The sequence below is a fragment of the Haliotis rufescens genome, unplaced genomic scaffold (assembly GCF_023055435.1).
Source record: "Haliotis rufescens isolate VD_foot unplaced genomic scaffold, xgHalRufe1.0.p SCAF_1, whole genome shotgun sequence".
NCBI classification, from domain to species: Eukaryota; Metazoa; Mollusca; class Gastropoda; order Lepetellida; family Haliotidae; genus Haliotis; species Haliotis rufescens.
In genome coordinates, this window is record NW_025963779.1 from 35493546 (window position 1) to 35565031 (window position 71486).

General features: G+C 41.3%; 2 protein-coding genes across 3 annotated transcripts in view; both read left to right on the forward strand.

Annotated features, from left to right (window-relative positions):
• The window catches only part of LOC124139498, a 25156-nt gene extending 5762 nt beyond the window's left edge, over nucleotides 1-19394 (forward strand). For both annotated transcript variants that reach the window (XM_048395742.1, XM_048395748.1), the window contains exons 4-10: nucleotides 2785-2847; nucleotides 4467-4649; nucleotides 6383-6586; nucleotides 9399-9428; nucleotides 12210-12335; nucleotides 14439-14565; nucleotides 18134-19394. In XM_048395742.1, coding sequence (XP_048251699.1) covers nucleotides 2785-2847; nucleotides 4467-4649; nucleotides 6383-6586; nucleotides 9399-9428; nucleotides 12210-12335; nucleotides 14439-14565; nucleotides 18134-18905 — 1505 coding nt within the window. In that variant the 3' untranslated portion in view covers nucleotides 18906-19394. The remainder of the gene's footprint in view (nucleotides 1-2784; nucleotides 2848-4466; nucleotides 4650-6382; nucleotides 6587-9398; nucleotides 9429-12209; nucleotides 12336-14438; nucleotides 14566-18133) is intronic.
• Nucleotides 19395-23597: 4203 nt separating this feature from the next.
• Nucleotides 23598-54963, forward strand: LOC124139499. Its single transcript, XM_046506608.2, has 21 exons — nucleotides 23598-23742; nucleotides 27773-27868; nucleotides 28912-28996; nucleotides 33426-33572; nucleotides 35729-36003; nucleotides 36586-36696; nucleotides 36885-37026; nucleotides 37399-37541; nucleotides 38368-38537; nucleotides 38941-39072; nucleotides 39550-39708; nucleotides 41067-41172; nucleotides 42143-42319; nucleotides 44939-45078; nucleotides 45532-45750; nucleotides 46513-46765; nucleotides 47228-47391; nucleotides 47679-47874; nucleotides 51198-51359; nucleotides 51727-51837; nucleotides 52416-54963. Exons 2-21 carry the CDS (start codon nucleotides 27776-27778, stop codon nucleotides 52530-52532), a joined length of 3102 nt encoding a protein of 1033 aa, XP_046362564.2. The 5' UTR covers nucleotides 23598-23742; nucleotides 27773-27775; the 3' UTR covers nucleotides 52533-54963.
• The last annotated feature ends 16523 nt before the right edge of the window (nucleotides 54964-71486 follow it).

Here is a 71486-nt window from a genome sequence, read left to right on the forward strand (position 1 = left end):
GCTCTAGAAGCTTGTACCCATCCCATTCTCAGCTCTAGAAGCCTTCACTCATGTCCTTATCAGCTCTAGAAGCTTGTACTCATCCCCTCCTCAGCTCTAGAAGCCTACACTAATGCCCTTCTCAGCTCTAGAAGCCTTCACTCATGCCCTTCTCAGCTCTAGCAGCCTACACTAATGCCCTTCTCAGCTCTAGAAGCCTTCACTCATGCCCTTCTCAGCTCTAGCAGCCTTCACTCATGCCCTACTCAGCTCTAGAAGCTTGTACCCATCCCATTCTCAGCTCTAGCAGCCTACACCCATCCCCTTGTCGGCGCCAGAAACCTGTACTCATCCCCTTCTCATCTCTTGAAGCCTGTACTCATCCCCTTCTCAGCTCTAGAAGCCTTTACTCATCCCCTTCCCAGCTCTAGAAGCCTGTACTCACCCCATTCTCAGCTCTTGAAGCCTGTACTCATCCCCTTCTCATCTCTTGAAGCCTGTACTCATCCCCTTCTCAGCTCTAGAAGCTTGTACTCATCCCCTTCTCAGCTCTAGAAGCTTGTACTCATCCCCTTCCCAGCTCTAGAAGCCTGTACTCATCCCCTTCCCAGCTCTAGCAGCCTACACCCATCCCCTTGTCGGCGCCAGAAACCTGTACTCATCCCCTTCCCAGCTCTAGAAGCCTGTACTCATCCCCTTCTCAGCTCTAGAAGCTTGTACTCATCCCCTTCCCAGCTCTAGAAGCCTGTACTCATCCCCTTCCCAGCTCTTGAAGCCTGTACTCATCCCCTCCTCAGCTCTAGAAGCCTTTACTCATCCCCTCCTCAGCTCTAGAAGCCTGTACTCATCCCCTTCCCAGCTCTTGAAGCCTGTACTCATCCCCTTCCCAGCTCTTGAAGCCTGTACTCATCCCCTTCCCAGCTCTTGAAGCCTTCACTCATCTCCTTCTCAGCTCTAGAAGCCTTCACTCATCCCCTTCTCAGCTCTAGAAGCCTGTACTCATCCCCTTCCCAGCTCTTGAAGCCTGTACTCATCCCCTTCCCAGCTCTTGAAGCCTGTACTCATCCCCTTCCCAGCTCTTGAAGCCTGTACTCATCCCCTCCTCAGCTCTTGAAGCCTGTACTCATCCCCTTCTCAGCTCTTGAAGCCTGTACTCATCTCCTTCTCAGCTCTAGAAGCCTGTACTCATCCCCTTCTTAGCTCTTGAAGCCTGTTGTCATCCCCTTCTCAGCTCTAGAAGCCTGTACTCATCTCCTTCTCAGCTCTTGAAGCCTTCACTCATCCCCTTCTCAGCTCTTGAAGCCTGTACTCATCTCCTTCTCAGCTCTAGAAGCCTGTACTCATCCCCTTCTTAGCTCTTGAAGCCTGTACCCATCCCCTTTTCAGCTCTAGAAGCCTGTACTCATCCCCTTTTCAGCTCTAGAAGCCTTTACTTATCCCCTTTTCAGCTCCTGAAGTTTAGCATCTTCTCAAGGCAAGGGAGTTAACTGACTATAAAAGTCTTGTTTCCATCCATGCCGAACTAGGCTGCAATTATGGAGTTGTCGATAAATTTCCGGTTGATTGCAAGTTTTGCAGTGCATATGTACTATCAACTTAGCGTCAACAGATATTTTCCAAATATTTTCATTTTTTCAATCCAGGTGCTTATGTGATTTGAAGCAGTTCGCGGGGTAAATTGACAGTGCACATGCTCTGCAAATCTTGCAAATCTTGCAATCGACTGAAATTTACAAACCGGATGTAGATTTCGTTACGCGATTTTTATTGGACAATGCATGGACTCGTTAGTCCAGCCAAAACCATCGAGCCCAGAAGTTCCAGCCTCATTTGTCAAGGGTGGAAACTTGACTTACAGTCAGTTAACTCCCTTGCCTTGGGAAGATGGAAGTTAAGAGACTTGATGGTTCCTTAATACCACAGGGTTCCTTCATAAAATAATTTTATTCAACCTTATACCATGTATACTCTCCTGTTTGTCTGCCTGACCAGCTCAGTGTTGTGTTGCTGTGATGTCATGCTTAATCAGGTTACCGGTAATCTGATTGGTGAATAAGAGGTTTCAAATGACAATAACTACCTCTGATTGAAACAGTCGATTTGACAAACGCATCACTGCAGAAGTTAATGTTCATAGAAAAGAACTTCTTTCTCAGTCATGGTTGGTAGGAATTTTGCAATACTGATGTTTAATTAAAGTTTTCATAGTACATAGTTTTGTTTTTTACAATATTCAAAGTATTTGTGGCAATAGATGTTGGAAATTAACGCAATAGAAATCAACTGACTGAGTGTATTTCTAGTTTGGGGGACAACAGTGAGTGAGCTTGAAATTTTGCACCTTTCTATATCTGACTGCGACATCATTGATTTCCAAAGTATGTTTACTGGGTGTAAGTCTACACTGAAAAAAACAGTATGTTTATCTCCTATCCTTCATGATTCAGATGAGGTAGAGTGGTTTATCCATTAATATTTGATTGTAGGTCACTGAGATATGTGTGTGAGTTGAGTCTGATACCATCCTATGGGAATCCGGTAGCAGAATTATGCCCCTTGGCTGTACAAGGATCTGCTCAAATTTTGATTCTTGATTTGTCAGCACAATACTCATGCTCATGAGTAACTTTCAGGTGGATATGATAGATAAGTACTGTTGAAAGCAGCTCACTCACTCATTAAAGTGTCATTATCAACTGTAATGCATGGGTAATATTAACTGATAAGACCTAAGGATCTTGCACATATGTTCATTCTAGTATACTAGTCATCGACAGCCAAACTGATCTTACAAAAACATTTCAGGAACTCATCCTCTGTTTGAGAAGATTGGAGAGGTTATTACAACCGGACAGCTTGACGAATTCAGTAAGTACCCAGAGTGTAGAACATCCATGAGTTAATCCACAATCTGATACATATCATGATACCTTGCCCAAAGTCTGATACGTATCATGATACCTTGCTCACAATCTGATACGTATCATGATACCTTGCTCACAATCTGATACGTATCATGATACCTTGCTCACAATCTGATACGTATCATGATACCTTGCTCACAATCTGATTCGTATCATGATACCTTGCTCACAATCTGATACGTATCACGCTACCTGGCTCACAATCTGATACGTATCACGATACCTTGCTCACAATCTGATACGTATCATGATACCTTGCTCACAATCTGATACGTATCATGATACTTTGCTCACAATCTGATACGTATCACGGTACCTTGCTCACAATCTGATACGTATCATGATACCTTGCTCACAATCTGATACGTATCATGATACCTTGCTCACAATCTGATACGTATCACGATACCTTGCTCACAATCTGATACGTATCACGATACCTTGCTCACAATCTGATACGTATCATGATACCTTGCTCACAATCTGATACGTATCATGATACCTTGCCCACAGTCTGATACGTATCATGATACCTTGCTCACAATCTGATACGTATCATGATACCTTGCCCACAGTCTGATACGTATCATGATACCTTGCTCACAATCTGATACGTATCACGATACCTTGCTCACAATCTGATACGTATCATGATACCTTGCTCACAATCTGATACGTAAATCATGATACCTTGCTCACAATCTGATACGTATCACGGTACCTTGCTCACAATCTGATACGTATCATGATACCTTGCTCACAATCTGATACGTATCATGATACCTTGCTCACAATCTGATACGTAAATCATGATACCTTGCTCACAATCTGATACGTATCACGATACCTTGCTCACAATCTGATACGTATCATGATACCTTGCTCACAATCTGATACGTATCATGATACCTTGCTCACAATCTGATACATATCATGATATCTTGCTCACAATTTACATGGTTACATCAAAAAGTGGTAATAAATGTCAGATTGAGGAACCAAAGCCAGGTGATACTTGTCACAATATCCAAGCAGTAAATGAACAAGATTGTGACGAGAGTGGCACTTCGATGCTTTGGTCAAGGGGACAGACTAAAAAAAAAAGAACTTTACATAACACCCAATGCAGAAGAAATATGATGCGATACATTCTGTGGAATCGGGAATGATCTCAAAAACAGATTGCAAAGGATTTCAATATTCCTTTAAATGTGCTGTCTACATGGCATACATGTTGTGTTCATAATTTCTCATGTGTGCAATCGTATTGCTATGGATCTATGATACTGTTACATGATCTGTCAGGCTGCCCATGCCCCGCCGTCCCAAATGTCTGGATATCTCAAACTTACAACTTGGTCCTGCTAACATTGAGATAATGGGGTCCGATTGTATCATAAAACAATGTTAGTTTCATTGACATTTGAACTAAGTGGGTGAACTACCACTTGATCACTGACAACAACGTTTACGTGTGTGGTTTTAATAAGCATCCGTCTTTGTCAATTTTCTAAGCGGCCAGAAGATTTATTACAGTGAAAGTAAGCACCATGTCTTTTACAGGAACATGTCTTCAGCATGACCAGGCGGTTGCAACGGGTGGAGGGAGGTCAACAGCTGCGTGTGTCGTCCACTGTAGATACCACCCTGTGACCAACAGACAGGTCGCAAATGCCCTCATCAGATGCCTGGAGTATATTGTCAGTAGGGCAGAGACAAAAGTTGTATTTCCAGTGATGTTCTCTGGTAGGAAATTGTTCCCTTTTAGAAATTCCTTATTCTAGCCACTGGGGTAGATTCTGGAAATTATAGTTCATTATTATTGCTCTCCGAGTACATGTACTACAGTGACTTGTATTTAACTGAACACAGGATTGATAAAGAGAAAAAGGCTTCAATGCTCTTAGTATACGATTGCTTTTAATGCACTGCTTGATGATGGATGCAATTTGTCTGTTATGGAGTTACCGGTATGTTAATCTTAGCATTGATTTATGCATGTAGGCCTAGGAACTTGTACATTCTGTGTTGTACTGATTACCGGCCTGAATTTAGTAGACTTGGAGGGACGAAACATAACTTCATCTTGTCAAGTTCTTGATGATGTCAGTATCCTTATATGTTCCGACATCTAGTTTGAATTACCTTTTTTCTGAATTCGAAAAACTTTACTTGACATACATTCTGATTGTGTCAGTGTCAGTTTGATGAGGTCACACACTTCTTAAAGCCAAGGACACTGGTTCCATTCCTCACATTGTTATGGGGCCTTTACACAGGATGGCGACATTTGTGCCTCCTGTGTGTGACCATAAAATTTGCCAGGTCGTCATTGGAGGCTCAAAGGAGGCAGAATGGTTGCCCAGGTCGTTCCAAGGTTGTACACAGGAGGTTCAGACATCGCCATGGATGCCATGGTTGCCGTGAATTTTTGAACATGTTCAAAACAGTCGCACAAAGGTTGCCGAGGAGGTTGGTTGCTCAAAGGTGGCTACATGGAGGCAGAAGGGAGGCACAAACATTGCCGTTGTTGCAGAATGAAGGCACAGTGGTCACCCAATGGTCGCCAGGTAATAGATGCTTTCTGCTGCAAATTTTTCCGTCAATCTGGGCAATGCTTCTGCCTCCCTTGTACCTCCTTTGGGCGACCAACAGCGTGCATTGAATGATGACTGTGGCGACCGCCATGCCTCCATTTGGTGACCATGGCAACCCTTGAGACACCATGGCAATGCTTCTGCCTCTTTTCTGCCTCCTTTGAGCAACCTGTAGTGCCTCCTCAGCCTGCCTATAAATAGAGGGCTTGTACCTGCAGTGTTTCATTATGGTTGCAGACGTTGAACAACTCGAGCAGTTACTGCTGAACAACTGCTGGAGCAGTTACATAGAAACGTGATTTTCTGGGTTAAGGCGACCATTGAGCGTCCTGGCCAGTTGTTGATTGCTCAAAGGTGGCACAAAGGTCGCAGCCCTGTGTAAAGGGACCTTTACAGTGTGTGAAGCACATTTCTGGTGTTCATGCAGAGATATTGCTGGAATATTGCTTAGTGTAAAGCCATACTCACTCGCTCTTCAGACTGATGGTTCGGATGTTAAACTGGAATGCAAGATGGTATGCAATCCTAGGTATATCTAGAGCCTAGTATGCTGCCTCCTCTCCATGTAGGATGGAGTGTCCCAGTGTATATGCGGATACCCTGCACACACACACAAACACACACAGACACAGAAACACACCCACACACCTATTTTTAGGCAAACTAAGCATTTATACCTTTTGAGATTTATAGTTGACTGGGTATACAAAGTGTTTCTGTAATGATCAAAACCACCTGGATTTACAGCAGACATGATTACAGGAGTCAGGTTGATTTGCAGATTCTGTGACTTCATCTATCATTTGTATGTTAACTTGTAACAACAAAATGCACTCTGCTTTACCCTAAATGCTAACAATGCTGTTCTTGTTTGATTACAAGATGACCTGTGTGACAAGCCAGCTATGGTGATGCGGGCGACCATGGTTGCAATATCAAACATCCAGGTATCTACAAATTACACGCAGAACCTGGACAAGTTCTATTTATGTGTGGGCAGTGAGGGCATGAAGACACAGTGCAAACAGGAATACAAGAAGATTCTGGCTGACAAGGACCGGAGCCGTTCTCGAAGCAGTGGTCCCAGTAGGTTCTGTTGTTGACCGGTGTTGAAAGGCGCTGGTCTATAGTAGTTGTTCCGAGATTGTGCACTGGGGAATTCTTGGGAGCAATTACTTTATGTGACAAAAGTTTTCCTGCTCATATTTATTGAAGCATGAGAAAGAAATAATGAAAACGTGTGATGTAATAACAAATCTTAAACTATGCATGAATGTATTTTTGTTATCATGGCAGTAGTTGAACATTTAATAACTTGCACAAAGCTCTCTTGAGTGTTGTAACGCATGGCTGGGTTCATTATTCCCATATTTGAAGTCTTACTGAACCTAGCCACAAAAATATGAAATGTGAGTTAGGAATGCATTCTCATGGCCAAAGGTCTCTTGCTGTATACCAACCAAACAATATGGTTCAGTATGACGCCCATAGCTACGAGGGGCGTTCAGTATAAGACCAAGTCGCAGAATATCTTTTGCACTTTTATTTTTCAATATAATCTCCATTCACCTCAATACACTTATTCCATTTGTCCTTCAAGCTTTTAATACCACTTTTATAGAAATCCGCAGATTGGCCCTCTAAATATGCCTCTGTGGCAGCCTTTATGTCCCCGTCATCCACGTAGGGCAGATTTCATTTGCCAGAACAGGAAATAGTCACTGGGGGCTAAGTCTGGGCTGTAGGGTGGGTGATTTAACTGTACAGTCCAGACTTAGACCCCATTACTCTAATGGACTGACAACAAGTTCCTGTGCACTCTTGATCAGCATACATTATCTCCTGGTGCTTTCTTGAGTGCTGGTGAAAAGATGACGTACAATGATAAAAGGTGAAAATATGCATCCCTCTTCCCAGCATCCTTCTGGAAAGGGGCGGTCGGGTAGCCTAGTGGTTAAAGTGTTCGCTCGTCACGCCGAAGACCCGGGTTCGATTCCTGACATGGGTACAATGTGTGAAGCCCATTTCTGGTGTCCCCTGCCTTGATTGCTAAAAGCGGATTAAAACCATACTCCTGGAAATGTTGTATCTGCCCCTGCATCCTTCTGGAAAAGTTGTATCTGCCCCTGCATCCTTCTGGAAATGTTGTATCTGCCCCCGCAACCTTCTGGAAATGATGTATCTGCCCCTGCATCCTTCTGGAAATGTTGTATCTGCCCCCGCATCCTTCTGGAAATGTTGTATCTGCCCCTGCATCCTTCTGGAAGAGTTGTGTCTGCCTCTGCATCCTTCTCGAAATGTTGTATCTGCCCCCGCATCCTTCTGGAAAAGTTGTATCTGCCCCCGCAACCTTCTCGAAATGTTGTATCTGCCCCTGCATCCTTCTCGAAATGATGTATCTGCCCCTGCATCCTCCTGGAAATGTTGTATCTGCCCCCGCATCCTTCTCGAAAAGTTGTGTCTGCCACCGCATTCTTCTGGAAAAGTTGTGTCTGCCCCCGCATCCTTCTGGAAAAGTTGTGTCTGCCCCCGCATCCTTCTGGAAATGTTGTATCTGCCCCCCCATTCTACTGGAAAAGTTGTATCTGCCCCTGCATCCTTCTGGAAATGTTGTATCTGCCCCCGCATCCTTCTGGAAATGATGTATCTGCCCCTGCATCCTTCTGGAAATGTTGTATCTGCCCCCGCATCCTTCTGGAAATGATGTATCTGCCCCCGCATCCTTCTGGAAATGTTGTATCTGTCCCCGCATCCTTCTGGAAATGTTGTATCTGCCCCTGCATCCTTCTGGAAATGTTGTATCTGTCCCCGCATCCTTCTGGAAATGATGTATCTGCCCCCGCATCCTTCTGGAAATGTTGTATCTGCCCCTGCATCCTTCTGGAAATGTTGTATCTGCCCCCGCATCCTTCTGGAAATGTTGTATCTGTCCCCGCATCCTTCTGGAAATGTTGTATCTGCCCCCGCATCCTTCTGGAAAAGTTGTATCTGCCCCTGCATCCTTCTGGAAATGTTGTATCTGCCCCTGCATCCTTCTGGAAATGTTGTCTCTGCCCCTGCATCCTTCTGGAAATGTTGTATCTGTCCCCTCATCCTTCTGGAAATGTTGTATCTTCCCCCGCATTCTTCTGGAAATGATGTATCTGTCCCCGCATCCTTCCGGAAATGATGTATCTGCCCCCGCATCCTTCTGGAAATGATGTATCTGCCCCTGCATCCTTCTGGAAATGTTGTCTCTGCCCCTGCATCCTTCTTGAAATGTTGTATCTGCCCCTGCATCCTTCTGGAAATGTTGTATCTGCCTCCGCATCCTTCTGGAAATGTTGTATCTGCCCCTGCATCCTTCTGGAAATGTTGTATCTGCCCCTGCATCCTTCTGGAAATGTTGTATCTGCCCCTGCATCCTTCTGGAAATGTTGTATCTGCCCCTGCATCCTTCTGGAAATGATGTATCTGTCCCCGCATCCTTCTGGAAATGATGTATCTGCCCCTGCATCCTTCTGGAAATGTTGTATCTGCCCCCGCATCCTTCTGGAAATGTTGTATCTGCCCCTGCATCCTTCTGGAAATGTTGTGTCTGCCCCTGCATCCTTCTGGAAATGTTGTATCTGCCCCTGCTTCCTTCTGGAAATGGTTTATCTGTCCCCGCATCCTTCTGGAAATGTTGTATCTGCCCCTGCATCCTTCTGGAAATGTTGTATCTGCCCCTGCAGCATGAAACTGAAAGTGGGGGATGGTTCATAGTGAAGACGTGAAAAAAATTGGGTTTGAATTTGAATACCTGTACTATCATTGTATACATACCTGTAATATCATTGTATACATACCTGTAATATCATTGTATACATACATACCTGTACTGTTATATTCATATCAGTACTATTATTTTGTATTTCAGAATGTCTCACTTGCAAGACGAAGCCTGCATGTAAGGGCATACTTCATCTTAAAACCTTGTCTGAAGTTCACACAAATCTAATAGGAGAACCAGCCATGAAGATCTGGGTAGAGAATAGGTCTTCAGCAACCCATGCTTGCTGTAAAAGGCAACTATTTAAATTGTAAGAGGCGACTTACGGGATAGTGTAGTCAGGCTCGCTGACTTGGTTGATGCATGTCATCATTTCCCAATTGCACAGATCAATGCTCATGATATCAATCACTGGATTGTCTGGGCGAGACTCTATTATTTACAGACCACCGTCATATAGCTGGAATATTGCTGAGTGCAGTACCTTGCGGAACCTTACAACATTTCAGTCTTGACAAAGGAGATACAGTGTATGTTTACAGGTTATTAGTGCAGTCTATTAACAGATCATGTATATACATGTAGTTGATAATATTGCTCATGTTTTACACTTTAAGTACAATTTAACATTTAGTTTTAATAACAATTTTTGAGTCCATCCTTTGAAAGCCTCACATGAAAGGAAATAGGGAGATATATGAGGGTACATTTCCTCATTGCTCCCTGATCATGTTACTACATATATACTACTCAAAAGAAGTTGGGGGTATGGTTGACCCAGTCATCGTGGGCATCGCAATTTGCTGTGCAGAGTTGCCTCCCTTGGGCACATCAGAAAACTATGGGGGTCCAATCCCATTTTTTCCCCGACTATGTTTTTAGGTTCGTCAGCACCATACCCATGCTCGTGGGTTTCACCGGAGTGTTAAAGTTTGATACCTGCATCGCTTTCCTCTCACATTAAGCTGACAAGCTGTGAAATGGGTTGAATTAAACCCAACCATCTCATTAAATTTCCAGAAGTTAAAGAACACCCAATATTTCACATGGCTATCACTAACCTGTCATGTCATGAGAGATTAACTACAGTCATATGAAAATCAAGTGTTCTACAACTCCTTTTGACTAGTACAGTAAACTACGGTTATAACGAACTTAAAGTGACCACTAATTTTAGTTCGTTATAACCATGGTTCGTTATAAGCATATATACATATACAGCAAATGGACGGGATAAAAACACATTTCGTTATATCCGTCAGTTTGTTATAAACGTATTCGTTATAACCATAGTTTACTGTATATTAAAACAACTTGTTCTTCTCAATGTTCATATATGTTCAAAACCATGGAAGCATTGTCAGCAAACGATTAATTCCCAGTTCCCCACCCCACATATCAGTTGTTGGTTCCATAGCAGGAGCAAACAAACACAAAAATATCATTTAGGAGGTAGTTTAACTTTATCATTAATTAAAGATGTATCACTGTCTCCTTTACAGTCAAATGTCCCACATTGAAGCAAGTGTTGAATGACCACGGAATATTATTGTAGTGTATGTGTCCTGTTTTCTTCAGCGAAGTTGAAGCCTCTTTACAGTCAAATGTCCCACATTGAAGCAAGTGTTGAATGACCATGCACAGAATATTATTGTAGTGTATGTGTCCTGTTTTCTTCAGCGAAGTTGAAGCCTCTTTACAGTCAAATGTCCCACATTGAAGCAAGTGTTGAATGACCACAGAATATTATTGTAGTGTATGTGTCCTGTTTCTCTTCAGCGAAGTTGAAGCCTCTTTACAGTCAAATGTCCCACATTGAAGCAAGTGTTGAATGACCACAGAATATTATTGTAGTGTATGTGTCCTGTTTCTCTTCAGCGAAGTTGAAGCCTCTTTACAGTCAAATGTCCCACATTGAAGCAAGTGTTGAATGACCACAGAATATTATTGTAGTGTATGTGTCCTGTTTCTCTTCAGCGAAGTTGAAGCCTCTTTACAGTCAAATGTCCCACATTGAAGCAAGTGTTGAATGACCACAGAATATTATTGTAGTGTATGTGTCCTGTTTTCTTCAGCGAAGTTGAAGCCTCTTTACAGTCAAATGTCCCACATTGAAGCAAGTGTTGAATGACCACAGAATATTATTGTAGTGTATGTGTCCTGTTTTCTTCAGCCAAGTTGAAGCCTCTTTACAGTCAAATGTCCCACATTGAAGCAAGTGTTGAATGACCACAGAATATTATTGTAGTGTATGTGTCCTGTTTTCTTCAGCGAAGTTGAAGCCTCTTTACAGTCAAATGTCCCACATTGAAGCAAGTGTTGAATGACCACAGAATATTATTGTAGTGTATGTGTCCTGTTTCTCTTCAGCGAAGTTGAAGCCTCTTTACAGTCAAATGTCCCACATTGTAGCAAGTGTTGAATGACCACAGAATATTATTGTAGTGTATGTGTCCTGTTTTCTTCAGCGAAGTTGAAGCCTCTTTACAGTCAAATGTCCCACATTGAAGCAAGTGTTGAATGACCACAGAATATTATTGTAGTGTATGTGTCCTGTTTTCTTCAGCCAAGTTGAAGCCTCTTTACAGTCAAATGTCCCACATTGAAGCAAGTGTTGAATGACCACAGAATATTATTGTAGTGTATGTGTCCTGTTTTCTTCAGCGAAGTTGAAGCCTCTTTACAGTCAAATGTCCCACATTGAAGCAAGTGTTGAATGACCACAGAATATTATTGTAGTGTATGTGTCCTGTTTTCTTCAGCGAAGTTGAAGCCTCTTTACAGTCAAATGTCCCACATTGAAGCAAGTGTTGAATGACCACAGAATATTATTGTAGTGTACGTGTCCTGTTTTCTTCAGCAAAGTTGAAGCCTCTTTACAGTCAAATGTCCCACATTGAAGCAAGTGTTGAATGACCACAGAATATTATTGTATTGTATGTGTCCTGTTTTCTTCAGCGAAGTTGAAGCCACTCTCCGGTTCATGCATGGATGCATGTGCCGTGTTCTGTATCCAGTGCTTGCAGCAGGGCCGACACACACAACTGGTCTGCCCCGAACATGGACGATGCTTCTCTCCCATAGGTAATGGCTAACAGAGCATTGTCATTTGCGAAGGAACAAAGTTTAGTCTGCTCTTGGAAGCTCAGGCAACGAGAATGGCAGAAGTCATTTGTCAAGACAACTAGAAAGACTCAAATAAATACCACAATTGGAAATTGCTACGATACTTAATAATCATGCTCTTCTTGTTATGGAGGATGTCTAATGATATGTTAAATGTTCACTCCTCGGCTAGAGCTGTCATGTATTGCAAGTCCTTTAATAACATCTATCAAGTCATTCCATCGCCAGTATGAATCAGCTGAGAAACATAGGCGTAAAGACTAATTTCCAAAATGAAATGGTACCACCACAACCTTCTTTAAGCTTTAACGTCACTGCTCTTTGAATGACATCATGGCATTCATTGAGATGCTGCTGCAGGTCAGTAATTAAGATGAATACATAGTTGTGCACGATTGGTATCCAGTTACTTTATAACTTAAAAATCATGGTCTTTGTACTGATTAATGTTTTATCCTTTTGTGATAAAATATTTTTACAAGTCAAATACTATTATATGTTAATTATGCAAAATTATTAACAAGGTGAGAGATTTCCTTACATGTCTGTATGTAAACTAGGCATGGTAGTAAATAAGTACACGAGGCACAAAAACATGCACAATAACCCTTTTATTTTTTTAGGGAAACTTAGATTAAAACCATTCTGATTTGAGAAATTTCAAGAAAATGTTACTGTCAATACAGACTTGTCCCCCCCTTTACTGCTGTATCTTAAAATGTAACTGTGTTGTACGAATGTTCTTAGGCAGTTGCTTCAGGATCCCCAGGGCAGAATATATCCCAGTGACCCTGCTTGTCATGAAATCCCCATGATGAAGGAATAGATGAATACAAAATGTGCCAAGGTTCCTGTTCCACAAAGCATCTTAGTGCTATTATCGTCATTACTACCATTTTTAACATAGACTACAGATATGGTTGGCCTCTACTGAATGGTTGCTCTCATCGCCTGATGGCACTGGTTGTTGTTCATGGCCAGTACGTCACCTGTTCTGAAGAATTGGTTGCAAGTAATAGCCGATAACCCCCTAGCTAACTTTATTCCGTGAGAGAAGTTTCTGTTCCGTGACAACACCATGGGTGTAGGCTTATCCATCTTCCCGAGGCAAGGGCGTTAACTGACTATAAAAGTCCAGTTTCCACCCTTGCCGAACTAGGCTGGAATTCCTGGGCTCGACCGTAGCGCCACCAGTGGTTATTATGAGTTATGTCCCTTCTAAGCCTCTCCTATGGACCAATCAGATTCCACCTCTCGTATAACTTGCATTTGTTTCAAACAAAATTGTGCCGCCAAGTCAAAACGATCTGATTGATAATCAAGATCTATATTGTGATAAAACGGGTCTTACATAGCAAAGTGCATCAAATCACGTGAGCTCCTGAGCTGTGGAAACTGGACGTTTATAGTCAGTTAACTCACTTGCCTCGGGAAGATGAGGCTTATCATGTGACAAGACTTGTTTATAAACAAACACACTTATTCTGAAATAAGACCAGAGGGGCCTAATATGCTACTACAATTGCAACAGTGAGGTGCATGACAATATAGCTTTACACATCAAAGTGATGGTATCACTTGTTCTCCGTAGGGCTTCGATGACAGCACACCGAGGATGAATGTGTAGAAGGAAATAGTTTCTCATGTTTTAAGATACTTTCTGAAGCTGGCAATCAATATTTTGAAACTCATCTGTAAGAATGCACACAAGCTTTCCCTAAAAAAACATTAGTTATTCTATTAAAAAGACAGTAGATCTGCACAGCGCTTGGGTTGTCAGAGATCTATTGTTTCGATTTGAGGATTGAATCGTGCATGAACTAAAGGTGTGACGTCACACTCCTAAATTATTTCATGCATGATTTACAAATCCCCAGAACCATTGTCCTACTGGCCCCTTATGTTCACCGGCCGAAGGTTTACAGGCCACTGTGATATATCTTAAAACATCTACTTCAAACAGAGATAGTTCTATATCGAAGACAAGGCAGTTGTAACTATGATCTCGAAATATTGTTGTCTTGTTCACAAGATAATTTATAATTTTTTTATTTTGAACAGGTCACAAGAATACGTATGCGTTACTTGTAGCTGGGTATGACGGGAAAGAAGACGTGGCCAAGCTGTTTGTTGCTGATGTACGGACCATGGAGCGGACTTTAGGGGATGAAGCAGTGATTGGCATCAGGTGAGAGGGTCTCGCGCAACGTCTACCACGGTCAGATTGATACAGATGCGGAACATTATCACATCGTCAAAATATTCACTTGGTTCATTGTCTATGATGAGTTTGCCTTTTACAAGGTAGAGATCATTAGCCGAGTGTGTTTCTGTATCATTATATCATACATTAGGCATACACTTTGTATCATGATATTTGCGATATAGAAACACGCAAGGATAATAGACTCTTTAACATATAATGTCAATCTTAAAATAATGGATATTTAAAGGGGTACTGATCTAAAGCAATTCCCCAGGACTGGTTGTTGCCTTTGTTATTGTTTATCTCCGTGAGAACCTGGATGATACATGCAGAATTTTAGACAAGTTAGTGACCTGTGCTGCGCCATTTGTAAGCGCATTTACCACTTTTATTGATAGTATAAGTGCGTTTGGTAACATTGATCGACAAAATGAAATACAGTTTTGTAAATAATAAGGAGATGTAGGTATTTTTGTGGGTAGCATCGGTAATGGTGATGAAGTTTGGCTTCTAATCCTTGCATAATTAATCTTTTGTGATGTTTTTAAGCCCCTTTAACCGTCTTAATCATTTTTAGTCAATCTGTTAAATGAATGGACAGATTTTTCAGTCATTTTGTAAAACGACTGAAATATTAAGACATTTTATAAATTGCCTGAGTAAATCACATTTTACAAATTGACTAATATATACACGCTTACAAAGGAAAAGACTTGTTAAAACAAAGTCTATCGCACCTCGAAGAACTTCCCAACCAAGACATAGGGGAACAAGAATGATTCCGTTCAATGCTACAACAAATGAAGGAAAACAAAATGAAAACATCATAATTACAACCTACCAAATTTTTATGTATAATTTTAGGCAGCTTCCTTGTTCGAGGAATGTATCCGTGAATATCCACATAAAGGAACAATATCCCACACGTCTGCAGCTGTACAAAAAAACTTATTGGATGCCATGTGTCTCTTAAACAATCAAATATTTTTAAATATATATTGTCCCGGTATATGATAACCTGTGTTTGTTTCTCAACTGATCACTTAGTTTGTTTCAGTTGTTTCACATAGGTGTCAAGTCTCAAAGGTCAGCTGAGAAAGCCCACGTGACAACTATTTTCATAATGTCCACAGTTCTTAAAAACAATCCACTTAGTTAGATAACAATGAGCAATCAATCAACGTATTATCGGTAAACCCTTTGAACAAAGTATGTTGTTTTTACATCGGCACTACACGCCATGATATCAGTGTATTCCCTTTGCTTCAGTAAACCTACATATGTAAACACTTACTTTTGTCATATCCACGAAATCCCAAATGGGAACCTTTATCAGGTAATCTGAGCGGTGCTACCACTAATTATACCTGTAATAAATTCATTAACTGAGCATCAAGTGAATTATGACAAATACACCGTAGATGACATCAAGGGAGTAGTAATCGTATTATCCACGCAGTCTGAAGTACAAAATTGCTTTCACTACAGGGATACTTTTTTATTATTAAACTATAACCATCAGGGGTATTTCCAAACAACGACATCCGATAAGCTTCCGTCGTTCTGTTTGTCTGTTTGTTTCGGGTGAAGATATTAATTAACATGCGCCCTTTGTCGAAATCTTTATACATCACAGGTAACCAATCAGCGTTCAAAAATGCGTAAAACAAATATTGCCTCCATGTTTATTTATGCTGTCTTTACAGACGGTAGCCCGTTAGCGAGCAAATCGACTCACGGCAGCTAGTGAGCGCTGGCGGCCAGTGTCAGACAGCCGAGGGGATGCCAGAGATTAGTGCCCCTTTAAGATGTAATTTCACTTAATGAAGTAGCTGTAGAAACAGCGTATGAATACAATCTTGAGTTAACTGCCTAATGTATCATGTAGTGCCCAATGACTTGCAGCAATGTTTGTTGTCTTGTTTCGGCGACATATTTGTCTGAATATATTGTGAACATCAGTCAATCTTTAATTGATCATTCATGCATGCATCACACTGAATCATGATACCAAATTTATGAATTGTTTTTTCACATCAATAACGATCCTTCATATGATAAATTGGTTTATGACTGTAAACATGGTAAATAATGAAATTGTGTTTCCCCACACACCAACCGGGATTTATCACATTAAAATCTGAAAGCCAAGAAATAAAAATTCAGACCTAAGTCATGAAAAAAATGTCTTCTTGTTGAAATCAAGTTAGGGGCTGTGATATTTGGCTTACCCGAACTGAAATGATAATTTAGATGTCAGGGTGCATAGAGCATACAGAATTTTCTGATTTCAAACATTGTTTTCAATATAGACATATTTAACTTTTTTAGATTTGGACCTTGGACCTTCAAGCTCAGTTTTGGCTGCCATTGGCATCATGTTAAAGAGTACATTTGGCACTCCACACTGACAATATCAGTTGTCACCGAGCCATCGGGCAAGGGGTACATAGACTCATACACACAGGGTACATGACACCATATGCCCTGAAGGATCGGTTGACAACAAATAATCTATATAGACAGTCATTCATACAGGTCCGCAAAGTATATCCACAGTTTCACTCTCAGCAGATAATGGAAAAGAACCAAGTTACTTCCCTTTACCCAGTGCATTCGGATAAACATTTGTTTATTTCAGAATCTCAGCGCACGATAAGCAAGTTACCTAAGATGTGTTCTGATTGATTTCTCAGTGGGCCATATAAAATATATATATCCCGCCTATGATCGGTTACATGGAAAATAAATGCCCGCTCCTCAACCAATCAGAAGCTATATTTTAATGTAAGATAAATAGTCTTGTCTTTACCTTCCATGTAAAATGTGTGTGTCCGGTCAGCTCCAGGACAGAAGGCGCAACAACCGTATTCCCCTTGTGATAAACCTGCGACTTATTACATTTCAATGTTTGATATGAATGTATGTGCAGTTGGAATGTGTGTAGAATATTTTGTTAATTATATTCCATATTCTTGTCTACCCTTGCACTAGGTCTAATATTCCTGAAAAGTTCAGGGAAGGAACTAGGGCTGGGACGAGTCCAAATTGACTACCCAGGTAACAGACCCCCTATTTCCCGACCCCACCCAGGTACCCATTGTAGGTCTCAAGAGATAGGTACAAAATGTCCAAATGGAAATTGTTTTACTGCAGCCAGGGCAAAGTCTATTTACGTACACGTATAAAACCATCTGATCATGCATACACTGAAGTTGATAGACGCTTTATCCCTGCTCAAAACATACAAAAAGTCAGAACGAATGCTTGCATAGTTATATTGTTATTGTCATTAAACAGTATGCCACGTGATTAACCACTGGTCGGGGTAGTCCTATGGGTATCCGGGTCCTACTCAGGACCCACCAGACCTGAGTACCCGAGATACCCGTCCCAGCCCTATAAGGAACCAGCCCCTCATAGACATATATGTCCTAATTCCTTGCACTGTAAATCAAGTCTGGATGACACATTTACAAAGTTTAATTGGTCTTAAAGAGCTGCATGGGGATATCTGTGCGATAATGTTTACTTTTGTGTCTATCCATAGGAAAGAGAACATTCAAGTCATACAAACAGAAACTCCAGGGAAAAAGGATGACGTGAAAAAAAAACTGATCATCGCTTTTAAAGAAATCCGGAAAGGGTTACCCAAAGACAAGGATCATGCAAGGTTCTTTTTCTACTATTCTGGACATAACACAACGGCTGGCCTGAAGTTAGGGGGAGGAGAAAATGTGATTACTCCGAAGGAATTGAAAGGAGAGCTGAAGAAGTTACCTGTTGAAAGCATCATCATCATCCTAGACTGTTGCTACAGTGCAGGAGCGGATATTATTCCAGATGACAATGGGGAAGATTTCACGTCGTCGCTTAGCAGCTGCTCCAAGGATGATTCCGAACCTGTCTCATATATCCCCAAATTATGGAATCTGGAGAACAGCGATGATTGCGGAGACAAAGGGGATGGAAGAAAGGTGTATCAATGGTCGTCATCGAGACATGAAGAAAAGTCATCGTTCAGCAAGAAGAGGGGAGGGAGTTTCTTTACGTTATCGATTGAGAAAGCAATGAATGGTGAGTGTCCTCTTAAGAGTCATCGTTGTCAAAATTGTAAAAAATTTCAATCGGAAGTCAGGAATCAAGATGGAGTTTTTCTGGAAGCAATTCATAAAACTGTTTGTTACCATGTTAAGATGTTAGCCAAAGAGAACGACAAGAATCAGAACCCACAGTTGGACAGCAATGATGATGATGACATCCTTTTGTCATTCCACACATTCCGTTCAGTGAGCAATGAGATTAACACTGACTGTGGATGATCCTGCAAAGTTTGTGTGTTGTTTAACACTGCACTCAGCAGTATTCCAGTTATATGACGACAAGTTAATAATCTGGAACAGACAACCAATGATCGATTTTATGAGCAATGTTGGGGTACGATGATATACGAGTCTGACCACCAGATTCAAGTTTACACAAAATATAGAACTTGTCAGCTTTGCTGTCATTTCTCCCAGGACAGGGCCTGGAATTGGTTGACATCCAATACCCTGACTTCAAAGTAGCATTGTGATCTCATAGAATCTTCTCTTGCTTATTTTGGTGCATTCATGTTTAAACTGTCATTATGACCTTTCTGATCTAATGTTGTCAATATCATGTGAGCTACAGAGCTAGCTTTGTCTCCATTAAGAAAAAACCCACAATATTTGACGAATTAAGGAACCTAATTCCTTTAGTTTTTTTGTTTTTACATGAATTTGATATCCTCTCTGTTGATATTGTGCAATAAAATAATCTTGGAACTATTTTTGTTTCAATTATTCCACTATGGATTATATTGCAGCCATCCTGCTGCTGATACAGAGACTCAGCTTCAGGGCATCTCCATATGATGTGTTTGTGTCTACCTTGGTGATCTTATAGGTTCCAGGTTAGAATTATTCCCGACATGGGTACTATGTGTGAAGCCCATTTCTGGTATCCCCTGCCATGATATTGCTGGAATATTGCTAAAAGCGACGTAAAACCATACTCACTCACTCACTCACTCACTCACTCAGTGACACACTCACTCACTCCAGGTTAGAATTGGTCCTGTAAGAGCTGACCAACTGGATCGGGAGGTCAGGCTCGGTGATTCTCATCATACCCTGGTGTCGTGATGGATCGTTGCTCACAATAACAATCAATGGACTGTTGAGTAAAGACGTTAACATTTACCGGCTGCCATCATATACCTGGAATATAGCTGACTAGGGTTTTAAAAAACAAACAATCATATATCTCTATCATAAGAATATTTCTCTTCTGTAAATGCAATATATTCACTACATACATACAGAGTGTGAAATAGTCTCAAACTATTGCTGGCCAGGAACTAGCCTAAAAGGTACTGGCCAGTTTCAAATTTCACAAGCAGAAATTTGATTATGTTACCTGTCAATAAGGTTTCAATGAGGTTAATCCAAACTGCAGATCAGGAGTCAAATATTATGAAGGGGTTAACTCTGAGCCTGGAACCTTGACCTGTTATAGGTATTAATTTTATTTTTATTTTTTTATGGTCGTATTGATCAACAGAAACCATTGCAAATGTATGTGTATGTATATGCGACTATGTCTATGTGTCTGTATGTGTGGATTTATATGTAAATGGATATATGTATATTTATACTAGGCACCCCCGCACCCCCCTCTGTATCCGCCCATGACCTCTTCCACACTGATGTCAGCGATGTTACCGAGAGTGTAACGAATGTGTCACGCGTTGACAGAGACTAACATCTAGTCTCCTAAATGAACATATTCTTAAGAAAAAAACAGTCAAATTATAGTCATAAAATATAATAAAAAACAGCCATGAGACTTTCTTCATTTTCAGATACTGCAGAAACTTGCCGAACATTATAGACTTGCATGGGCCATTATCGATATATTTCTTTCTTTCTGTGTGACAGACTCCATGGGAAGGAGCTTGTTTTGTCATGGTCAAAGGGAGACAATTCAATCGATTTTTATTCCATGCGGTAAAGTTTGTGGTCAAAGGGAAGTAATTCAGCTTGGTATCTAGACTGTGCTCCAGTCTAGCTAATGGCGATAATGTTGCTTCGCGTACCAACAGTGGAACCAGTTTACTTCAAACGGAGTTACGTCCCTTGTACAAGCTCCATTCAGTGTCTGCATGAAAACTTCACACTGCGCTGTGCTTTATCAAAGGGAAGTAACTGTGTTAAGAAACGATATGTGTGCTATGCGCATGTCCGAACTAAGTAATGATGTAATTCGACCTTCAAGCTCCTTCCCAGCGCGTGACACCTTCGTTACACTCTCGGTAACATCGCTGCCACCAGTGTGGGCGCGGCCATTACAAGAATCTTGAAATTTGCCCTCTAACCCCAAATGTAGTAACGTTTATACTTTTGTTTATGTCTTTGGGAATGCCATCATATTTCAATTTGAAAAGGTTTACGACTGACCATGTTTTCCAGATGAATTTACTTTGTTGTTTTGATAATCAGATTGGTTCGAGATTGCAGACTAACGGAAAACCAATTAACTTCTCCCTTACATTCTTACTATATCAATAACACGATAGTTGTAATGAAACAGAAATTCAAATTGACAAACGAAGAAAGTAATTTAGCAGCTATAAGTGTATTCGGCGTCACGACAGTCGTCACTTGTTTGTAAACAAAACGGTCATTCGGTTGCGAGTTCAACTCCAAGCATGGTTGTGGCCACATATTCACAGTGGGGAGTTTTGACTGGTGGCAGCGATAGTATAGAGAGCTCCGGGAACGTACTATCGCTGTGAGGAGCTTGATTCGACCTTGTGACAAGGGAGATAACCAGAAAATTCTAAGCTCTTGTCAGTGCGTGAACGGGCTATTGCTGTGAGGAGATTAAATTCCCTATATAACTCGGAAAATTGCACACGATGTGGGGAGTTTTAGTTAACACTGAATGGAGCTTATACAAGGGACTTTACTCTTATTTATTATTAGCATATCACAACACGATTATCTCCCTTACACCATTAACTGAATTTGGCGCGACATGGCTTGCCGCCTACACATCGCGCTGGCGGAATAATCTTTCAACGACGTTTATACATACGTCTCGAGTTTACTCCTAACTTGATTCATTGTTCATTATTTGAGATACTGAGATCAATCGACGGCATTTTATGTAACACAAACAGACCTAGCGGAAATATCCTAAGCCTATTGATGACGTTTTGCAAATAAGTTCAATCTTTCAGAATACATTATGGCATAGTGAATATCATAGTTACAGATTTACACCAAATCATTTTGGCCATGACCCATATCAAATTAGATCAAAACTTGGCGGCGGTCTCTATTTTTATAATGGTAAGCAATGCGCAGACGACATGCCGTAGATTTAGGATTTACCTGAAGCCATGCAGTTTGTAGCAGTAAAGGCGTCTTTACTTATTTTTTGTGTTTCTCACCTCCAGGTTATTTCCTGAGGGGTGCGGGCGGCCGGAAAAAGAGAGACAAAAAGTAGGCTCCTTTTTGCAGAATACCTATTCAAGGCTTTGGCTATCTATACCAAATATTTGACAATTAAAACATAATCATATGAGAGCAAGCTTAACCCGACAACAACAATTTAAACACATGGAAAAGGATAAAAAAAAAGTAAGGCACATGAAAAAACCCAAACAAACCATCATCATAAAGTCATATTGTAATTAAAAATCATTCTTACCACTGACCTATTTCAAGTCATGAAAGATAAAACACAGGTTCGAATCGGTTCTAAAGTAACCTTAATTTTAAAAAAAAAACCTTTCTTCTGACATGCAGTCTCGGGCAAAATGGAACCGGATACTATATTGTAAATTTACGAACAAGTGAAACACTCTCTACACTTGTATAGATCTAGATAGTTTCTTAGACATGTTTCTTAATCATTAAGTTAGAATGACCAATGACCTGATCTGGTAAAGTATAAGTTTTACAACAAAGAAATGCAAAATATCATTTCCTTAATGAAGCAGATTTCATTTTTAAAGCATTCGTACTATTAATTCCTACACTATTTTTACAGGGATATATTATCAAATGTTTGTTTTCGATTTTTACAGCTGGACGAAAATAAGACAGCTACTGTCAGCTCAGTAAAAATACATCTCACAGATGTCACAAAAAAATCCAGAACTTTTTAATATTATAGCTTTGGTTACTGCAAATATTATAGATGAATCAGAATGTCTTAAATCTTCTTGAAATAAGACAGCAGATCGAAGCACGCATAGGTGTGACAAAGTATATGTACTAAAACATGGAAGCCCTGTAAATGGTACCACATTGGCTTATAGCAAGAGAACTTGGCGTGATAAACGGAAGCTTGAAGGCTGTGTTGATTGGAGTCAAGCTTTTTCTTTTACAAAGTCACTTAACTCTCATCGCTGAGAGAATCAGCAAAGGTAGTAGTCAGGGGTTTTTCTAAAATGGTAGTAACTCATTATGTCTACTTTAACGACCAAGGCAGGACCAACCTCGGACTTGACAAATAACAGAGGGGCACGTCTGTGTGATTGCAATCGTCGCAGGTTTTCATGCCATGTACTTTCTCAAACATAGACACAGCCTAGCGCTTTGTATATGAACCATACAGAAGGCGAATCCTATATCGCACTATAGAAATAAAAGAAGCAAAGATTTTCAAGAACGCTTTTAGAACGCATACTGTCATTATATATACGACCGTAGTTTTCAAACTATTGTGAAACGTGATACTTCTTTCAAGCAGCGACATAGATGGGCGGCGGATAATTCAGGATTTGAAAAAAACAATTGTATTCTTTCGACGGGAGGGAAATTTGCAGGTGGCGGGAGAAACACAAAAATAAATAGGGATCCGTTAAAATCATAATTATACCGGTCGGAGTAAACCCACGAACATGATATGTATATTTTACTTGTGCTTCTTTCAATTCTTTTTACGCGCACCTGTTTCGAGTAACCTCCCATGGACAATATGATGACGTCACCATATCACCATGGAAAGTGTTTGAAAATGGCGACAGTCGCTTGAATGGAGTTTCCTTGTCGTGGAGTTACAGAGCGACTACAACTTTCAGGGACCAACATTCTTTTGAGGCGTACCCGGTGATAAGCTTGAGTAAGTAAAAACACATACAGAGTGCTCTTTGTGGTAAACTTAATTTCTAACGGCTAACAAATGCGTATTATTTATAACAGTATTTGTACAGTACGGGGCAGTAGCCTGAGTAGGCCAAGAATCGAGCTGAGAAATCCGGGTCATGTCAACAAAATAGAAATAGTGAAATTTGCTGTGCCATATCGTTTTGTTACAACGCTCATAGTCTAACGGCCCATTTCACTCTAAATGTTATTAAATATTTATTACATGTCGCCTTTTTAACGATAACGGTACTTTTTTTTAACTAATGCAATAAAATATTTATTCATCATTAAATATTTCTACATTATTGTTATTGCCGGGATGAACAATGATGAAAATCTTCATAATATATAAATAAGTGTAAGATATCATATGTTGGGAATGTGAAATTTGTTTTCATGATTTTTGTCACCGTGAAAAAGGTAATTAAGTTTTCATAACATGAACTACATCAATTTAGGATAATGTATTTCATAAACGAACTGTTAAAGAATAGAAACGCTTATGCTTGAAGTGATATGCAAATAATAAACAACAAATAATGCAATAAATAGGAGACATTTATTCATCATGTACGCTATCTGTGACAGATGTGGCCATTGTATTGTCAGAAATGGCTATTATGTACTTCCAACATGACTGTGTCTATGAGGCTTTGTTGTGTTATATAAGTGTGTGATAAAAAAGAATGATTCAAATGTACAATTAACTTAAACAGGTATGTTAAATACTATAAACTGAAATACTAAATAGGTAGAAATATCTTTATTCATTATGGAATTGAATATGTATGTTGGAATCAGTGTCTGATAAGTGTAACACTGTTAAATTGATTATCGATTCAGTCAATACGGTGGATTTAATTTGGTTTTAGCATTCAAACATTTCCTTCTAAATTTACATGTGTAAAATATTGTTCATTTTTCACAGTAGGTCATGTAATAAGAAAATTGTATTGGCTGTGTACAGGTATTTGTGTTTATTTCTAGGGGTGACTATTGGTCTGGAAATCACTATTGCGATAACTATTGATATTGAAAGAAACTATTGCGATAACTATTGATATTGCAAGCAACTATTGCGATAAATATCGATAGTTTTTAGTGTATCCATTTAGATGGATTTTAGAGTTGAATTAAACCTTGGAACTGAAGTTCCCTTTGAAGTTTGAGGTATGACTGATTTGTTTTTTCTTTACCCTAATAATTTAAGAGAAAGAAACTTCCACATTACCATGTGTACATTACTACTACTCATGATCAAAAGAAAAACAAATTTGAACAGCATTGCATGTATTTTATTGATATGGTATATACAATTGAAACTATCGATATTCCTAACTGAAATTGATACTATTGATCAGAAACTGATTTTTTTACTTTAATAGCAATATATTGATATTTTTCGATTTATCGTGACACCCCTATTTATTGCTATGTAACTCTTCTGAGATGTTGTTGATAATTTTTATGGACAAGTTTTTTCAATGCTCTGGCATTATTGCATTATTATCCCCTGTCAAAGCTACTAGGGTTTCATATTGTGGAGCATAATTGATAAACCATTGAATATTTATTGATCTGACTTTGTAAGCACATCTGATATCATATATCATACAACCCTGCATGGATTGTGGATTAAAATAGGTCACGTTTTGATAGGCAGCTAAATGGGTCGGGTTGATATTGACAGCTTTGCCTTCTTGTTTTAATTATTTTGAATGCACTTGTATTCAGATTTATTAAAGAAAATATATTTTGTCCTCCTTAAGTCAATTTTAGAATCATAATGAGTCACCATGCTCACAGAGACTACCCTTGTTGTCTTTAACTATCATTGTCATAAGGCACTACTCAATAATATCTGTGCGTAATAAGCCTTAACTTTCTGACAACAATCTCGTAATTTAAAGAAAGTCCGCTATCACAGCGCAGTATGATTACAAGAATGTTTCACTTAATTATCCATTTCTGAGTATTGATAATTACTAAGTGGCCCAGCAACATGTATAAAGTAATCACATTTGGGACACTGAGTACATACCTCTCAGTGCTGGCATTGGTCCAAGTCAGCAGTGTATCTCAGTAATATCAATACTTTCAGCACGCACTATGCCTACCAGTTACAGTAATTACTTTTGAATCTTGAGACTTGATACCTGGCAAACATTGATCCCTGCCATGTTGAAAAAGGCAATTTAAACAAACAAGACATAACATTATAAATGAGGTGACATGATACATCAAGGTCACGCTCACTCACACACACACACACACACACACACACACACACCCCCACACCCCACACACACACCCCCACACACACACAGAGTGTACGTTTGCGTCGATTTTGTTATGGAGATATTATGTATGACAATACACAATTTGGGGGGAACTTTTGTAAGGTTTTTGAATTATAGAAAAGGAAGTCAAGATATTTCAAAAATCACTTTTTGATGTCAAATTGTTCAAAATATTTTAAGATGACACCAGTACATGTTCTGAGATAAGACTTCAAATAATGTTTTATCATTTGAATATTTAAAAAACGTTATGGCCGTATTTTTTATTTTATTTTAAAAACAACCCTACATGATTCACATCTTTACAAGACTATTCCCAACTCTGTTCTGCTTGTTTTAATGTCAGTGCTGTCAAAGTTATTGTCACTGGCTGCTTGTTGATTGTTCAATGTGGTACCACGCCAGACCTTATTTTAATAATTTCAGTAAAGAAACAGGGCAAAACCCAAAGCAATATACTTTGTCTGAAAGGACTTGGTGACAATAAGCCCTCAAAATATTTATCGCCATACGTTAGGGACAATATATTATATGGTTTCTAAATGGGGTTCATTTGTATGATACAGAGTATAAATGAGATTCAGTCTCAATTCTTTCAATTTGGCTTTTGTGTGACTTCTTTTTCAGTTCCATGTTTATTAGAGGTAATATGGTATATGTCATGTAAATTTTAATGAAGAACATTTGATAAATCAAACAATGAATAACCACTGATTGGTATTGCAGCCTTCAAAGTTGCAACTAATTTGGTCACCATGGCGATTGAAATTTCCACTTGGCAACCAATAACTTTTTAAGCAGTCACCACTTTGCTAAGTGGAAAAATCAAGCAGACGACCTGATATTAGTAACTGTTTAATATTAGAGACAGAAATACAATTCATTAATCAATAGTTATCGACTAAAAATCAACATGGAAATTGTGAGGTAAAAATTGATCAATAATCTTGTCAAGTATACTTACAACAACAATGCTTGTCATGCCAAAGGTAGGAATTGGTATTGATACAGTTAGGCAGATTAGATATGTTTAGACAATATTATACAGTACTGACTATAATCTTGAGGTGATACCCATGAAGATCCGGGGTAGAATAAGTCTTCAGCAACCCATCATTGCCATGAAAGGCAACTATGCTTGTTGTAAGAGGCGACTAACGGGATTGGGAGGTCAGACTTGCTGACTTGGTTGATGCAGGTCATCGATCCCAATTGTGTGGGTCGATGCTCATGATACCAATCCCTGGATTGTCTGGTCCAGCCTCGATTATTTACAGACCGCCGTCATATACCGTATGCACCCTAGCTTCACCAAACTTTCTCCACACATTAACCACAATGAGTACTTGTGCCTTTTGCTAGTTTGAAGATTCTTCATTTTTTAATTTTTGCCGTTTCCATGGACACATTTGAAACTTTTAGGGTGGGTGTTTTGTACGGCCTATATCTGGAATATTGCTGAGTGCTGCGTTAAACAACCAACCAACCAACCAACTTGAAGTTTGGCTCCTTAATTTTTCACCTGACTTCTTGAATTTCACATTGGTTCCCTGTAAACAATTGTTGGAAGCCAATGGCTCCTTTGGAAGAAGTTTAACGTTGAGGCAAGTTATTTGTCTCTTTGTACATTTTTTATTGCTTTTTGTTAAAGAGGTGTCTTTCACCATGTTCACAGATTACTGTAAAACATTTTGTAATTTTCAGATTATGGAAAAAGAGACATTCCCCCAGCTAGAGGCTGGGCTGGAAGAATCAGGGGAGGCTACTGGTGAAGAAACAGTCATCACAATTACTGAAACAGTGAGTATATTGCTTTACCCTACTGTTGAACCTTGCCACTGATTAAGTTTGTTGTTTAATGCTGTATTCAGCAATATTACCGCTATATGATGGCAGTCTGTAAATAATCAAGTATAGTCCAGACAATTTAGTGATTTATGTCATTAACATTGATCTACACAATTGGGATACAAAGACATGCATCAACCAAGTCAACATACCTGACCACCCGATCCCGTTAGACGCCTCTTACGACAAGTATAGTTGCAAGATTGCTGATGCGGCGTTAAGCAAAAATTACTCACTCACTCACTTACCCACGACAAGCATGGGTTGCTGATGACAATTCTAACCCATATCTCCATGGGTCCATTGAATAAGTAAAACATTTAGTTATTTTCATAACTGACACATGATCTACTTTCACTAAAGGTTGTGATGTTTAGAAACAGAGCATCTTGTTTGGCAGAGTTTCCTGGTGTGCCAGGAGGCAGGTGGCAAAAGAAGACAAATGTTGTCAGGATTCATATAAGCATGCATATGATAACAGTGTTATCAAAACTTCAAGCAAAACTGTTTGCCAAGAAAACAAACTTTCAATGAAACAGTATTTTTATCGATTCGTAAGCATTATTCTTTGGAGAGTTATTCATAAAACTGGAAAGCAAACTCATGTGCCTTTTTCTCATAATTATGACCGTCTCTTTTTATTTGCTACAATAGTATCTTAGTACCAATTTTGACATTTTGAATAAGTTCACGTTATGATAGTTCATCTCCTCTTGTAAATATTTTATGATGTTCATTCCAGGGCTCCATTCCACAAAGTGCATAAAGATGGTGAACACCATGCCTTAGCATTGCCTTTCCCTAGAGCTAAGATCATCTTGTGATACAGGGCCCAAATCATTTTTGTTTTATGTTTTGTGATTTTGTGATTGTGGACATCAAGACTTTTTAATGTAAAATGTTATCTACTATTCTGTAATGTCGTCAAGATGAGGAATTACTCTTGTATTTTCAATGGTAGTCTATATTAGGTGACTTATTCTTTCCTGTTTCAGAGGAAGGAAACAGAAACCACAGAGATGGTTGAAGTTGACCCCAAGGACTATGGAATTGACTTTGAAGATGAAGAATTCACATTTGGTGAGCTAAAAAGTTACTTGGGAATAATGCTGCTTGTAATATGTTACAACTCCTACACGACATTGTATTTGTGTAACATCTCTTACATGACATTGTATTTGTGTAACATCTCTTACATGACATTGTATTTGGTGTAACATCTTCTACACAGTATTGTATTTGGTGTAACATATCCTACACGACATTGTATTTGTGTAACATCTCCTACACAACATTGTATTTGGTGTAACGTCTCCTACACAACATTGTATTTGTGTAACATCTCCTACACTACATTGTATTTGGTGTAACATCTCCTACACGACATTGTATTTGGTGTAACATCTCCTACACGACATTGTATTTGGTGTAACATCTCCTACACAGCATTGTATTTGGTGTAACATCTTCTACACGACATTGTATTTGGTGTAACATCTCCTACACGACATTGTATTTGGTGTAACATCTCCTACACGACATTGTATTTGGTGTAACATCTCCTACACGACATTGTATTTGTGTAACATCTCCTACACAACATTGTATTTGGTGTAACATCTCCTACACAACATTGTATTTGGTGTAACATCTCCTACACAGCATTGTATTTGGTGTAACATCTCCTACATGACATTGTATTTGGTGTAACATCTTCTACACGACATTGTATTTGGTGTAACATCTCCTACATGACATTGTATTTGTGTAACATCTCCTACACGACATTGTATTTGGTGTAACATCTCCTACACGACATTGTATTTGTGTAACTTCTCCTACATGACATTGTATTTGGTGTAACATCTCCTACACGACATTGTATTTGTGTAACATCTTCTACATGACATTGTATTTGGTGACACATCTCCTACACGACATTGTATTTGGTGTAACATCTTCTACACGACATTGTATTTGATGTAACATCTTCTACACGACATTGTATTTGTGTAACATCTCCTACACGACATTGTATTTGTGTAACATCTCCTACACTACATTGTATTTGGTGTAACATCTTCTACACGACATTGTATTTGGTGTAACATCTTCTACACGACATTGTATTTGGTGTAACATCTTCTACACGACATTGTTTTTGGTGTAACATCTACACGACATTGTATTTGGTGTAACATCTTCTACACGACATTGTATTTGGTGTAACATCTCCTACATGACATTGTATTTGTGTAACATCTCCTACACGACATTGTTTTTGGTGTAACATCTTCTACACGACACTGTATTTGGTGTAACATCTTCTACACGACATTGTATTTGGTGTAACATCTTCTACATGACATTGTATTTGGTGTAACATCTTCTACACGACATTGTATTTGTGTAACATCTCCTACACGACATTGTTTTTGGTGTAACATCTTCTACACGACACTGTATTTGGTGTAACATCTTCTACACGACATTGTATTTGGTGTAACATCTTCTACATGACATTGTATTTGGTGTAACATCTTCTACACGACATTGTATTTGTGTAACATCTCCTACACAACATTGTATTTGTGTAACATCTCCTACACGACGTTGTATTTATGTAACATCTCCTACACAACATTGTATTTGGTGTAACATCTTCTACACGACATTGTATTTGGTGTAACATCTCCTACACGACATTGTATTTGGTGTAACATCTCCTACACGACATTGTATTTGGTGTAACATCTCCTACACGACATTGTATTTGGTGTAATAACTCCTTCCCAACATTGTATTTGGTGTAACATCTTCTACACGACATTGTATTTGGTGTAACCTCTTCTACACGACATTGTTTTTGGTGTAACATCTACACGACATTGTATTTGGTGTAACATCTTCTACACGACATTGTATTTGGTGTAACATCTCCTACATGACATTGTATTTGTGTAACATCTCCTACACGACATTGTATTTGGTGTAACATCTTCTACACGACACTGTATTTGGTGTAACATCTTCTACACGACATTGTATTTGGTGTAACATCTTCTACATGACATTGTATTTGGTGTAACATCTTCTACACGACATTGTATTTGTGTAACATCTCCTACACGACATTGTATTTGTGTAACATCTCCTACACGACGTTGTATTTGGTGTAACATCTCCTACACTCCCTGAGGATGATACTCTCCCTCATATGTATCTTGTGTTACAGAGCCACTCCCAGAGGATGATACTCTCCCTGATATGTATCTTGTGTTACAGAGCCACTCCTAGAGGATGATACTCTCCCTGATCTGTATCTTGTGTTACAGAGCCACTCCCTGAGGATGATACTCTCCCTGATTTGTATCTTGTGTTACAGAGCCACTCCTAGAGGATGATACTCTCCCTGATATGTATCTTGTGTTACAGAGCCACTCCTAGAGGATGATACTCTCCCTGATTTGTATCTTGTGTTACAGAGCCACTCCCAGAGGATGATACTCTCCCTGATATGTATCTTGTGTTACAGAGCCACTCCCTGAGGATGATACCCTCCCTCAAATGTATCTTGTGTTACAGAGCCACTCCCTGAGGATGATACTCTCCCTGATATATATCTTGTGTTACAGAGCCACTCCTAGAGGATGATACTCTCCCTGATCTGTATCTTATGTTACAGAGCCACTCCCAGAGGATGATACTCTCCCTGATCTGTATCTTGTGTTACAGAGCCACTCCCAGAGGATGATACTCTCCCTGATATGTATCTTGTGTTACAGAGCCACTCCCAGAGGATGATACTCTCCCTGATTTGTATCTTGTGTTACAGAGCCACTCCCTGAGGATGATACCCTCCCTGATATGTATCTTGTGTTACAGAGCCACTCCTAGAGGATGATACTCTCCCTCAAATGTATCTTGTGTTACAGAGCCACTCCCTGAGGATGATACCCTCCCTGATATGTATCTTGTGTTACAGAGCCACTCCTAGAGGATGATACTCTCCCTCAAATGTATCTTGTGTTACAGAGCCACTCCCAGAGGATGATACTCTCCCTGATCTGTATCTTGTGTTACAGAGCCACTCCCAGAGGATGATACCCTCCCTGATCTGTATCTTGTGTTACAGAGCCACTCCCTGAGGATGATACTCTCCCTCATATGTATCTTGTGTTACAGAGCCACTCCCTGAGGATGATAATCTCCCTCATATGTATCTTGTGTTACAGAGCCACTCCCTGAGGATGATACTCTCCCTGATTTGTATCTTGTGTTACAGAGCCACTCCCTGAGGATGATACCCTCCCTGATCTGTATCTTGTGTTACAGAGCCACTCCCTGAGGATGATACTCTCCCTGATTTGTATCTTGTGTTACAGAGCCACTCCCTGAGGATGAAACTCTCCCTCATATGTATCTTGTGTTACAGAGCCACTCCCTGAGGATGATAATCTCCCTCATATGTATCTTGTGTTACAGAGCCACTCCCTGAGGATGATACCCTCCCTGATCTGTATCTTGTGTTACAGAGCCACTCCCTGAGGATGAAACTCTCCCTCATATGTATCTTGTGTTACAGAGCCACTCCCTGAGGATGATACTCTCCCTGATCTGTATCTTGTGTTACAGAGCCACTCCCAGAGGATGATACCCTCCCTCAAATGTATCTTGTGTTACAGAGCCACTCCTAGAGGATGAAACTCTCCCTCATATGTATCTTGTGTTACAGAGCCACTCCCTGAGGATGAGACTCTCCCTCATATGTATCTTGTGTTACAGAGCCACTCCCTGAGGATGATAATCTCCCTCATATGTATCTTGTATTACAGAGCCACTCCCTGAGGATGATACTCTCCCTGATTTGTATCTTGTGTTACAGAGCCACTCCCTGAGGATGAAACTCTCCCTGATTTGTATCTTGTGTTACAGAGCCACTCCCTGAGGATGATACTCTCCCTGATTTGTATCTTGTGTTACAGAGCCACTCCCTGAGGATGATAATCTCCCTCATATGTATCTTGTGTAACAGAGCCACTCCCTGAGGATGATAATCTCCCTCATATGTATCTTGTGTTACAGAGCCACTCCCTGAGGATGATACCCTCCCTGATCTGTATCTTGTGTTACAGAGCCACTCCCTGAGGATGATACTCTCCCTGATTTGTATCTTGTGTTACAGAGCCACTCCCTGAGGATGTTACAGAGCCACTCCCTGAGGATGAGACTCTCCCTGATCTGTATCTTGTGTTACAGAGCCACTCCCTGAGGATGATACTCTCCCTGATCTGTATCTTGTGTTACAGAGCCACTCCTAGAGGATGATACCCTCCCTGATCTGTATCTTGTGTTACAGAGCCACTCCTAGAGGATGATACCCTCCCTGATTTGTATCTTGTGTTACAGAGCCACTCCCTGAGGATGATACTCTCCCTGATCTGTATCTTGTGTTACAGAGCCACTCCCAGAGGATGAAACTCTCCCTCATATGTATCTTGTGTTACAGAGCCACTCCCTGAGGATGATACTCTCCCTGATCTGTACAACCTCATGGACACTCTGGAGAATGGGGACACAGAGCTCGAGACAAAACGACAACCACCTAACTTGTTCATCAGACCAGAGCACATCCCTAACTATGAGAAAATATCAGGTGAGATGTTGAAAAGACATAATAATCTATTTCAGAGCCCCGTAAGACTAGTGAGTGAGTTTCAGCACACGTACAGCCAAGGTGTCTTGGTGACCGTCATCACTGTCGGTACTCCATGGTCTTGTTACACTACAAGCCCACGGTGTGTTGGTGACGGTCATCACTGCCGGTACTCCATGGTCTTGTTACACTACAAGCCCACGGTGTGTTGGTGACGGTCATCACTGCCGGTACTCCATGGTCTTGTTACACCACCAGCCCAAGGTGTGTTGGTGACCGTCATCACTGTCGGTACTCCATGGTCTTGTTACACTACAAGCCCACGGTGTGTTGGTGACGGTCATCACTGTCGGTACTCCATGGTCTTGTTACACTACAAGCCCACGGTGGGTTGGTGACCGTCATCACTGCCGGTACTCCATGGTCTTGTTACACTACAAGCCCACGGTGTGTTGGTGACGGTCATCACTGCGGGTACTCCATGGTCTTGTTACACCACCAGCCCAAGGTGTGTTGGTGACGGTCATCACTGCCGGTACTCCATGGTCTTGTTACACTACAAGCCCACGGTGTGTTGGTGACGGTCATCACTGCCGGTACTCCATGGTCTTGTTACACTGCAAGCCCACGGTGTGTTGGTGACGGTCATCACTGCCGGTACTCCATGGTCTTGTTACACTACAAACCCAAGGTGTGTTGGTGACGGTCATCACTGCCGGTACTCCATGGTCTTGTTACACTACAAGCCCACGGTGGGTTGGTGACCGTCATCACTGCCGGTACTCCATGGTCTTGTTACACTACAAGCCCAAGGTGTGTTGGTGACGGTCATCACTGCCGGTACTCCATGGTCTTGTTACACTACAAGCCCAAGGTGTGTTGGTGGCTGTCATCACTGCCGGTACTCCATGGTCTTGTTACACTACAAGCCCAAGGTGTGTTGGTGACGGTCATCACTGCCGGTACTCCATGGTCTTGTTACACTGCAAGCCCACGGTGTGTTGGTGACCGTCATCACTGCCGGTACTCCATGGTCTTGTTACACTACAAGCCCAAGGTGTGTTGGTGACGGTCATCACTGCCGGTACTCCATGGTCTTGTTACACTGCAAGCCCACGGTGTGTTGGTGACGGTCATCACTGCCGGTACTCCATGGTCTTGTTACACTACAAGCCCAAGGTGTGTTGGTGACGGTCATCACTGCCGGTACTCCATGGTCTTGTTACTCTGCAAGCCCACGGTGGGTTGGTGACCGTCATCACTGCCGGTACTCCATGGTCTTGTTACACTACAAGCCCACGGTGGGTTGGTGACCGTCATCACTGCCGATACTCCATGGTCTTGTTACACTACAAGCTCAAGGTGTGTTGGTGACGGTCATCACTGCCGGTACTCCATGGTCTTGTTACACTACAAGCCCAAGGTGTGTTGGTGGCTGTCATCACTGCCGGTACTCCATGGTCTTGTTACACTACAAGCCCAAGGTGTGTTGGTGACGGTCATCACTGCCGGTACTCCATGGTCTTGTTACACTGCAAGCCCACGGTGTGTTGGTGACCGTCATCACTGCCGGTACTCCATGGTCTTGTTACACCACAAGCTCCTGAAAGTTCCTAATAGAAAACAGTAAGTACAACATCATGAAGTATTGATATTGAAGTACACTATTTATAAAACATAGGCCACTTTTTAAACACTAATCTTGCATCTGTAGGTCCCCAGTAAATCATGTATGACATAAGAGCTGAGTAGTGATTGAGTGAGTGAGTGAGTATGGTTTTATGGCGCTTTTAGCAATATTCTAGCAATATCATGGCGAGGGACACCAGAAATGGACTTTACACATTGTACCCACGTGGGGTCTTCGGCGAACACTTAAAGCACTAGGCTACCCCGCTGCCCCTAAGAGCTCTGAAAGTAGGATTGTGTGGTGATAGTGTTTGACCTGTGAGACTGTGAAAAATTGCGCCCTGACAACATGGATTGTTGCTCATGCTATCAGCCACTTGTTTGGTTGGTTTGGCTACAGCTGGATTATTGCTGACTGCGGCTTAAAACATTCACTATTGCACTCACATTCTGGGAGCCACCCAGCTCCTGTATGTCCAGTTTTGTTCCTAACTGTGGTATTGTACTATGTCTCATTTATATTTCAGAGCTTCGTCTGGAGATGGAGAAGGGTGAGGTGGATCCGTACCTGCGTCAGTTTGAGGACGAGGTCCGTGATGACGTGGTGATGCTGGGCTCCATCTCCCTAGAGGAGGTGCAGGAGGAGGAGCGGCGGCTCCGGGACGAGCACGTGCGGTACCTGGAGCAGGAGGCGCTGCGGGCACGCAAACAGCAGGAGAAGCTGCTACATAGGGAGGAGGAGGCCAAGACTCGGGTCGCCAAGGTTACCAAGGAGAAGAGAGAGGACATTGCACGCAGAGAGGTCAGTATGATGTCTTGTAGATTAGATGCACTGATGTATGTTGATGTACTGATGTGTGTGATGATGTACTGATGTGTGTGATGATGTACTGAGGTGTGTGATGTACTGAGGTGTGATGATTTACTGAGGTGTGATGATGTACTGATGTGTGTGATGATGAACTGATGTGTGTGATGATGAACTGATGTGGGATGATGATGAACTGGTGTGTGATGATGTACTCATGTGTGTGATGATGTACTCATATGTGTGATGATGTACTCTCTGTGTGATGATGAACTTGTGTGTGATGATGAACTGATGTCTGACGATGAACTGATGTGTGATGATGTACTGATGTTTTTGATGATGTACTTATGTGTGTGATGATGAACTGGTGTGTGATGATGTACTCATGTGTTTGATGATGAACTGGTGTGTGATGATGTACTCATGTGTGTGATGATGAACTGCTGTGTGATGATGTACTTATGTGTGTGATGATGTACTGATGTGCGATGATGTACTTATGTGTGTGATGATGTACTGATGTGCGATGATGTACTGATGTGTGATGATGTACTGATATATGTGATGATGCAGGAGTTGATGAAGCAGAGGGAGAAGCTGCTGCTGGATCGGCTCCACAAGGCCTTCCGCCGTTCGGAGAGTCAGCTCATCAGCCGCCTGGAGGACAGGAAGGGAGAAGTGAGGGTGAGCCGGAAACCATATTTGTCTACTTCAAGCTTGATTCGTCCTTCACTGATTTCTTCTCAATACTTCACCAGTTTGGAATCTACTTTTCTTGCATAATTTGCTAAAGTAAGTTTAAAAATATTGTATCCCCGTTGATTTGATTTGTCTCAAATTGGATATGACATTCTTCCCGGTGAACATTGTAGACATTCTATGGTGACCTGATGTTGGCCGATGGTCAGTACGGAGGAAGCCGAGGCCGGCGATGGAAGGTGGACTGGAACAACACACCACAGCCAATACAGATCAAACTTAAGTGTCTGCGAGGGGTCAAGGACAAACTGCCAGGTGAGGCAGCCATCTTGGTTTTCTTGTACTGTGGGGACTCAGGGGTGGAATTGGTCCCCAGTACATCAACACGTCTTTGCTTGTCCCGAGAGTCTACTGACATGGTCCAGTAGGTCAGGCTTTATGACTTGACAGATTGCACGTCATATTCCCTGATGGTGTGGATAGTTGCTCATGCTTTCAGTCACTGGTTTCCTGGTCCAAACTTGATTATTTACAGCCTGGCGTGATTAGCTGGAATAATGCTGATTGCCACGATGAACAACATTCACATACACAGTTGTTGTTCTTTATTGTTAATACACCTGAATACAGTATGGAAGTAGATATGTTGTGAGGGTTTGGTGACATGGGGTGATTGTGCTGCTTCAGCTGGCCGCTACGTCCTGATGGTGTCACTGTACAACCGCATGGGTGGTCACTCTCTCCGCTGGTCAAAGATGAAGGGACAGCAGTGGGGTGGGGCCTCGCTCCCGATCTTCCACGAGGGAAACTTCCACAATGTTGAGATGAAGGTATGTCTTCTGTCAGTAAGGATTTCAGTTAAGACTCACATTTAGTCCCAGAAAAACAATCATCTTATTTAGAAATATAAATCTACAAAATAGAAAATAAAATCCAAATGAAGCTAAATCCAATGCTTAATTTCCTAGAGCTGAGGCAATCTAGACAATCATTCTAGACTTGAGTTGGATTCATGTTTTTATTTATTCTCTAAGGTCTGGGAGACAGACTACTGACCACCTCAACAGGGTGTTCATGATGCGTTGATTACGTTTTCGATAAAATTGAATATTGAGATGATAACAGAATCTTTGGATAAAACACAATCATCAGAGGAAACAAAGTATTTAGAGGAAACACAAACTCCAGAGGAAAGACAGTAATTAGTACACATGGAAGAAAATAATGTTACCAATAACCTGTGCAACAAATGAAAGTCTTAAAGTTCAACTTTAAAAAATAGGAAAGTTTTTAGCATGTTGAATTTTCTTTATTGAAATTGATCAGTTCATATTTTCATATAAGGTCATTTGAGCCCACTCTGCTATCAGATGGACATATTTTTTGTTCTTATTTTCTGTTATTCTCTAGGAATATAAGGTCTTATAAATTGAAGTTGTTTTTTAATTGTTAAAATATTTTTATTTATTTAATATTTATATATTGAAATTCTGTTTCTCTATGGATGACATATATATTTGTGAGTAAATAAACCATTTACACAAATTTTTAACTGTTAATATAAATATGTACATGCAGAAATTCTGTACTGGATATTAAAAGTTTATATTTTTTGTAAGAAATCTCCTATGTTGATTAAATCCTCCTGCTGTTCAGATTGACCAAAGCGTGTTCACTGTGCTGCCCTCCAAGCCTTCACTGAGGCCAGGGATGGCGCTGGTGTTTGAGCTGTTCCTGTTGCGGGGGTCAGTTGTCCCCACTGACCGGGTTATCTCCTGGGGGGTCTTCCCCATCTGTGATGGCCAGTTCGACATCATTGAGGGCAAGTAAGTACACCAAGTATCACAGTTGTTATTTAGAGGTGAGTTTTGATCATCAAGTTCATGCATACATCAACTCACCAAAATGGCTTCCCGATTTTCTTCTGTTTTGTACTAACAACAGATTAAAAATCAGATATTGTTTTCCGATAAGATTTTGTTGCTTGTGAGCACTGAGGCTTCTGAATTCTCAAAAACGAATGTAATCGGGGAATGACAAATGCCAAAAGATGAGGGTTGTGCCATGATGTTGTAGATATGTATACACCCAAGCATTTGTGAGCGACATGGCATGGACTGAAAAAGGAGAACCATCGAAGGAATGTTTGTGTTCTGTGTGGGTTATGTATTGCAGACAACACAGAGATACAGGTATACCTCCCATTCACTCACTGTTTGGTTTGTCCAGGTACCAGTGTCCATTCCTGAGAGGTGAGATGGACCCTAACATCGACAAACATGAAAAGATTGAGGAGCTAATGGCCTCTGACCTTGATCACTGGATGAGCAATCTGTATTTCGAGATCGTCAAACTTCCCAGGTTGGTAAAGCTTAGTATTATTCAGGCCTACCTAGATTTCATATGTTTATAACACAATTATTGTTACCATATAGTTCTAATACTCATCAGAGATGTCTGTCCTAATGTCATACCATATAGTTTCGCGAGGATTCAATTAACAGTGTGAAGAAATGTTTTAGTATATGTCATCTAAGTAATTTAAGGTGTGTTAACTCTCATGGGGATACAGGTATTTTAGAAATGTTATTTTAACAATGAACTGAAAAAACAGGTTTCTTTTGTCAAAAATGAGCAAGGTAGCTTCGATAGTAAGTATCTTGGATGTCCCGTTGTCTACTGTGGTAAAATGCATCTGTAGGTCCTTACATACTATTGCTGCTTTCACTTCCAGCCAGGTTTTTAATTGGCTTCAACCTGGTTCCACAACTCTATATGCTGTGACTTAGGTTGTTGAACATTAAACACTATCTAGGCATGAATATTTCTGTGTTTCAGATACATGGCAGGACAGAAGGAGTATGAGGTGGAGCTGCAGTTCACGTCTGGCATCACCGGGTATCCCGACCGCATCCGCACCGGCTGGGAGGAGAACAAGGATGGGGAGGAGCCGGTGCCAGGCTCCACCAGCGACATGGCCTCCGACAGGAGCCAGCAGTACGTACAGGGCCATCACAGGATCAGTCAATATGTACATTTAAACGGTTGCTGTGGGGGTTCCGAGTTTGGATAGGTCCCTAGCAACCTATGCTTGTCATACAAGGCGACTTAATGGATCAGGTGGTCAGACTCAGTGATTTGTTGATTGCATGTTGTCATACCCTGACGGCATGGATTGTTGCTCATGATATCAATCACTGTCTGGAGTATTGCTGAATGTGGTATTAAACAATATTAAACAATATTTACTCACTCATTAGTTTTTATTAAATATTTCATGAAGGTATTTGTGACAATTGAAATATAATTGCAAACTGATGCTTTTCAAAAGTGATATCTAAAAAAAAAGTTGGTATGTTGAAATAACTGTAGTTAGCGCTGGAGCATTTGACAATGAGAACTTTGTCTAACCAGATCTATAACAAAGTATACAAGAAAATATCCCTTTGCATGCTTTGTGTACTGGTGGTAATACCACTTTAATCCTCTTTTATCATCCAACTTGTGTCCCTAAGCAAATGTAAATCAGAATGGTCTTTATCTGCATTTGCATTCAGGGCTTGAAAACTCCACTCATCCGCTTGTATTGACGAGTGGCAGCATGTGCAGGGCGAGGATGAAGTGAAGAAACACTCTTCCTACTGGGCGATTACATATATTTCAATTGTATCAAATTTATCTCTGATCATTTTCAATAAAATATGCCAGATAAAATTGGAACCTGAAATGTGTTTTCATTTCTCATAGGTTCGTAGTAATAATAACAAGCTACATGTCACTTACATCAGAAATAGACGGCATACTTAGCAACTTTCTGTCGAAGAAAATGTCCACAAAAAGTGCATTTGCACATCAGGTCATGAAACATTTTTAAAGGGTGACACTTATATTCATTATTTTTGTTGTAAGTAACTTGTTACTGATTCTCAAATATCAAAGCAAAAGTGAATGATTTGTGAGGGTAATGGATGTTTTTTATCTGGAATGGTGAGGTTGACATGATTTGCTTACCAAACAGCCAAGAAAATGAATTTATTTAAAAAAAACAGTATGACTGTAAAATACCAAAACGCAATGTTCATGGCTGAGTGACTGTGAATTATTTTGTACTGCTTGTCGTTAATATCCTCAACTCAAAGGTTGATTACAGAAAATGGTAATAATAACTGAGAACATAAAACTATATACAACTTAATAGGGCAACTGGAAATATTGCATGACAAGTACAAAATAATATCTTCTTGCTCTGCAGGTCAAGTTGGGTTTAAGAAATTTTCAAGCCCTGATGTATTGACACCTCCTAATATTTGGTACATATTGTACACAGATAATCACTTTCTGTCTTCTACTCCCAGAAACTCCCAGCCAAGCCTGATGGGAAACACCTCCAGTGACCTTGACACCACAAACCATTCTGTGGCTGCCACAACCAAAGTGAGGCTCTCAGAAAAGGGCAAGAAGGTAACAACAAGTAGTTCATTATGTAAAAGTAACATGAAGACATGCAGGGGTGGGGGGGGGGGGGGGGGGTGGGGTGGAGGGAGGGAGTAGGCTTGTGGTTAAAGTGTTCCTTTTTGATGATAATAACTTAATATGATTATGGATCTCAATGAGTAACAGATTTGAAAAGACATTCTTTTGGTTAAAATATTTGTGTATTTTATCAAGTGAACAACAAAATTGACTCAATCAGATATGTAATCATGAGCCTACTGTGAGACGACCCAGTCCATTGTGTCACGACTGATACTGTAATGACGACGTGCAGTAGATTATGTAACATTAACTTCAGGGCTGGTGGGTAGGCTTTTGGTAAAGTGTTCTCCCCATTCCCCTTTAGAAAATGATTATTATTATGGACCCCAATGAGCAAAAGAAATTTGAAAATCCCATCTATATTTTGACGAATGAACGATGACCCTAACCCCTACCACCCCCACTGCTAGCAAGCAATTTTGTGGCGATTTTAAAATGGACTTTCCTTTCGTGCATCTGTCCATGTCAAATCCAGAGAAGATCTTTAAAAACATACAACATTTTGTCACCAAACATGGCACCTAGATGGGTCTAATGGGAAAGTGGTGCCTTTTGATAGTTTGGGATTTTTTTAACATTTATGTTTTGAGTTCCTATGTCAACAGCTTTGACTTAGACTGAAAAGGTCAGTAGTACTCGTTTCCGGAGTAGATCTTGCAAACCGTGAACTATTTCTTCACCAAACTTGGCATATAGATAGATGTATTGGTGAACTGGTGCCTTTTGATACATACAACCATTATAACTAGTTGATGTATTGATGACAGGTATTTACCATTGAGGGGATATCAATGACTATGTCCTCTTGTAAATCATGAAAATAGAGATAGTCTTCTATGAAGTCCACAGTAGTAACAATCAGATGTATAAATGGCGAGCCTACTTTGTGATGCAGCGCGAGATAACCCCGCCCACCACCATCGTGTCACGGCTGATACAGAGGGAAGACAAGAAGATGAGGATGGAGGACAGTGACTCCAACAGCGATGCCGAGTCAGAGGACAGCCTGTACCATGCCAAGAAGCGGGACGACTTCAAGCCGGTCAAGGGCATGCCCGGCATGTACTACAAGGTGAGGCCCCCTGGGATGGACTATCTGAGAAGATGCTTATATTATTGAAATAACGTGTAAGTTAAATGTGGGCCAGTTGATCATATTTTTTTTGCATATTTATTTCCATGTACATTTTCTATTGTGTTTAGAAAAAGGTGTATTTAGATGCAATGTGTTTTTATAACTGCAAAATGGTTGTTGATTGTGTGGAAACTTACACAATATTGTGTACAGCCTGTGTTCTGGAAGGATAAAGCAGTATGAAGAAAATTAAAATTAAAATTATGGAAGTCATTATAGATCATTGAAAATATATTGGGTTACCGTATATTGCTGTCTATAAAGCAACCCCACGTATAAGACGACCCCCTGTACAAGCCTCTAAAATCAATGCTTATTTATATACCCCGTCTACAAAGCAAATTGGAATGAAGCACATCACCAGCTCATAAATAATCCCTATATTTCCAATAAAAACGTGTTTGTCTTCTGCAGGAAAAAAATTACATCGTTTCCCTTTAGCGATCAGGGAAACGAACAGATCATAACAATTAAACTTGGTCAATACAAATTAAAGAGTTGAGATAAAAATAAATGCTAGACATTATCATTTACCGATTAAATTGTATTTCCTGTTCTGATAGGCATTGTTTTATATGCAGAGATCAAGATTACCGTGTGTATTTTTTTATACACTTAGCCGGAAGTAGCAATCAGCTGTACATACGTTCTCGGAATCTACCGATGATTTTGTTTATAAATACAATAATATAATTTTAAAGAATTTTGAAACAACAATCGAAAGAATTGAATCTGAAACTATTATTTCATTCGGAATAATTTATTCCAGTATCATGTTATTTTAGTAGTATTTTACTATATTTGAAATAAAGTTATAACCATAAGCCTAGCACTTTGGTACAGCTGATCGCTATTTTCGTATGGAACAATTTGACCAATCACCGCCGATGCTTCCGCACTCGCGATAGTGAAAACTTTATGTTGACAAATAATAGTCAAACTACAATAAATGTGACTTTCAGCAAGTCAAAGTAAGCATTTATGATATGCTTATCTATTCTCTATCCACTAAAGTTTGTTCCAAGGCGTCAATAGCGGTAATTTGACCGTGGTTGCTGTAAATAACGGTGAGTTCTGCGATTTTCCGATCACTTCACATACGATTTTGCGGAAATGAAAATAAACGATATTGAATGAAATTTTGAATAAAATTAATAAAATAGATTACAAAGGTAAGTTCAGATATATAATGAACTGTTTTTATGACCAGACAATGTAATTACATGATTAGTTTGCGTACTTCATTGTTGACATAGTATTTCCAGTGTTACATACTCACAGTTATGTCTGTGTTGGGGGGAAAAACATCAAAACTCTTTAAGCCTGTGTATAAGACAACCCCACTTGAAAGCCCCCTACTTTGAGGTATCAACAACTCGCTTATACACAGCGATATATGGTAACAATATTTCAGTATTAAAGCTAAAAAGGATACTGTCTGGGTCATAAAGTTACATTAATAATTGTGTCATTAAGTTACATTAATAATATAGTGAGTTCATTAAGTTGGAATCTCAATAAAATCAGATTCGTTAGACCATTATGATACTTCTGTGGTAGGGCTGGGAGGGGTACTTGGGTCGGGTGGGTACTGAGTAGGACCCGGGTACGCACAGGACTAACCGTACCAGTGGTTAGTCACGTGTTATATTGTTTAATGAAAAAAGATTATCTAGAACTCTATAGTTACACCATAAGTGACTAATGTTTGCATTTCTTTTTGACTATGCACACATTCTTTCTGACTTTATGTATGAATAAAGATAAAACTTCAGTCAACTTCAGTTTATGCATTACGTGTATCTAAATACATTTTGCCAGGGCTACGGTCATACTATTGCCAGTCGGACATTTGGACCTATCTCTTGAGACCTACAGCGGGTACCCGGGTAGGGTCGGGTAATAGGGGGGTACCCGGGTAGTAAATTTTGACACGTCCTAGCCCTACTATCTGGGTGAAGTCCTGAGGACACATCCATAAGAGGTCGTGTCAGTGAACTCAAGCAGGTAACTTAGAGTCTTTTATATTCTCAGTGTGAATGAGCGAAGCATTCAGAGGAGCACATCTGATTTCTGTAACTTGAACATAAGTGGGCAGTTCTGAATGGAATATAAAATAGGCTGCATTGTTATATTGTTGTGGACATGTTATACACTGAGTTGTGAGCGTTATGGCATTTAATTCCAAAACATAGCACTTTTTAAGGTAGGCTATATTTGCATCAGGGTTTTCTTCTCTTAACATTGATACTTCTAGCTAGAGGTTGTAAAGAATCGAAGCCAAATTATTTTAGAAAGCTGACGTCTGATTGGCTCATGAACCAACATTCCTGCTATTGGTTGGTCAGTTCACTCGGTTTGCCTGACACAACAGATGAAGGGATTGCCCGACCGTCACACAGAGAGGCATCATATCAGAGGAAAACTGAGGCATCGTATAGAGGAAATCTGAATTTATTGTGATTGACAAGGTACAAGTCAGTGAAGTTTCACCTTGCAATGATTTGAAATGCAACAATACCGACAAGGGGATCTGATTTGAACATTTCCTTACAGCGCTACCTGAACAACCCGACAGACATGTACTACAGGAAGATGTTCTCACTGTTGCCCAAGACACCAGTCCTGGCCCCTCGCAACAAGAAGAAGAAGCTGACCCACGTGGAGCAGTTGGAGCAGCATACCTTCCGTGTACAGTGAGTGGGACTACGACTAGACTGTACTGTCGCGATCTCATACATGTCAGCAGTAAGGTTGCTATGTGATGCACGATACGATACATGAAAACACCATCATCCAAGAGAATGAAAAGAAATCCAACGCCATGTAATGTTCAGTGGATTCGAGTTAATTAGTGTAACTTTTGCTTGGTACCTCTTGTACATGGCGGCAGTTATAATACATTTCACTACCACATGTCAACCTCATGTATGTTTGTATCATGGCACAGAGTATATACCAGATGTTTAAATAATCACTACACCTGTAATAGTTCAGGTGGATTTGACATAGTTATTATATTGCTTTTCATATGTTAAGATTTTTTTGACACTTTGAGAATTCATATATGGTAATAACAAAGAATGGTGTTGTATTGTATTAGTCATCATATTAATTAATTACCACACTCCTAAATCGTCCTCTTGCAGACCCCCATTCAGCGGCAAGGGTCGCCTGGCCCAGAATGGTCGTGAGAAGTTCGGCTACATCCGCCGACAGTTCCTGGCGGAGCTTGGTCTGTCCCAATGGCGGAGCCGGGAGTTCTGGGGCATGATGCTGATGTTCATCCTGGTCTTCTTCCTGAGGATGACGCTCCACTACGTCGGCCAGTGGCTCTTCCTCAGCGCCATCTCCATCCCCATCAACAAGTGAGTGTCGGGAGCAGCTGAACAAATGTCGGGGAGGGACACGTGGACAAAACCTTTCACTATTGAGCTTGTGATACAGAGGCACAAAACAATTCATTACATGATAGTAGTCAGTGAACCAGTTGTGATCACCCGGCAGAATATATTTTGTGTTTTTTGCCCGAGATGGGTTTATCCATATTCCTGACATGCAAATATGCTTCCTTGAACAGTTTGTTTGGTGAACATTACTTCAAGAAATCTCTTGACAACATTTATTGTCAGTTTTGTTTTGTCCTTATTACAAATAATAAGAAGAATGTAAACTAGTTACACCTGAAGCAGTGTCAGCAGAAAAAACTCAGCAGAGTAAACTGAGAGCTGCAAGGGCCAGCAAAGTAAAACATCTTTGCGACTTCATGTCCTACACCATTTGAAAGGTGTAATCCTACTGTTTATAAATATGAAGGTTATGTTCATCACATTACCTAAATTAACTCTATTGCTGAAATATAAAACTATCAGCCCTAAAACAAATCTGTCAGCCTTGTGCCTTCAAGGCCTATGTCTATTTTGAACACTGACCTGAAGGAAATGTTTGAAATATCATACAGAGAAATCATTCCCCTCGTATCATTACTGACAACAAAGGTCTCTCAACTGAATCTGTATCTGAGTTCCTCACAACATGACAACACCAAGCAGCTAATGCTTCCCCTGGATTACTCACAAACTCCCATATATTCCCATCAACAAGTCAGCTTTCCTGTTTCTTGCCCCCAGATTTGAGTTCCTGCCCTACACTGTGAAGCTGAACTACCAGGCCACCCTGCTGCGAGCCAGAGAGGAGATCGCGGTGGTGTTCTTCGGGCCGTTGATCAACATCCTTGTCTTCTGCCTGCTGGTGCTGTTCGCCTGGATCTCACCCAAGATCTTCTCCATCTTCCCCGACCTCTGCTCCAAGTTCGTCATCTGCTTCGGCCTCTTCACGTTCCTCGACCCTCTCTTGACTCTAATTGTCGACTGTTGTATGCAGGTGGGTTGGTAGATATTATGTAGCTAACACATTAGGTATGACTGGCTTAACATAGATTTGATTACACAGGCAAGCATTCAAATGCAGATTTCGATTCATAATAGTGTCATTAAATTATTATGTAAACATCAGTCATTTAGTTTGCAGCTTATTCTATCGTTCATATCTCAATCAATGAAACTTACAGTCGTAACATCAGGTGTTTTGGGAACAGGTGATTAAGTTTTGCCGTAGAACTACCAGCTCCCCTGGGGTAGCTTAAGCATACTTCTCTGATATAGTTCTTACTTTGGTAATTTGTGAATGACTTTCTCAAAATGTGTCAAGGCCTTTGAGGTGCATTTACAGTTAACCTTTAGGAAGTGTCAAGGTGATACACCTGTTGGTTACACCAGTGAGGTTTTAGTGTGAGACGCCTCTTTATCCGAACTCTTTGGAGATAATGTCTCATTCTGTCCCCAGACCTACAACAATGACAGCACTGAGCCAATAGCTGATGCTGCCAAGCTGTACTGGCACTTCTACAGGGCCCAGGGGTCTGGCCTGGCGGGCATCTTCATCACCGTCTTCCTCTACATCTTCACCAGCTTCATGGCTGGATCCATCCTCTACATGTACTTCCTCAGGTAGGTGGGAGGAGACAACTTCATTTTGTCAGCAGTGATGATATACCATGGATTATCAGAACTTGCTCTGGATATGAATTTGCTCTGGAACTCTGGCAATTAACTTCACATGATTTTAGATTTGTATTGCATTCCCTGTGTTATTGTGATCATATACACAGCCCACTGGACAGGCCAGATCTACATGGAAGGTGGGAGATATTTAGCACAGATGTTCAGTTCTACATTGATACTTATGTTGACACTTTGTTTGCATCCATCTACTAAGACCTATCATTTACTTTAAGACTGCACAACAATGGTCGTATGCTGGACATCTTCTGGCGTCTCCATGGGGATGAGGAACACTTCTTCGTGCCCTATGACCTGGAACTATCCAACCAGGAGCTCCACTACATCTGCAGGAAAGCTGAGCAGTGGCGGGGGGAGGAAGGAGAGAGACGCAAAGTGGCAGTGTATGACTATGTCTGGGAGGAAGAAGATGTGAGTATACAACAAGAATAATGGTAACTGGTGGGGGGAGGAGGGGCAGGGGTAACAGTTGGGTGAGGACAGGCAGGGGTAACTGGTGGGGTGAGGAGGGACAGGGGTACCTGGTTGGATGAGGACAGGCAGGGGTAACTGGTGGGGTGAGGAAGGGCAGGGGTAACTGGTGGGGTGAGGAGGGGCAGGGGTAACTGGTGTGGTGAGGAGGGTCAGGGGTAACAGTTGGGTGAGGACAGGCAGGGGTAACAGATGGGGTGAGGAGGGGCAGGGGTAACTGGTGGGGTGAGGAGGGACAGGGGTAACTGGTGGGGTGAGGACAGGCAGGGGTAACTGGTGGGGTGAGGAGGGGCAGGGGTAACTGGTGGGGTGAGGAGGGGCAGGGGTAACTGGTGGGGTGAGGACAGGCAGGGGTAACTGGTGGGGTGAGGAGGGACAGGGGTAACAGTTGGGTGAGGACAGGCAGGGGTAACTGGTGGGGTGAGGAAGGGCAGGGGTAACTGGTGGGGTGAGGAGGGGCAGGGGTAACTGTTGGGGTGAGGAGGGGCAGGGGTAACTGGTGGGGTGAGGAGGGGCAGGTGTAACTGGTGGGGTGAGGACAGGCAGGGGTAACTGGTGGGGTGGGGACAGGCAGGGGTAACAGTTGGGGTGGGGAATAGCAGGGATAACTGGTGAGGTGGGGTGAGGAGGGGCAGGAGTAACTGGTGGGGTGAGGACAGGCAGGGGTAACTGGTGGGGTGAGGACAGGCAGGGGTAACTGATGGGGTGAGGAGGGGCAGGGGTAACTGGTGGAGTGAGGAGGGGCAGGGGTAACTGGTGGGGTGAGGACAGGCAGGGGTAACTGATGGGGTGAGGAGGGGCAGGGGTAACTGGTGGAGTGAGGAGGGGCAGGGGTAACTGGTGGGGTGGGGAGGGGCAGGAGTAACTGGTGGGGTGGGGAGGGGCAGGGGTAACTAGTGGGGTGAGGAGGGGCAGGGGTAACTGGTGGAGTGAGGACAGGCAGGGGTAACTGGTGGGGTGAGGACAGGCAGGGGTAACTGGTGGGGTGAGGAGGGGCAGGGGTAACTAGTGGGGTGAGGACAGGCAGGGGTAACTGGTGGGGTGAGGACAGGCAGGGGTAACTGGTGGGGTGAGGACAGGCAGGGGTAACTGTCGGGGTGGGGAGGGGCAGGGGTAACTGGTGGGGTGGGGAGGGGCAGGGGTAACTGTTGGGGTGAGGACAGGCAGGGGTAACTGGTGGGGTGGGGACAGGCAGGGCTAACAGGTGGGGTGGGGAATAGCAGGGATAACTGGTGAGGTGGGGTGAGGAGGGGCAGGAGTAACTGGTGGGGTGAGGAGGGGCAGGGGTAACTGGTGGGGTGAGGACAGGCAGGGGTAACTGATGGGGTGAGGAGGGGCAGGGGTAACTGGTGGAGTGAGGAGGGGCAGGGGTAACTGGTGGAGTGAGGAGGGGCAGGGGTAACTGGTGGGGTGAGGACAGGCAGGGGTAACTGATGGGGTGAGGAGGGGCAGGGGTAACTGGTGGAGTGAGGAGGGGCAGGGGTAACTGGTGGGGTGGGGAGGGGCAGGAGTAACTGGTGGGGTGGGGAGGGGCAGGGGTAACTAGTGGGTGAGGAGGGGCAGGGGTAACTGGTGGGGTGAGGACAGGCAGGGGTAACTGGTGGGGTGAGGACAGGCAGGGGTAACTGATGGGGTGAGGAGGGGCAGGGGTAACTGGTGGAGTGAGGAGGGGCAGGGGTAACTGGTGGGGTGAGGACAGGCAGGGGTAACTGATGGGGTGAGGAGGGGCAGGGGTAACTGGTGGGGTGAGGAGGGGCAGGGGTAACTGGTGGAGTGAGGAGGGGCAGGGGTAACTGGTGGGGTGAGGACAGGCAGGGGTAACTGATGGGGTGAGGAGGGGCAGGGGTAACTGGTGGAGTGAGGAGGGGCAGGGGTAACTGGTGGGCTGGGGAGGGGCAGGAGTAACTGGTGGGGTGGGGAGGGGCAGGGGTAACTAGTGGGTGAGGAGGGGCAGGGGTAACTGGTGGGGTGAGGACAGGCAGGGGTAACTGGTGGGGTGAGGACAGGCAGGGGTAACTGGTGGGGTGAGGACAGGCAGGGGTAACTAGTGGGGTGAGGACAGGCAGGGGTAACTGGTGGGGTGAGGACAGGCAGGGGTAACTGGTGGGGTGAGGAGGGGCAGGGGTAACTGGTGGGGTGAGGAGGGGCAGGGGTAACTGGTGGGGTGAGGAGGGGCAGGGGTAACTGGTGGGGTGGGGAGGGGCAGGGGTAACTGGTGGGGTGAGGAGGGGCAGGGGTAACTGGTGGGGTGAGGAGGGGCAGGGGTAACTGGTGGGGTGGGGAGGGGAGGGGCAGGGGTAACTGGTGGGGTGAGGACAGGCAGGGGTAACTGGTGGGGTGAGGAGGGGCAGGGGTAACTGGTGGGGTGAGGAGGGGCAGGGGTAACTGGTGGGGTGAGGACAGGCAGGGGTAACTGGTGGGGTGGGGAGGGGCAGGAGTAACTGGTGGGGTGAGGACAGGCAGGGGTAACAGGTGGGTTTTGGGAATAGCAGGGGTAACAGGTGGGTGAGGAAGGTTCCATCTGGCAGAAAATTGATATCTCTGAAAACTTTAGAGAAATAGATTGGAGGATTAGATTGTATTGTTTCATTTACATCATTTCATCATCTTCCCGAGTCAAGAGAGTTAACTGACTTTAAAAGTCCAGTTTCCACCTTTGCCCAACTAGGCTGGTATTATGGAGTTACATTTTGGCTGGACTAACGAGTCTATGCATAGTCCAATCAAAATCGAGCACAGAAATAGAAATCCGGTTCGTAAACTGTCGTGCAGATTTTGGTCGATTGCAGGATTTAAAAAGCATGTGCACCACCAACTTGTTGTCAGCAGATACTTTCCAAATTTTTTCATGTCTTTAATCAAGGTGCTCACGTGATTTGATGCATTTCGCGATGTAAGACCTGTTTTATCACAATATAGATCTTGACTATCGATCAGATCATCCTGACTGGGCGCCACCATTTTGTGTGAAGCAAATGCAAGTGATACGATAGGTGGAATCTGATTGGTCCATAGGAGAGGCTTAGAAGGGACATAACTGATAATAGCCTCTGGTGGTGCTACGATCGAGCCCAGGAATTCCAACCTTGTACGGCAAGGGTGGAAACTGGACTTTTAAAGTCAGTTAACTCTCTTGCCTCGGGAAGATGTCATTTCATAAACCATATTAAGAAATAAACAGCAACAATCAGATTTGTGTGATAGAGTAGTGCAGGTGAATTCTGTTGAAGACGTATGTAAGTCACATGCCTTGGTTTCTGCAGCTGGAGGAGAACATATGGGATGAGAGCGGGGAGGAGGTGCGGGTGAAGAAGGAGAACAGGAAAGAGATCACCACCCACATCGCTATCCACACCATCCACCTAGACGGCCTCCGTGAGCTGTACCGACACTTCCTGCGTCTGCCTGATGGGGCCATAGTAGAGGTAGGCAGCTTCACTGCAACATTACCAGACCTCATTACATCTTCAATCTCTGGCTATTCTGGAGCCAAGTAGGTCCCAAGAACCCCTGCTGATTGCAGCTTAAAACTCTTTACTGTAAATTTCCTTGGTCTCTTAAGAAAACACAAAATCATGTTTGTTGAAGGATGCTCACATTTTAGAATTGACTCCCCGAGAAATCATGTCATTGATGTCCATCGATAGCTGACTATATCATCATTTTGTGTCTCGAGTTATTTTGTTTCTTTTGAAATTTGGGGCAAGTGTGAAAATGATGAACGCTTGCCCTGTGTCAAGTTTTTGAAAACCAGTTACCCCCTGGTATATTTCTACTGTGATCTGTGCACAGGTGTTTGGGGACATATCAATCCCCGGCATGGACAAGGATGTGAAGGTGGCTCTAGAACGAGGCGCCAAGGACCTCGAGAACTTCATGGGCTCCCAGGTCAGCCTTCACAAGGTAGGTACAGCCCCACGGCAACACTCGGGCTCGGACTCAACAGCTTCTTAGTTACCATGTTTACTTAGAATTTGTTTGGGTAGGTTGAACAGGGTTGAGGTTGACTTGACGATGGCTTAATGACATAGCTGTTGATTGTAGGGTGAGATAAGTGTGCTTCATGAGGCTAAATTGAATTGGGTTAAAGATAGCTTGGCCTTGACTTGGCCTTGACTTGGCCTTAAAATATGTCAGATCTATTGCGTACAAAAATCGCTCAAGTTAAGTTGCAATGTTAATGAGAAGTACACTCAACTTAAGTTGAGTGGGGTGATTCAACAATCAGACACAACTGAGATTAACCAGGCTAAGCTGAAACGGATATGTTTCTCTCACTCATATGTATTTGGCCTTTTGATTTCTATTTTTTTTAAATGGAACTTTTTGTTTCAAGCATCATATATTCTGTATCTTGGGTGATTTGATTTATGGGACGCTATGAGATATCTGCTGCAAACAAGTTCTACTTTAGTCACTGCCGAAACTCAAAAGGGTAAGACCTCACTCACCTTGTAAGATTTCAGTTTTGTGCTTACCAGGTACGAGGCAGGCAGACCGTATTCACGCGCAGCGGATTCCACGAGGACTCGGGTGAGGGCTCCTCACAATCACCCAGCAGTGCAGGATCTTACGCAGACAGGAAGAAGAAACTATAGACACAAAGTGATCTTCACCTCAATGTGACCTTAGCATCCATCAGTGTCTTTGACCTGTGGGTGACTTACAAGCTTTATCCAATTTAATACTCCAAATGATATGTCCACCTTGATGTTAGCATTGATCGTGCATTAATTATAGTTTCAACAAAGACGATTCTTTGATACAATGATGAAAACGATGTGTATACTTAGTTAAATGGTCTTGTGTACACTATGATGTCTGTAATATTCCTTATGGCAATGTGGAAGACAATGAGCTCTATTCCAGACTGATGGTGAACCTCTTAAGTACGGAAATTGGAATGAAGGACGCCTCTCCTTGAGGATGTTATCAGGTCTTGTTATGCAGGTTCATGTTTGATTCATGTTTGCCTAGTTCGTCAAGGATAGAAACTGGACTTTTAACGTCAGTTAAATCTCTTGCCTCTGGAAGATGCTGAATTACATGATTGAGTGGAATGCATTTAATATTAGGAACCTGTTTATATTTCTGCTTAAATTTGAGTTAAAGTTATTCGTTTCTTTATTGACCCTACGTGACACTTACAGAGAGTTTAGGTGATTATGGTATGCATATTGCTGTTGAATCACATAAACAAAGGTGCAAAATATTCCATGGGATATTCCTTGATGTCTCTCAATTCATAGTTAGCTCGCTAACTTTAGTCAACCAATGAAATTGTACTGAAAGACGTAATGGTATTGAGAAACTGTAACAAGACCTGAAGAAGTTACCAATGAAACTTTGTTGTAATCTGTTACAAGTTAACAATAATCTGCTGTATCAAAATGTATTGATTTGTATGGGAAATGGAAATTATTGTTGATATTTATTGTTGTACAATTGTCAATATTTCTGTATCAACAAAGAATTTGTTTCTTATAATGAAAATATTTATGATTATATGGACAATTTCACCTGTCAAGGTTATAGTAAGGCTGCAATAAATTACTTATTAGATTTCCATCCAGATGTTTAAAAAATATTTGGTTGGGAGCATTTTATATATAACAAATATTTGGTTGGGAGCATTTTTAAATGTGTGGAATATATATATATTTTAACAAACTGTTAAAGGCATTTGTGTAAATCAAATGATGACAGATTTGATTCAGATGAAGTTTGTTTGTTTGTTTGTTTATTTGAGCAAGTATATTGAAAGATATAGCATTTTTTCTTCGTGTGTAGGTACATGGGAACTGTACAATGATGTGAGGTGAGGTGTTTGGTAGAGAGGCTGGTGGAGATGAAAATATAATGATTAATTTATTGTGGCCGAACATGTGATATTTTATGTTTTCTTATACTGGTATATTTGTGATTCATGCCTTTAAAGACATCTGTGATAAACCTCTTGGTGTGATTTAACATGTTATTTTGAATTATGTTTGTCATGATATATATATGTGTCATGTTGTTAATGGTTATGGGAGTTTTTGTATTTAGAATTGGACCATGGGACTATGGGATCATTTCACATTTGAATTTGACAATAGCAAGCAGAGGGGCTTGCTTAGCTATTTTACCTTGGATTGTACCAAGATCATTTATCATGTTGGTGGGTGGGTCAGAGGAATCAGGGGAGGGTCACCAAAAACCCGACAGTCTCTAGGGGAGGGTAATCAAGAATAATACACATATTTAGGGAGGGCCAACAATAAATGGACATTTTATTAAAAAAATATAGAGTGCTTTTGCATTTTGTCTTTTTAGGGAGGGTCATGAAAAAAATGTACAAGGACATTGGGAGGGTCATCCAAAAGTATGAGGGGGAGGGGGGGTAAATATTTTCAGTATGTTAGTGCATCAACATATTCTGACCCCCACCCTCTTTATTGTGACAGCATTTGTTAACTAGAACTAGACGTCCAACACTTTCCTTTGTGGGTATAAAATTCAGTTTAATCGGATGACTTTGTATTGTATAATTCACCATTTGTTGTGTGCAGGCATCACTTTACATGAACTTATATGATTGTTTACTGCAATATATTTAGCATATAATGCATTTTTTATTACTTTGCATTTTATCTGTAATCAAAACTACTTCATGTTCCTGCTCTTTACCATTATTATTACTCTATGAAATGAGTTAATTATTAATCTACCTATGTGAGTCAGAAACAAATCAAAATAGTTTATTCTGAAAGGTGTCATCATTGACTGATTATTTATCAAGCAAGGAATGGTAACTTTTAAACCGTGACGTTGTTTGACCTAAATCAAAATATCCAAATATAAACTCTTACGTCCGTAGAATGTAATGTTTTTTAAGCTTCTGTTATTTAAAACTCCTCACATGTCTGTCAGTCAGAGGTCTTGTTTAAGGGTTTTCAATTATCAATTACCGTATTCGACGTAATACACGCCCTGGGCGCTCTCAAAATTAGAAATAGTGGGCTCTTATTAGAATATAATTTTGGTGAAGAAAAAAAACAGAGTTGAAAAATTGTAAATTTCGTAGTTTATGCCGACAGCCTGAAAGGATACAAAAGAAAAGTATGTGTGTATCATGCACGACAGATATATTTTCCAGAATTTAATTGCCCATAATTAAGGATGCATATAACACACGGGTGCGTATTATACACGAACAAATAAGTCTTGTGTACATTGATCAATCGGAAGGGGTGCTAATTGGGATTGTTCACTAGCCAATATATTAGCAAATAACGCCATTAGAGCGGGGCGTTATTACGTTGAATACGGTAATATAATCATTGGTTTGTCAGCACCATACCTGTCATTGGGGTTCCACCAAAGTGGGTCATGAATGCCACCCACGTCGGTTTAGGTTTCCTTGGGATGTCACCATTAATGCCCCCCTTTCACTACGACCATGAATATCCTGAATCACCCCAAATCGGAGTCTTTCGAAATTTGTGATGATTCGGCCAATAATGCAAACTTTCATGGCTAATCGGGTTGAAAAATATGAAGAATGCCAGGAATGGGTTAAGAAACATGTATGAATTACAAGATTCATGTACGGATCATGCACTAATTGTCAGAATCACCTACGACTAAGTTACAAATATGCCGAATGTTGTTACGAAGCTTACGAATTATTACGAAGCTGTTATGGAACATAAGAATTAATTACGAATGGATCACGATACAGCAACGAAATTGCAATTTGGGGACCTTTCCACAAAAGTTTTTGACAAACAAAAACTTTCTCGCCGATTCAAAGAATCCCGCAAACTGTACGAGTGTTTGGGAAACAAACAGATTCATTTAAGAACTTCAAGAAATCATTGAGACTTATCTACGAACATGAAAAATTCCAGTTTGAGGTGATTTGGGGTATTCGTGGTCATAGTAAAAGGGGGGGTATTACATGAAATAAGTGGCATTCTATTCAATGTGGCATCAGACACTACTCACTCTTGAAAGTCCAGAATTCTAACCTCGTATACACAGATGCATGTTATATCCTATCATCATTACAAGAGTTCCGTCCAGCATTTTGTTCCCTTGTTTATTTTATTTTTATACTTTTGTAACATAGATTTGTTAAAATATCTGTTACTGTCTTTTGCTTCAATGTGCTGCTGGCAGCTAATAAACACATTATACAAGAATAGTCTTTAGTCTTTACTGGAAGCTGGTAAAGGTGTGATGGTGGTTCCCACCTTACATTGTCTACAGATAGATGCTATGTGTTAATACTGGCTTCCTCCCATAGCCCCTTGAGAGGTCCATTCACAGGACCTTTTGTGGTGAAAATCATGCAAACTCAAAACCACCCTTTGGCTAAACGTCCCGTTCATCTTAGTTCAGGCTGCCTGATTTAGTGTGCCTCACAACCTCAACTCTCACAGCTCACAATAGCTCTTCCAGTCTACTCATGACCACTTATGAAAACAAACTACATTTTGGCAGAACTAATAAAGATATAATTCCGCCCTTTGTCAAGTTCTTGGTTATAAGTGTGTGAAGTATGAATTGTTAAGTTAGCTTTGTTCAAATACATTTCTGGTTTCTCATACCATGTCTGCCCCTAATATTTATTAAAATGTGTTCAGTAATTGTTAATAAATGACTGATGGATCCAGACCTACTCTAATTTTGAAAGATTATTGTATAACAGTAATCATCGAACATAAATATTTTATGTAATATGTACATCATGGAGGTTTATCTGCCTTAAGGTAAAGGTGTTTGATACCATGACAGATCTTGCAAAACAAAAGTTGTTTTCAAACCATTAATTTGTTTCAGTTCTTAGTTTAAACATAGTCTCATTTCTTGCAAACAAAACGACTTGCGCGGTTTCCTAAATATAAAGATGAGCTGTACAGTACTGACGACATCTTATCGAAGCAAGCGTGACCACTAGCCAGTGTCATGTCAAAAGGCTAGTTTCTATAAGACTTTGATAAAAAAAAGGCTCACAATAGCTCTTCCAGTCTACCCATGACCACTTATGAAAACAAACTACATTTTGGCAGAACTAATAAAGATATAATTCCGCCCTTTGTCAAGTTCTTGGTTATAAGTGTGTGAAGTATGAATAGTTAAGTTAGCTTTGTTCAAATACATTTCTGGTTTCTCATACCATGTCTGCCCCTAATATTTATTAAAATGTGTTCAGTAATTGTTAATAAATGACTGATGGATCCAGACCTACTCTAATTTTGAAAGATTATTGTATAACAGTAATCATCGAACATAACATCGAACATCTTATCGAAGCAAGCGTGACCACTAGCTAGTGTCATGTCAAAAGGCTAGTTTCTATAAGACTTTGATAAAAAAAAGGCTCACAATAGCTCTTCCAGTCTACCCATGACCACTTATGAAAACAAACTACATTTTGGCAGAACTAATAAAGATATAATTCCGCCCTTTGTCAAGTTCTTGGTTATAAGTGTGTGAAGTATGAATAGTTAAGTTAGCCTTGTTCAAATACATTTCTGGTTTCTCATACCATGTCTGCCCCTAATATTTATTAAAATGTGTTCAGTAATTGTTAATAAATGACTGATGGATCCAGACCTACTCTAATTTTGAAAGATTATTGTATAACAGTAATCATCGAACATAAATATTTTATGTAATATGTACATCATGGAGGTTTATCTGTTTTCAAACCATTAATTTGTTTCAGTTCTTAGTTTAAACATAGTCTCATTTCTTGCAAACAAAACGACTTGCGCGGTTTCCTAAATATAAAGATGAGCTGTACAGTACTGACGACATCTTATCGAAGCAAGCGTGACCACTAGCCAGTGTCATGTCAAAAGGCTAGTTTCTATAAGACTTTGATAAAAAAAAGGCTAGCGGACGCTCTTGCCTCGGGAAGATGTACTGGCAAATACCTGCTGATTCATGTAGGCGTGGGGCTACCTTGAAGATTATAGACATTCCTTGATGTGGCGACAGTTGTATGAGCACAGGTCTCTCGAACGCTTGTAATTCTGAATAAAATGTTAAATATTCAAAGGTAACAACTCAGCGTGTCTCATGAAACACTTATAAAGTGAGTGCGAATCAAACCTGGCCTTTTCACTATAAAACAAGTGTCGCCAAATGGGATATATTACGAGCACTTCACTCACCTCCATTTAAGGAGACGGATATGGGATTAAGAGTGATCTCCCCTCGCTCACGTCAATCTTGGATTCCACACATCTCTACAGTTTGAACAAACGTGGAAGCTTTTCGCAGGAATGGACTTAACTGCTGGTCCTTTGGTCCGTGGCCAGCAGAAATAGCAGCGGGCCTGCTACAATATCAAGGCAGTGGTCCGGTGGTCCCGTCGAAAGCCTATATTCACACCTACTTGTGTGTAGCAGTAGTTTAAAAATTGTAGATATTCTTATCTGTTATTTGACCAGATAAGGAAATAATGACAGAAAGGACAATTGATGTTTTAATAGATGACACTGTTGTCCAGTAGAGTATTTTGGAGGGATAGGTCTTTTCAACACAGCTGAGCCTACTGGCCAGTTGATAAATGTGCTTTTATTTCCTACATTTATCCCTGTATTTCCACATCAGTAGTTTTGAAACCTGCAAACAACAGTAGTAGAAATAACCATAAACACCATGGTAAATACCTACACTACAGAACCAACAATCTATTCACGACATACCTCACACGGCACCTGCTACACACATATCAAATAGTTTCTTCTTCAACATTCTACCGACCCGTTCAAATGAGCACTAGGCTGCAAAGCAAACGTTTGTAAAGGTCAAGATGCGCATATATTATCTACTGCAAACGCAAGGAGGATCACTGTGGCCAAACATCACCAGAAATAGTCTACTTTTTATCACCGACGATACTATACCTATCGAAGTTTATTTTCTATTTTGAATTCCCCATTTTTTAGAAACTATTTTAAGTCGACATTGTGGTTCCAAATAAGAACTGTCGCTGTTCATCATGGTACATATACCAGCACCATTTAATATTTAATCCCAGTTGACAGGGGAATAATTCAAGCATCCCACTGTGATCATCAGGGATGAAAATTGTCACTCGCTCGCTACTCCGAGTCAGTTTGTCTGCTATGAAAGACGTCCTGAAGGGCTACACGAATTTCAGTTTTTTGGGGATGTCCAAATACGATATCAGTGTTTAGGCTAGTAAACGTTTAAGGTTAATTTCTTGCACTGATTATTTGATCCAAATAGACAAACATAGTTTTCACAAAATATTTCTTTCTAACCACAAACATGTGTATAGTTTGTTTCAGTTCTAACTTTGCACTTTGAGTCTCGCGAGTTGCCAAACAAAATGCTGGAATTGATGATAACTTTATTAGCTACGTCTGATGTCCAGCCGAAAGCTATCCCGGTTGCTTTCACCTTTTACAATGCCATTAGGCTAGGCCGCCTTTACCACGCCGGAAGCTGACGATGGCGCCTCGTTCTGAGCTCTCCGTAACGTAGTTACCGTTGCCGTTCTCAACGTCCCCTTCTGTTTTCAACAGAATCACGATCGCTTTAGCTCCGTTGATCTCCACATTTTGCTCACTACTGTATCTTTTCAAGCATTTTCCAGTCCAAGATGAATACAAGGCTTCATATTCAAGGTATTTAGGATCCCAATTATTTGACTTTCAAGTTTGAAGATGTTAAATTTAGCAGTGAAATTCGTCGTAGTTAGGCAGCAGTAATGGGAATGAAGATGGCGGCCGCCATTTGCAATTTATTTAGTTCCAAATGGTAGATTTTAAAACTCATTTCTGGTGCTGTGACGACACCCGTTGGTGTATTACAGTGTAGGACGATGCGGCATATACATTTTAGATTGCTTGTATTACGTGTTTAGAAGCTGTTGATCCAATTTAATCGAACTGTCTCCTTTTAGAACAACAAGTAACGGGATAACTTGTTATGTGTCGATGTGTGCCACATAGATGCAAATGAAATAGAATTGACCAAATCTGAAAGAGCTTTCTAGCAGCTAAATACACCAGACTATCTGCCTGACCTTCCTCCAGTATCTCTGGTTTATATGATTATTCTGATTTGTTCTTGGTAAACGTGTATTGACTCGAATATTACAATACTAAATAGGGGGTGAAATGTATTTGGACAGAACTCAAAATATACTTGATTTTTTTTAAACGTAGCCGTCGTCGTACATTTAACGGAGCTTTGCTTTTCCCTCCCTCCCCTCGATGAGTAGCGTTCCCAAGCTGTGTCCCCTTCCCGTTTCCCCGATCCCCTGAGTGTCTTCACTCCGTTCTGGGCCCGCCCTGTCTACGGTGAGACGCTCCCCGCCCCCGTCACCATCAACCACGCCGACCATTATCCTGCCCCAAGTGACGACGATGAAAGTGACTACTTGGTGTACGAGGACGAGGATGACCACAGCTTCGTGGATGACCGAGAGATTCATCCCTTTAGAAAGGCGCTGACGAGAGCGGCTGCCTTCTTTAGGAAGATCTTCTCGTAGACTCCTTATCCTTTTAATGTCTGACTGTGTGAGTGAGTGAGTGAGTGAATGATTGGATATGTGTATAAGTGTGTGTGTGTGTGTGTGTGTGTGTGTGAGAGAGAGAGAGAGAGAGAGAGAGAGAGAGAGCTAGCTCTTCTCTTTAATATGTATTCTTTCAATACGCATTTTGGCACATTTTAGACACACCATTTTGGCCCATCTTTTGCTTACGTTTTGGCTTTTTTTCATGTAATCGATGACTATGTTTAATCGCACAGGGTGATGCTATATATCCTGTTTTGGCCCCGTATTTTGGATCTCTCTTTAGGCATATTACTTTCGACCTTTCGTCATCTGAATAAATGTTTCTGTAATGTATAAACAAGTTGTCTGTTTTCACTTCTGTGTTCCCTCCTTAGAGCTGATAATGATCTAGAGGGCAGAGGCATCGCAATATCAGCATCAGGCCACATCCCCCGGCCTCTGATCTTGAGACATAAAATCATCCTGATATTGTGAAACAGCGTGATATTTTGCCCCTATATATGGCTATGCTGCTGTCTCCTAAATGTATGAGCTGTACTGGCAAATACCTGCAGATTCGTGTATGCGTGGGGCTACCTTGAAGATAATAGACATTCCTTTATGTGGCGACAGTTGTATGAGCACAGGTCTCTCGAACGCTTGTAATTCTGAATAAAATGTTAAATATTCAAAGGTAACAACTCAGCGTGTCTCATGAAACACTTATAAAGTGAGTGCGAATCAAACCTGGCCTTTTCACTATAAAACAAGTGTCGCCAAATGGGATATATTACGAGCACTTCACTCACCTCCATTTAAGGAGACGGATATGGGATTAAGAGCTCACGTCAATCTTGGATTCCACACATCTCTACAGTTTGAACAAACGTGGAAGCTTTTCGCAGGAATGGACTTAACTGCTGGTCCTTTGGTCCGTGGCCAGCAGAAATAGCAGCGGGCCTGCTACAATATCAAGGCAGTGGTCCGGTGGTCCCGTCGAAAGCCTATATTCACACCTACTTGTGTGTAGCAGTAGTTTAAAAATTGTAGATATTCTTATCTGTTATTTGACCAGATAAGGAAATAATGACAGAAAGGACAATTGATGTTTTAATAGATGACACTGTTGTCCAGTAGAGTATTTTGGAGGGATAGGTCTTTTCAACACAGCTGAGCCTACTGGCCAGTTGATAAATGTGTTTTTATTTCCTACATTTATCCCTGTATTTCCACATCAGTAGTTTTAAAACCTGCAAACAACAGTAGTAGAAATAACCATAAACACCATGGTAAATACCTACACTACAGAACCAACAATCTATTCACGACATACCTCACACGGCACCCGCTACACACGTATCAAATAGTTTCTTCTTCAACATTCTACCGACCCGTTCAAATGAGCACTAGGCTGCAAAGCAAACGTTTGTAAAGGTCAAGATGCGCATATATTATCTACTGCAAACGCAAGGAGGATCACTGTGGCCAAACATCACCAGAAATAGTCTACTTTTTATCACCGACGATACTATACCTATCGAAGTTTATTTTCTATTTTGAATTCCCCATTTTTTAGAAACTATTTTAAGTCGACATTGTGGTTCCAAATAAGAACTGTCGCTGTTCATCATGGTACATATACCAGCACCATTTAATATTTAATCCCAGTTGACAGGGGAATAATTCAAGCATCCCACTGTGATCATCAGGGATGAAAATTGTCACTCGCTCGCTACTCCGAGTCAGTTTGTCTGCTATGAAAGACGTCCTGAAGGGCTACACGAATTTCAGTTTTTTGGGGATGTCCAAATACGATATCAGTGTTTAGGCTAGTAAACGTTTAAGGTTAATTTCTTGCACTGATTATTTGATCCAAATAGACAAACATAGTTTTCACAAAATATTTCTTTCTAACCACAAACATGTGTATAGTTTGTTTCAGTTCTAACTTTGCACTTTGAGTCTCGCGAGTTGCCAAACAAAATGCTGGAATTGATGATAACTTTATTAGCTACGTCTGATGTCCAGCCGAAAGCTATCCCGGTTGCTTTCACCTTTTACAATGCCATTAGGCTAGGCCGCCTTTACCACGCCGGAAGCTGACGATGGCGCCTCGTTCTGAGCTCTCCGTAACGTAGTTACCGTTGCCGTTCTCAACGTCCCCTTCTGTTTTCAACAGAATCACGATCGCTTTAGCTCCGTTGATCTCCACGTTTTGCTCACTACTGTATCTTTTCAAGCATTTTCCAGTCCAAGATGAATACAAGGCTTCATATTCAAGGTATTTAGGATCCCAATTATTTGACTTTCAAGTTTGAAGATGTTAAATTTAGCAGTGAAATTCGTCGTAGTTAGGCAGCAGTAATGGGAATGAAGATGGCGGCCGCCATTTGCAATTTATTTAGTTCCAAATGGTAGATTTTAAAACTCATTTCTGGTGCTGTGACGACACCCGTTGGTGTATTACAGTGTCGGACGATGCGGCATATACATTTTAGATTGCTTGTATTACGTGTTTAGAAGCTGTTGATCCAATTTAATCGAACTGTCTCCTTTTAGAACAACAAGTAACGGGATAACTTGTTATGTGTCGATGTGTGCCACATAGATGCAAATGAAATAGAATTGACCAAATCTGAAAGAGCTTTCTAGCAGCTAAATACACCAGACTATCTGCCTGACCTTCCTCCAGTATCTCTGGTTTATATGATTATTCTGATTTGTTCTTGGTAAACGTGTATTGACTCGAATATTACAATACTAAATAGGGGGTGAAATGTATTTGGACAGAACTCAAAATATACTTGATTTTTTTTAAACGTAGCCGTCGTCGTACATTTAACGGAGCTTTGCTTTTCTTTTCCAGCTTGGGAGGACATAATTCGGTATTATGGTACTCCTGCGGCTCTGAGTTTGTGGCCGTCTCAAGATGAGGAGTCCGACTGTGTATGTATTTTACATGCACTCCCTAACTTCTTCAGTCTACTATAGCTGTTTTGTTACTATTAAGTATGTCCATTGCCTACAATATAGTTTGATTTGTTTTCTTAGCAAATCTCCCGATGTTCTGTCTCACTTGCCTTACTTTCTCCCTCCCTCCCCTCGATGAGTAGCGTTCCCAAGCTGTGTCCCCTTCCCGTTTCCCCGACCCCCTGAGTGTCTTCACTACGTTCTGGGCCCGCCCTGTCTACGGTGAGACGCTCCCCGCCCCCGTCACCATCAACCACGCCGACCATTATCCTGCCCCAAGTGACGACGATGAAAGTGACTACTTGGTGTACGAGGACGAGGATGACCACAGCTTCGTGGATGACCGAGAAATTCATCCCTTTAGAAAGGCGCTGACGAGAGCGGCTGCCTTCTTTAGGAAGATCTTCTCGTAGACTCCTTATCCTTTTAATGTCTGACTGTGTGAGTGAGTGAGTGAGTGAATGATTGGATATGTGTATAAGTGTGTGTGTGTGTGAGAGAGAGAGAGAGAGAGAGAGAGAGAGAGAGAGAGAGAGAGAGAGAGCTCTTCTCTTTAATATGTATTCTTTCAATACGCATTTTGGCACATTTTAGACACACCATTTTGGCCCATCTTTTGCTTACGTTTTCGGCTTTTTTTTTCATGTTATCGTTGACTATGTTTAATCGCACAGGGTGATGCTATATATCCTGTTTTGGCCCCGTATTTTGGATCTCTCTTTAGGCATATTACTTTCGACCTTTCGTCATCTGAATAAATGTTTCTGTAATGTATAAACAAGTTGTCTGTTTTCACTTCTGTGTTCCCTCCTTAGAGCTGATAATGATCTAGAGGGCAGAGGCATCGCAATATCAGCATCAGGCCACATCCCCCGGCCTCTGATCTTGAGACATAAAATCATCCTGATATTGTGAAACAGCGTGATATTTGCCCCTATATATGGCTATGCTGCTGTCTCCTAAATGTATGAGCTGTACTGGCAAATACCTGCAGATTCGTGTATGCGTGGGGCTACCTTGAAGATAATAGACATTCCTTTATGTGGCGACAGTTGTATGAGCACAGGTCTCTCGAACGCTTGTAATTCTGAATAAAATGTTAAATATTCAAAGGTAACAACTCAGCGTGTCTCATGAAACACTTATAAAGTGAGTGCGAATCAAACCTGGCCTTTTCACTATAAAACAAGTGTCGCCAAATGGGATATATTACGAGCACTTCACTCGCCCCCATTTAAGGAGACGGATATGGGATTAAGAGTGATCTCCCCTCGCTCACGTCAATCTTGGATTCCACACATCTCTACAGTTTGAACAAACGTGGAAGCTTTTCGCAGGAATGGACTTAACTGCTGGTCCTTTGGTCCGTGGCCAGCAGAAATAGCAGCGGGCCTGCTACAATATCAAGGCAGTGGTCCGGTGGTCCCGTCGAAAGCCTATATTCACACCTACTTGTGTGTAGCAGTAGTTTAAAAATTGTAGATATTCTTATCTGTTATTTGACCAGATAAGGAAATAATGACAGAAAGGACAATTGATGTTTTAATAGATGACACTGTTGTCCAGTAGAGTATTTTGGAGGGATAGGTCTTTTCAACACAGCTGAGCCTACTGGCCAGTTGATAAATGTGTTTTTATTTCCTATATTTATCCCTGTATTTCCACATCAGTAGTTTTGAAACCTGCAAACAACAGTAGTAGAAATAACCATAAACACCATGGTAAATACCTACACTACAGAACCAACAATCTATTCACGACATACCTCACACGGCACCTGCTACACACATATCAAATAGTTTCTTCTTCAACATTCTACCGACCCGTTCAAATGAGCACTAGGCTGCAAAGCAAACGTTTGTAAAGGTCAAGATGCGCATATATTATCTACTGCAAACGCAAGGAGGATCACTGTGGCCAAACATCACCAGAAATAGTCTACTTTTTATCACCGACGATACTATACCTATCGAAGTTTATTTTCTATTTTGAATTCCCCATTTTTTAGAAACTATTTTAAGTCGACATTGTGGTTCCAAATAAGAACTGTCGCTGTTCATCATGGTACATATACCAGCACCATTTAATATTTAATCCCAGTTGACAGGGGAATAATTCAAGCATCCCACTGTGATCATCAGGGATGAAAATTGTCACTCGCTCGCTACTCCGAGTCAGTTTGTCTGCTATGAAAGACGTCCTGAAGGGCTACACGAATTTCAGTTTTTTGGGGATGTCCAAATACGATATCAGTGTTTAGGCTAGTAAACGTTTAAGGTTAATTTCTTGCACTGATTATTTGATCCAAATAGACAAACATAGTTTTCACAAAATATTTCTTTCTAACCACAAACATGTGTATAGTTTGTTTCAGTTCTAACTTTGCACTTTGAGTCTCGCGAGTTGCCAAACAAAATGCTGGAATTGATGATAACTTTATTAGCTACGTCTGATGTCCAGCCGAAAGCTATCCCGGTTGCTTTCACCTTTTACAATGCCATTAGGCTAGGCCGCCTTTACCACGCCGGAAGCTGACGATGGCGCCTCGTTCTGAGCTCTCCGTAACGTAGTTACCGTTGCCGTTCTCAACGTCCCCTTCTGTTTTCAACAGAATCACGATCGCTTTAGCTCCGTTGATCTCCACATTTTGCTCACTACTGTATCTTTTCAAGCATTTTCCAGTCCAAGATGAATACAAGGCTTCATATTCAAGGTATTTAGGATCCCAATTATTTGACTTTCAAGTTTGAAGATGTTAAATTTAGCAGTGAAATTCGTCGTAGTTAGGCAGCAGTAATGGGAATGAAGATGGCGGCCGCCATTTGCAATTTATTTAGTTCCAAATGGTAGATTTTAAAACTCATTTCTGGTGCTGTGACGACACCCGTTGGTGTATTACAGTGTCGGACGATGCGGCATATACATTTTAGATTGCTTGTATTACGTGTTTAGAAGCTGTTGATCCAATTTAATCGAACTGTCTCCTTTTAGAACAACAAGTAACGGGATAACTTGTTAGCCGATGTGTGCCACATAGATGCAAATGAAATAGAATTGACCAAATCTGAAAGAGCTTTCTAGCAGCTAAATACACCAGACTATCTGCCTGACCTTCCTCCAGTATCTCTGGTTTATATGATTATTCTGATTTGTTCTTGGTAAACGTGTATTGACTCGAATATTACAATACTAAATAGGGGGTGAAATGTATTTGGACAGAACTCAAAATATACTTGATTTTTTTTAAACGTAGCCGTCGTCGTACATTTAACGGAGCTTTGCTTTTCCCTCCCTCCCCTCGATGAGTAGCGTTCCCAAGCTGTGTCCCCTTCCCGTTTCCCCGATCCCCTGAGTGTCTTCACTCCGTTCTGGGCCCGCCCTGTCTACGGTGAGACGCTCCCCGCCCCCGTCACCATCAACCACGCCGACCATTATCCTGCCCCAAGTGACGACGATGAAAGTGACTACTTGGTGTACGAGGACGAGGATGACCACAGCTTCGTGGATGACCGAGAGATTCATCCCTTTAGAAAGGCGCTGACGAGAGCGGCTGCCTTCTTTAGGAAGATCTTCTCGTAGACTCCTTATCCTTTTAATGTCTGACTGTGTGAGTGAGTGAGTGAGTGAATGATTGGATATGTGTATAAGTGTGTGTGTGTGTGTGTGTGTGTGAGAGAGAGAGAGAGAGAGAGAGAGAGAGAGAGAGAGAGAGAGAGAGAGAGAGAGCTAGCTCTTCTCTTTAATATGTATTCTTTCAATACGCATTTTGGCACATTTTAGACACACCATTTTGGCCCATCTTTTGCTTACGTTTTGGCTTTTTTTCATGTAATCGATGACTATGTTTAATCGCACAGGGTGATGCTATATATCCTGTTTTGGCCCCGTATTTTGGATCTCTCTTTAGGCATATTACTTTCGACCTTTCGTCATCTGAATAAATGTTTCTGTAATGTATAAACAAGTTGTCTGTTTTCACTTCTGTGTTCCCTCCTTAGAGCTGATAATGATCTAGAGGGCAGAGGCATCGCAATATCAGCATCAGGCCACATCCCCCGGCCTCAGATCTTGAGACATAAAATCATCCTGATATTGTGAAACAGCGTGATATTTTGCCCCTATATATGGCTATGCTGCTGTCTCCTAAATGTATGAGCTGTACTGGCAAATACCTGCAGATTCGTGTATGCGTGGGGCTACCTTGAAGATAATAGACATTCCTTTATGTGGCGATAGTTGTATGAGCACAGGTCTCTCGAACGCTTGTAATTCTGAATAAAATGTTAAATATTCAAAGGTAACAACTCAGCGTGTCTCATGAAACACTTATAAAGTGAGTGCGAATCAAACCTGGCCTTTTCACTATAAAACAAGTGTCGCCAAATGGGATATATTACGAGCACTTCACTCACCTCCATTTAAGGAGACGGATATGGGATTAAGAGTGATCTCCCCTTGCTCACGTCAATCTTGGATTCCACACATCTCTACAGTTTGAACAAACGTGGAAGCTTTTCGCAGGAATGAACTTAACTGCTGGTCCTTTGGTCCGTGGCCAGCAGAAATAGCAGCGGGCCTGCTACAATATAAAGGCAGTGGTCCGGTGGTCCCGTCGAAAGCCTATATTCACACCTACTTGTGTGTAGCAGTAGTTTAAAAATTATGGATATTCTTATCTGGCATTTGACCAGATAAGGAAATAATGACAGAAAGGACAATTGATGTTTTAATAGATGACACTGTTGTCCAGTAGAGTATTTTGGAGGGATAGGTCTTTTCAACACAGCTGAGCCTACTGGCCAGTTGATAAATGTGTTTTTATTTCCTACATTTATCCCTGTATTTCCACATCAGTAGTTTTGAAACCTGCAAACAACAGCAGTAGAAATAACCATAAACACCATGGTAAATACCTACACTACAGAACCAACAATCAATTCACGACATACCTCACACGGCACCTGCTACACACGTATCAAATAGTTTCTTCTTCAACATTCTACCGACCCGTTCAAATGAGCACTAGGCTGCAAAGCAAACGTTTGTAAAGGTCAAGATGCGCATATATTATCTACTGCAAACGCAAGGAGGATCACTGTGGCCAATCATCACCAGAAATAGTCTACTTTTTATCACCGACGATACTATACCTATCGCAGTTTATTTTGTATTTTGAATTCCCTATTTTTTAGAAACTATTTTAAGTCGACATTGTGGTTCCAAATCAGAACTGTCGCTGTTCATCATGGTACATATACCAGCGCCATTTAATATTTAATCCCAGTTGACAGGGGAATAGTTCCAAAATCCCACTGTGATCATCAGGGATGAAAATTGTCACTAGACCGCTACCCCGAGTCAGTTTGTCTGCTATGAAAGACGTCCTGAAGGGCTACACGAATTTCAGTTTTTTGGGGATGTCCAAATACGATATCAGTGTTTAGGCTAGTAAACGTTGAAGGTTAATTTCTTGCACTGATTATTTGATCCAAATAGACAAACATAGTTTTCACAAAACATTTCTTTCAAACCACAAACATGTGTATAGTTTGTTTCAGTTCTAACTTTGCACTTTGAGTCTCGCGAGTTGCCAAACAAAATGCTGGAATTGATGATAACTTTATTAGCTACGTCTGGTATCCAGCCGAGATCTATCCCTGTTAATTGCTTTCACCTTTTACAATGCCATTAGGCTAGGCCGCCTTTACCACGCCGGAAGCTGACGATGGCGCCTCGTTCTGAGCTCTCCGTAACGTAGTTACCGTTGCCGTTCTCAACGTCCCCTTCTGTTTTCAACAGAATCACGATCGCTTTAGCTCCGTTGATCTCCACGTTTTGCTCACTACTGTATCTTTTCAAGCATTTTCCAGTCCAAGATGAATACAAGGCTTCATATTCAAGGTATTTAGGATCCCAATTATTTGACTTTCAAGTTTGAATATGTTAAATTTAGCGGTGAAATTCGTCGTAGTTAGGCAGCAGTATTGGGACTGAAGATGGCGGCCGCCATTTGCAATTTATTTAGATTTTAAAACTCATTTCTGGTGCTAAGACGACACCCGTTGGTGTATTACAGCGTAGGACGATGCGGCATATACATTTTAGATTGCTTGTATTACGTGTTTAGAAGCTGTTGATCCAATTTAATCGTTAACTGTCTCCTTTTAGAACAACAGGTAACGGGATAACTGGTTAGCCGATGTGTGCCACATAGATGCAAATTAAATAGAATTGACCAATCTGAAAGAGCTTTCTAGCAGCTAAATACACCAGACTATCTGCCTGACCTTCCTCCAGTATATCTGGTTTATATGAGTATTCTGATTTGTTCTTGGTAAACGTGTATTGACCCGAATATTACAATACTAAATAGGGGGGGTAAAATGTATTTGGACAGACCTCAAAATTTACTTGATTTTTTTTAAGCGTAGCCGTCGTCGTACATTTAACGGAGCTTTGCTTTTCTTTCCAGCTCGGGAGGACATAATTCGGTATTATGGTACTCCTGCGGCTCTGAGTTTGTGGCCGTCTCAAGATGAGGAGTCCGAGTGTGTATGTATTTTACATGCACTCCCTAACTTCTTCAGTCTACTATAGCTGTTTTGTTACTATTAAGTATGTCCATTGCCTACAATATAGTGTGATTTGTTTTCTTAGCAAATCTCCCGATGTTCTGTCTCACTTGCCTTACTTTCTCCCTCACTCCCCTCGATGAGTAGCGTTCCCAAGCTGTGTCCCCTTCCCGTTTCCCCGACCCCCTGAGTGTCTTCACTCCGTTCTGGGCCCGCCCTGTCTACGGTGAGACGCTACCCGCTCCCGTCACCATCAACCACGCTGACCACTATCCTGCCCCAAGTGACGACGATGAAAGTGACTACTTGGTGTACGAGGACGAGGATGACCACAGCTTCGTGGATGACCGAGAGACTCATCCCTTGAGAAAGGCGCTAACGAGAGCGTCTGCCTTCTTTAGGAAGATCTTCTCGTAGACTCCTTATCCTTTTAATGTCTGACTGTGTGAGTGAGTGAATGATTGGATATGTGTATAAGTGTGTGTGTGTGTGTGTGTGAGAGAGAGAGAGAGGATGAGAGAGCTCGAGAGCTCTTTAATATGCGTTCTTTCAATACGCATTTTGGCCCAATTTAGACACACCATTTTGGCCCATCTTTTGCTTACGTTTTGGCTTTTTTTCATGTAATCGATGACTATGTTTAATCGCACAAGGTGATGCTATATATTCTGTTTTGGCCCCGTATTTGGGATCTCTCTTTAGGCATATTACTTTCGACCTTTCGTCATCTGAATAAATGTTTCTGTAATGTATAAACAAGTTGTCTGTTTTCACTACTGTGTTCCCTCCTTAGAGCTGATAATGATCTAGAGGGCAGCGGCATCACAATATCAGCATCAGGCCACATCCCCCGGCCTTAGACATAAAATCATCCTGATATTGTGAAACAGCCTGATATTTGCCTCTATATATGGCTATGCTGCTGCTACAGTTTGAACAAACGTGGAAGCTTTTCGCAGGAATGGACTTAACTGCTGGTCCTTTAGCCCGTTGCCAGCAGAAATAGCAGCGGGCCTGCTACATTATAAGGGCAGTGGTCTGGTGGGCCTGTCGAAAGCCTATATTCACACGCACTTGTGTGTAGGAGTATCCCTGTGTCTGACCTCCTTTGCCTCAGTGCACCAAGAGTTTAATAGTTAAATACAGTCATGCATGTGTTTGTTTGTGATGGAGGTATTTTAATAAGATACAATAATATCTTTATCATTGTGTACTAGTTAAATACAGTTATGTATGTGTTTGTTTGTGATGGAGATATTTTAATAAGATAGAATAATATCATTGCGTTCAGTTTGCAAATTGGTACAATACATGGATCATGTCAGAAGAGGGTAAAGAAAGGCAGGGCACCAGTCTATTGGGTACACATTCTCAACGTTACAATCTGAATTGTGTGAAGTTGAGTTCAAACAGTATTCTACTTACATGACAAGTAAGCTTTTGTGTGGGAGGAAAGCCCAAAGTGATTCTGGACATTTACTGAC

Coding starts and splice junctions, on each gene's coding strand:
- LOC124139499 (XM_046506608.2), top strand. CDS start 27,776: ATGGAAAAAGAGACATTCCCCCAGCTAGAGGCTGGGCTGGAAGAATCA. Junction 28,997..33,425: donor AGATGAAGAATTCACATTTG/GTGAGCTAAAAA, acceptor CTTGTGTTACAG/AGCCACTCCCTGAGGATGAT. Junction 33,573..35,728: donor TAACTATGAGAAAATATCAG/GTGAGATGTTGA, acceptor TTTATATTTCAG/AGCTTCGTCTGGAGATGGAG.